Raw genomic sequence first — 54726 nt, 5'->3', positions numbered from 1 at the left:
ATCAAGTCTACTTTCCTCAGAAGGTATCAAGAACAGCACCATGAAATCAGGAAGTTCCATTCTTCACATTAAAATAATTGGGACTATCAAGAAAACTCAAGACTTGATGAATAAATTGACCTTTCTGGAGTTATACCAGAGATTCTTTTGGATTTGCACATCTTAATTAAACCAACATTTAATTAACTATTGAACACTGATTTTATGCCTAACACAGCTGTTATGGACTAGTCTCATCTCATACCAATTCAAGGCAGGAAAAGGAAGTAATTTTACATTAGCACATAAATGCGCTGTGTACATCCTTATCACCAGATATTGAAACAAGAAAGAAAGCGAGCCTGCATAAAACATAAATAATGAATTATGGTAAACATGAGAAATTAGAACAATGCAGACACAGTACTGAAAGAGATACTAAGTTTTATGTATTGTCCTTTAAACCAATGCATAACTTTTGAAGATTAGAAAACATCTTGCACCTTTGAATGATCTGATGCTGCACTTGAATTTCTTCTATAGAAATGTCCACTCTACTAGAGTCATCTGCTCTCACCCCTACTGCAAAATAAAATAGAAATAACTGTCCAAACATGCAAAATCAGGCAGAAGAATGAATCTCCTGCTTCTGTCTACGTGTGTAGCACCTGTTGCAGAAAATGAAATTAATACATCTACACCCTGCAAACATCTCCATCCACCTGTTTCTTTCCACTAATTTCCATTGACTTATGGCAGAAAAAAATTCCCCACAGATTTCTCATGTTTTCTTAGTCTGGGTACTTGAAATAATGGAGGATAGATCACATACAGCCTTGGTGTTCTGTGCAGCCACAGTGGGGATAAGAGACACAGCACAGCATTGAGAGCAGTGCCAAGGTCAGTCCCAAACTTGCTGAGCTAGCAGGCTTCCAGGCCACATAATTGGTGTGCTGCAAAGGGTTTTCAAATGCAAAACTTCCTGCTTCATATCCTTAGCTTGCCTGTTGTGGGAGATTGCTAGGGAGCATCTCCACTGGAAAAAAAAATTGTCCCACTCTTTGTTGTCAAGGGAAGATATACTGTCCATCTCTCAAGTCAAGCATCTAAGGAATCAGAGAAGTGAAACATCTTCCTGTTGTTCAAGTAGAGCCTTAAAAATTCCACATTTCTTTTCAGCCTCCTGACCAAAGATAAGAGGGGCAGACTCCAGTGCTTTGGGCATCCAGAAGCGAGAGGAGTTAGGCTTCGTCTGGACATTCCTGCCCCTTTCCTCTCATGAAACACGTGTCAGTTCATCCGGTCCTCTGAGCCACTTCCTCCTCACTTTTCAGTCAGCTGCTCTCAGAGCACTTTTGCAAGCAAGGCCAGTCTTCCTTGCACAATCTGGAGTTGTGCTCAAGGGGAACCTTGCTGGGATGCAGGCTACAACATAACCACAGCATGTCACAAAATAAAACACCTAGGCATTTTGACCTGCTCTAGAGCCTGGACAGGTGAACATTTTAATGCTGATTTCAAAAGAGCCACAACATTTCACCCCAGCAGGAGCTGTGAGCCTTTGCTGTGTGTCAGTGACCCTGAACTGGCTCCAAGAAAGCTGACAGGCTTGGATTGCGCTGGGTGGACTCTTTCATTCCCACCAGGTAGCACAGAGTTGCACACAGAGGTTTCTGTGCCCTGGCTGTGTGCGGTGCTGTGCTGACTTCCCTGCACAGCTTCTGTGTCTGGAGCCAGCTCAAAGGCAGCCCAGAGAGCTCTGCTCTGTCAGCATCTGCACAGCACAGATCTGGCCTCAGAAGCTGTTAGGACAGGACTCCCAGAAATGATGGGAAGTGGAATTTCAGACTAGGCTGCAGGGAGGCCTTTAGTACTTTTATTACCTACAATCAACCTCAGCAGTACTTTGAAACCTGAGTAATATTTTATTTACCTACACATGTGTATAAAGGGTTCCCAACAGCTCTGAATTCAAAGTCAGGTCCCCTGGTTTCAGTCTTGTTATTTAATGTAAGCTTCCCTGAACAGAGAAGGACTCTGGGAATGTGGGCTTCACCTCAGCCTTACCTACCCTCCAGTAGGAGTTGTGTAAAAGAAAATTTATTCTCATCAGGACTTTCAGGTGCGTGGGTGTTTCTAGGAATAAGCAACACTCAACCACAGAACAACCAGGAAGAGGCTTTATAAGCATATTGTGCCACTTTGCTGCCACAAAGGTCATAAATTATATCTTCATAGCCAGCCTGCTGCATGATGCCATTCTCCTAGGGGACTTGCCATGTGGTGGGATCCGTGAGCTAAGAAATGACCGCTGCACTCTGGCCTTCACAGCATGGTGAACACAAAAGCTCAGATTACAGAGTCTGCAATTGCAAACATTCAGGCAACCAAATCTGAGGCTGACTGTCAATCATGTTCCAGGTAGACTGGATGAACTCGGTTAGAGTCAAGAAATGGAGTAGCTGGAGGTACATCAAAGTGCATCAGTTAAGTAGATAGAGAAGTTTTGCATCTGCCTGCACAAAAGAAAGATGCTATGAATACTTTCATTTTCTCTTTCACATACCTCCATATGCAAAATTAAAGTATTTGTTACAGAATATGCAAATAAAACTACTGAAATTCTTTTCCCGTCATTGTAACAAGATCTTGGTTCTAAGACAGGTCATCAAAAGGTAGGAAATTCACTGACAAGTGTGACAGACACTGCAATCTCTGAAACAATTAAATTGGTTTTAATGCCCTATATCTTGAACAAGGTTTTTGCATACTGTAATCCAGCCTCAATTCTACCTTCTTGCCAAATTTCTGGACAAAACAATTGTTGGGGTGAGCACTTTGTGTCTGAAACAGATCTGTCAGTACACAGAGAATCATGATCCTTTCCCAGAACCATTTCCAGCTTCAGAGATTTACTAATTTATTTGCAGACCATCAAGCTATCTGAATCTTTAGGATTCTCAGCTGACATAGAAAGAGACAGCAGGGAAAATTCTCACATGAAGAAAGTCATGGAACCTTCATGAGAAGTCAACAAAACCAGGCCAGCTTAAGTTTGTACTAGATGAGGTTCCAGCACTCTGATAATCACGTCATCATTGGAAACTCAGTTCCTGGAGCAAATTTTATTTCTGTCTGCATTTGGTTAAAAGTTAAAAACCAGCATTACCGTTCTTGCACTTCTTGTTGAATTCGTTATTAACATGGAATATGCTCTCAGCAAGGACTTTAAGCTGAGTAAAACCACTTCAAACAGAGCAGATCACAGAGACTGCCAAATAATATCTGATGACATTTACGATAATTAACATGAAATGGCACTGCAATAACCCACACTGAAAACCACAGGCAGAGCCCAGATGTGTGCTTTTAGAACTCAGAAGACAGGGAAAGTTCAGTCTCCAGGTATGTTGTTGAACAAATGACACTCGAGTTTCTCTTCTGCTGTGTGGAAATGGGCACTTACTCAAAACATATCTTTAGTTGCACTTGTTGGCAATGTCTTCATCCTCAACTGTGTGTCAGGCTTCAGCTATCCAAGCCTCTCCACTTTTCTTCCTTTACATTAAATGCACACTGTTTCTAATTAATGCAGCCAGCAAATCTTAACAACTTTCATTCCTCTACATGCACTATTTCTTGTCTAGGTCATCCTCTGTCCCACTCTCTCCTTTCTCAGATCAGATGTGGCAATCTGGTAAAGCCCCCACTGACTGGAAAAACAGAAACATACTCCCATCTTTTAAAAAGGAAAATAATGAAGACTCAGGGACACTACAGGCTCAGTCTCATCCTCTGTGCCTGACAAGATCATGGAGCAGGTCTGCCTGGAAATTATACCAAGGCACATGAAAAGTAAGGAAGTGATTTGCAACAGCCAGCATGGCTTCACTGGCAGATCTGAGGGCCTTCCATGGTGGGTGAGGGCATTGGTGGATGAAGAAAGAGTAACCGATGTAATCCTCCTGGCCTTGTACAAGCAAAGCACATGACACTGTCCCACACAGCATCCCCATCTCTGAAGTGCAGAGGCCCAGCCCACACCACAGTGGAGAGGGATTTGGCTGGATGGTCACACTCAGTGCAGCCCCTGGCTCAATATCCCGGTGGAAACCAGCGTTGAGTGCCATTCCTCAGGGGCTGGGGCTGGGACAGAGGCAGTTTAACACTTTTGTTGGCTACATAGGCAGTGGGACTGAGCTCACCCTCAGTGAGTTTGCCCACAACACCAAGCTGTGAGGTGCAGTCAGCATGCTGGAGGGAAGGGATGCCATCCAGAGGGACCTGGACAGGCCTGAGGGCTGGGCCTGCACAGGCCTCATGAAGTTCAACAAGGCCAAGCACCTGGACCAGGGCAATCCCAAGCACAAACACAGGCTGGGTGGAGAATCAATCAATAGCAGGTCTGAGGAGAAAGACTTGGGGGTGTTGGGAGATGAGAAGCAACATCCTCTTGCAGCCCAGAAAGTCAAACATATCCTTTTGCACACCACCAGGATGTGCTTGGCTTTCTGGGCTGCATCCAAAGTGGTGTAGCCCGCAGGGCAAGCAAGGTGATTCTCCCCCTCTGCCCTGCTCTGGTGAGACCCCACCTGGAGTCCTGGACCTAGATCTGGGGCCCACTACATAGGAAGAATATGAACCTGATGGACAGAACCCAGAGAAGGGCCACCAAGATGATCAGAGGGCTGGAACACCTGGACTATAAAGGCAGACTGAGGAGAGTTGGGGTTGTTCAGCCTGGAGAAGAGAAGGCTCCAGGGAGACTTTAGAGCAGCCTTCCTAATGGCAACCTGCTAGAGAGCTGGAGAGGGACCTTACCGACCTTACAGGGGCATGTAGTAACAGGACAAGGGGGAATGGCTTTAAACTGAAAGAGGGTAGGTTTAGGTTAGATATGAGGAAGAGATTCTGTTCTGTGAGGGTAGTGAGACACTCACCAGGTTGCCCAGGGAAGCTGTGGATGCCCCATCCCTCAAAGTGTCATGGCCTGGCTGTTTGGGACTTTGAGCAACTTGATCTAGGGAAAGATGTCCCTGCCTATGACAGGAGGGTTGGAAATAGATGATCTTTAGGGTCCCTTCCAACCCAAATAAATCTAGGTTCCTATGAATTCTATGTCATGGGATCCTGGCTCTCAATATATAACTTGAAGAAAATCAATGCTTGTGGTAAACTTGTTTTCTGTCATGACCTTCTACAGACTACGCATATCTCACTTCCCAAATTCTGCTGCCCTCAATGAGAAAGCTGCTTCCAAAGAATCTTAATGACATCTTAAATTGTTCTTCTCTACCTAAAGTATATAGCTGTCTCATTTCTGGTTCTGAATGAATTTCTATAGTAAAGATCTTCCATGATGATAACTTAAAGTTGGACTTTTTTTATTTAGAAGAGAGTTTGCTCTCTTCCAAAATCTCCTCTATCCTGTTGCATCTCTTATTTTTTTGCTTTATGCAAATCCAGTACACTGCAAGTCTGCACATTTCCTATGTCTTAATATCCTCCCGTCTTTGCATCAGATTTGAGCACCACTTCTTTTACATTTGAGGCCTGACACTGCTTACATTTTGCCTATTTATCTCTCCAGTCTTATTATCTTTACTTACATAAACATATCTTCCTCTCCATGCCCTCATCTAAAACAAAGCGATAGTATCTGTTCACATGCATTACTAATTCCACAGTCAATGGTAAATACTCAGAAAATAAACCAGTGTTACTGTGAATAGCACACTGAAAACCTCAGAACAGTCAAGAGGAGTGTCAAAATCCTATATTGAATGTTAAAAATCAAGTGGATAAAAATATACAGAACACCCTCCCACAAGAAGCAGTAGTCAATGAGATGTTCCTGGGACAGAGATCATCCATCTAAATTTGTGTTTTGCATTATTTTCTTTATAGGATCATTATCAGTCTTTCTTTTACTTCTTTAAATAAGACTTTAATTCACATTCCTCTGTTCCAGTGAACATCTATGCAGACCATTTTGGAACACCAGTCTGATCAAACAAAACTAGAACACCAGACTGCATTCATCAGAACAGTTTAAACACAGTGTGCAGTTCAAGTGCCTGAGCAGTTCATTTCCTGCCAACTCTTATCTGTTTTCTGTCTTTTCCTCTTATGTCTCTGTCCTCATTGCTAATTATTCTGACTTGGAGCTTTAATAGCTGAGGCCTTTTCTCTACCACTGACCACAGAACTGTGCTGGGGAAATGCTGTGGCTTAGGAAAGGAGAGGGACCCTGGAGTTTAAAATTATTGTATCAGTGAGGAAGTGGAGAAACGGATACAATATTATTTTAAAACAACCCACACAAGAGTATTCTGAAAAAAAAACCAACTCCAAACATATTTTTCAGTGAAAGATGTGGGCGACATTCAATTTCTGGTGACAAGTATTTAACACAGACTTTTCATTCTGAAACAGTGTCACCCTTCCTCTCTCAACAAGAGTCTCTTCTTCATTCTGATTGCAAGAGTAAGTATTACCTGTCCTTATCCACGATACTTGTTTTTTCCATTTTTTAAATTCATAAACAAGGAAAAGAGAAAAACAGTTTAAGACAAAGCTAAATGAAATTCATCACGTCTCTTTAAAATGCTGATTTAACCTCATATTTTTGAGGTAGCTTTTCCTCAAAGGGCACCCCAGTTTCTTATTCAAAGACAGTATTTTCCCGTGGAAATTTTCAATAAAATTAGTGTTGTCAGTAGCAGAGTGAGCCACAGGATTTTGCAGCTCTTAATTCACCCTGTACAGAACTAACATAATGCACACATGTGCTTTACCTAAATCATTCTCATCTACGCAAAACTCCTGTCTGTCCTATTTGTGTTCCCACACTGCTCAGCATCTTCCCCATGGTACCAACATTTATGCTGCTTTATGCATCCCATTTTTTGTACTCTCACCACACTCACAGTCTGGCTCTTCTCTTCTTCATGAAGCATCTCCATTTTTGCTGGTGCAAAAGTTATAGCATTTGGTGAAAAAAAGGTAAAAGGAAGGAACCTTATTAAACTTTGTAAACAAGTCTCTGTGCACAAAGAGTGCTGCATTTCTTTACAGCTTCTAGTACCCATCAAATTTCACCAAATGTCACCTGGTGAAATTTCAGCATACAAACTTCTCCACTGCTGCTCAATGGATAGCTCATCCTCTGGGATAACACATTTAAGCAGTGGGGGGCAATGGCCAAGCAACTTCACCTGGCAAAAGGAGTGAGAATGTGTGAAGGAAACAGCCCTGCAGACACCGAGATCAGAAAAGGAGGGGCAGGAGGTATCTCAGGTGCTGGAGCAGCAATTCCCCTGCAGTCCCTGGTGCAGAGATCTACCTGCAGCCCATGGAGCAGCCCCACGCTGGAGCAGGTGGATTTCTGAGAGGAGGCTGTGACCCCATGGGAAGCCCCCACTAGATTAAGGGCACATAATAGTGAATTGTTTTTTGTGTTTGTTTTCCAGACAAAAATGTAATTTCAGCTGTGCCAAAAAAAATTGCTCAATATTTCAGCTTTTGTACAAATTTTTGCCCCCTTCAAATTAGATCGGTTTCTAAACAAAACCATCATTTAAATGTGAAGTATCAGTGTTTCATTTTGGAAATATTTACTGCTTCCTTGTTTCAAACCTCCAGAATGAGACATTCTGCAGTTTTCCTGAAAACTGTCCCATACTCACAGTATTTTTTCAGATTCTGCAAAAAATTAGTTTTGGATTTGTAATATTTTAACTGGCAAGGGTGGATATGCAGTAAGAGTACACTTACAACTTATTTAGGAGTTCACAAGGTCTGAAACTTAAAAGTTCACATGAGACTGTGTATATATATGGGAAGTGTAGAATTCCATGTGCTAAGTGGGTACCTAAGAGAGAATTTTCTTGGAGGTTGTGCCAAAGATGTGATAAACAACTAGCAGAAGTAAAAGCAGTGAGAAACATGAAGTCTCTGTCTAGTTTCCCAAGACTAAGATTTCCTTTTTGATATTAAACTCAGCATTGAATAATCTCCTCTGGTTTTACTCTCTGAACTCTGCTGCAGCGTTTATCTTCAGTCATCAGCCTCCTGAGGAGAGCCAATGAACGGAAGCCAGAATTGCTCAGCCTGTTTCCTCAGTGTTTGCCTGGGTTCTCAGCACAGGAAGAAGCTCTGAAAAGTCAGAAGGAGGAACCTCTCCAGCTTTGAGGAGCCAGTCAGCCCAGAGCATGCACAGCTGAAGGAGAGGCATGGGAAAGGGGAAGAGGAAACGCTGACACTGGCTGCTGAGGATGTATTGGCAGGCAAGAAATGCTGCCCTGACCCCAGTTAAGTTGGTGGAGGGATGGATGGAGTGAGGGAGCTGCCTGAGCCATGAAAGCAGGAACCAACATGAAGATTGCTGGGAAGACCGTGTATGTTTTTGTGCTGCTCACCATCACCATGGTCATGAGATTAACAGGTGAGTCTAACTGGACCAATTGGCCATTGGGATGTAAGAATGGGAAATGTGCAAAGCTCCTTTCTTTATAAAAGCTATAAATAGTTATATGTCTTTAATTAAGTGCTAAAAATTGTAATGCACAGTTAAGATAGGCTTTCCCAATACCCACTCCTGCTCATCTTTTCTTAGTGGTCACAAGGCTACCAGGTATTTCCCTGTGACTTCTATGTAGGCAACTATGTAGTGACCCTTAGCTGGGAGCATACAATTTGTCACAAATAGCCTTTTTACTAAGACCTCCAAATCACATCATCTGAGAAAATGAGTCTTTCAACACCCTAAAAATATGCCTGGGAAAGTGTTTGGGAACTTGAAGCTTTTGGACATGTAGTTTCTGCTGAAGAGAGGCTGCAGGCACTTTGAAATAGGGCAGGGATCTCTTGGACCTTTCAGAGAAGTAGAAAGTCTGATGTGCTGATAGAGGGGAGGAGCTTCTGGAATTTCATTCTAAGGTGCATGGCCAGTATCAAGATGGGAAAGGCTTTTGTACTAAGGGCAATGGCAGTCCAAATTTTCTGTCTTTCAGTGTATTTACTTCATTTTAATACAGTTTAACTACAGCAGTTAATGTTTCTCACATACTGCTCATTTGCATTTTCAGAGCTTATGTTTTTCCAGACACCATAAAGCAATCCAGGGATTTGATGATGGGGCTAAGGATTTGAGGAACAGTTCCAGAAACTTAAACTGTTTCTGTACAGGAGGAGGAAGACAGATATGCCTGTGAGATCCAAATTCAACTTTGGACATCTCTGTATAATATGTAACATGCATGTGTCCATTCCTATTTTGGACAGATAGAACTAAACTACATGGACATTGGTCAGAAAATAAAAATATCTCCTTTGTGGTATTTTAAAGCAAAACAGATGCAGTCATTGTTAGCAGTGATGGAACACCCATCTATAATGTCTGGTGTGATGAGGAGGGATTCTAAATAGTTACCCCAGTGCTACCCACTGGAAAAAATTTAAATACTTCATGAACATTATTAACATTATTTGGATCATTAACCTCCCAAGAGGCACACTGGTGGTAAAAGATCTGTCCCTATTCTCTAGGTAAGAACTGTCTCAAAAGAATACTGAGGAACCTGCTCAAGTTCATGCAGATCAATTATGGTAGCATCGAAGACAATCTACATTTTTGAAGACAGTTGCTCAAAAAGTAAAGGAGTGTGAATACATCACAGAATATTGAAGAAAAAGTGGGGAGACAAATAGAAATCCTACTAGCAAAAATTATTTTAAAAAATTCACTTTGCTGGAAATATTTTTAAAAAGTCCAATGCCAAAAAGTGGAGAGTTTTCACGCTAAGGTGTTTGGATTTTAACTTATTGGTGTCTTAGTTAACCAATTATATTGCCCTTCAAAGAATATAAAAAAGATGTTCTATTGAAATTAATTTCACACCTGAAACCTCTTTCCTCAAACTGCTCCCAATAAAAAGCAGCCTACATTTGATGGGAAGTTTTTAGCTAGCACTGCTCCTTAACTTGTTTCCTTCAGTATGAGGGTGGCTCTTCCGAGTAAGATTTAACAGCAAGGGTTTTTTCCTTCAGAGATCACAGGCTAAATGTGTCAAGCTGATGTAATATGCATTTTCTGTCCAGATAATTTTAGTCTTCAGTGTTGCATGAAGCTCAGAAGGAACTATGTCCCCCCTTCTGAAGACTAGAGCAAGCTACTCTGAAAGAAATGAAGTCATGGAAAATTTGTTGTATGTAACCAGACTTTATCTCCATTAACATTTTCCTTAACATTTCCTCAGCGTGTTTTTTTGGGTGACTGGGTTAGTTTTTACCACAGAAGATGGAGCAGCTCAGACAAAAGGATGAGGTTGCTTCCTAATTGTCATACCTAGATCTGCCCTCAGGTAGAGTTGGATAATAAACTACTGAAGTTGTTGGGGCATGATCTCTACTAAAAATCCTTTTGTGACAATCTTCAGTAGCAGCAGTGAAAAAGATTCAACATTAAAATATGTTTGGTAATGCTCTGAAGGTTTCTCTACTTAGCTAAGCACACACAACACCTCAAATGGTTGTGTATACTCCAAGGGAGAGTGGTAAGGACAGGCAAGGGCTTCCATGAGAAGTCCATGCAATAAATCTCTTTTGTTTTTGAAATAACATTTGCAGCATTTGACTGGGTATGTACTGCCTCTGTAGTTTATCCTGTGACAATGGATATGTGCAAGAGCTTTACAGGAAGTTGCAAGATATCCATTATCAGTAAAGAGATGTAATTCCCTGTGGTTGTTCAGTTTTATCAATAGTGAAAAATTGAAGTCAGTGACATTGTGCTGGAATAATAGACTATGAGGTGAATGAAAGTAAAGTTAATTTACAGAGCAACCTAGCTACAGTTCAAGTTTGCCTGCATATATAACTTCCTTGAATGCTACTGCTTTCATTTTGTTTCTTTCCTTAATAAAACCAGTACATTCTTTTTCACTAGTGTACCAGTATTTTATTGCCTTTTGACTATCTCTGCCCTAGTATGTTTCACTGCATCTGTCTCTGTTGACTTCTATTCTAGTTTATGATGGAATCTTGCTCCAGATACAAAAAATCATAGCCAAAAAATCTATTATGGTAAACTTACATTTGTCTTCATTTCACTATTTCCTTGCTGCTTCTTTGGGACAGTGTGCAGGAATTATTCTGACTTCTTTTACTCTAAAAGCATCTGAACACAAGCAGACTGTTTTTCTCATCCAAATTCTTTAGAAAGAATTCTGTACCATTAAATAAAGCAAACATTTTCATAGAACACATCTAAACTGCCATAGCCCAATCTTCAAAACACATCCTTATGATACCAACATTTTATTTTGCTGTGGTCCAAACACAGAGTGTGTTTTTGCCTCAACTTGTGTGCTGTCAAAACCATGGAAAGAAGGAAGTTCAGTCTTCTAAACTGATCACATACTTCATTACTTACAAAGCAAGCAGATTTTCTTTAACTGTGAATGCACTTCTAGAGGTAGGTGCTACTTAAAACTCACAGCTGATATATTTTGTAGTTAGAGGTGCAATCATTCTTAAGAAAAAAGCATAGAGGATTTTCTTATGCTGCCTTGTCTTGGTGTTGAATAAGAGTGCTGGGATGAAAACTGCAATACTAAAGGTAAGCACTAAACAAGGTATGACTGTGCTTTAACCATATAAAAGTGAGGTCAGAAGTATGTTTTCATAGTATTTTGTTATCTGCTCTCTGCAAAGTATGAAAAAGAAGGCACACAACCTACAGTTTGCAGAAAATGATCTGTTTTTGTTTAGAATAGTAGGAAAATGCTGCTTAAGCATAAGTGAAGAGTACTTGGTTTATTTTTCTTCTCATGTGGCCGAGAGTAAAAGGCCAAGTTCAGCACATAGAACAAAATATAAAACAATCTGTATCTGTTTCTATACTGAGAACTGGAATCACTTTGTCACACGTGGTGTCACAGTGCTACTCTGAAAGCAATACTACCCAAGGCACTTTGACATCAGGTGCAAATCCCTTTTGCCCTCATCCATTCCAGCTCACATTCTGCAAGAAGAAAGATTTACTTACTTTGCACAGTTCAGAAGTAGCAAAGTTCAAAGTTTACTGCCAGACTGATATACTGTGTGACAGCTTATTAAGCTCAGTGATGATTTATTATCAGCTGAGGATATAACAGTGTTTGTTCTCTTCATTTAAGAAGTGTACCTATCCTTTTTTTTTCCTACAGTCATAATATATTGAGACATAACCTATTTACATGGGGATAAATCACTGAATTGCTGGATCAAATTGCAGGCATTTTATTAGAAAACACTCTTCACAAACAATTTGAGCACCAAAACAAGTACCCATTTTATTGAAAAGCTGGTTTAAATACTGATTAAGGCATGGTTCTGTATTCAACTTTCCAGTCAAAATTTGTTGGACTACCTATTTTTTATTATTAAGACATTTTTAGCGGCTGAATTTCAGCACATATCTAACATTCTACTTATCAAGGTCAACTGATTTTTCTTGTGTGACAGATCAACTATTTTTACTAATAACACTGTGTTCTTCCTGCTTTCAACAAATTTCCTCGCATGCTGCTGATACAGCCAATGCCTCTGTAAAAACTTAAATAAAAACTTAAATGGAATTTCGGTAAAAATCAGCTGCTGAGAAACATTATCAGCAAGCTATCTTAAAACTGGCGCCACAATTTAATTACCTTTTCTTTCTCTCCTTAACCCAGTTCTTTATCCATCCCTTGGACAATTGTAGTCCCTGTAGTTGTCCTTTATTCTTTCAGCTTAATTTTTTTTTCAAGGGGACACTATATCAAACACATCTCTACCTAAGTGAGCTTTAGCATCTTTTCATTGCCTTCAAAATTAGCTGTCTTGAAAGACTGCTTGAAAAGATACTAGAGAAAGCGTAAGAAAAATAGAAAAATTACACGCTAGGAACTGGCAACTGGGATGTTCCACCTTGAGAAGGAAGACTGAAACCTTGAGATCACAATTGACTGCTATCAGTGTCCTCAGCCCTCTGCAACATATAAAGTCATGTTGAAGTTGGCAATCTTAAAAAATCCAGCCATTCTAGGAGCACTTCATATTGTAAAACCAAAGGCAAAGAGCATGAGATTACTATCTCAGTTTGCATGAAACAGCAAGAAAAAGTGATAATACTTAATACTTTTCTTGGTGGCAAGAAAAGTACTGCAAGTGGCATGGTAGTGGTCACAGAAAATAAATGTGTTAAAAGAAGAACAAAATAAAAATTTTGAGTATGAGGAAAAAAGGAAATTTGAAGATAAAGGAAATTCCTATCTAGAATGAAAGGAAAATAAATCATCTTTTCAAGGAATAATGATAACTATGGGTAAAAGAGTGTGAGTGTGAAACTAGCAATAAAGGTATAACTCTGTTTTAATATGTCCTGTTAAAGATACATCCGTGCTCAAAAATCTGTGATCTAGGTTTCAGGAAACAGAGGCTTATGAACTTAGGTCAGTTATTTGATGTCTTTCTATAATGAAATTTAAAGTCATCTAACTACTTGCTTCTCACCCGAAACACAGGAGAGGTTTTTAGCCCACACTCCATCCTGTGCTGTTGTGACTGTGTTTTCAAAGTCACAAAGCAACACTATATAAGAATCTGTCAGTACATCAGCAATTCCTACCCTAGTACAAAGCACTTCTCTTTATCTTTCATTTCATTCCAGACAAGCCTTGCTGGGTGTCACAGGAACTCTGTGGCAGTAGAAGGGGAAAACAGATGCACAACACAGACTTGTATCTGAACTCTTCCAAGCATCCAGTGCTGCCTTTTTGCTTACAACTTGCTGTGACTCATATACTACATTCATTCCAAGATACAGTTAGTCATTGGCTGTGGTATGATCATTGTTTCAGTTCATTATATCTCTGAGTTTAATACCTACAGAGGGTGTAGGGGGATGATGTATCAAAATGCTCTGGTAAATTATTACTGTAAGAACTAAAGAATCAAGAGGATGTCTGAGAAATATGTCTGAGAAAGTAAAGTAGTCTCTTTAAAATGCAAAAAACTCTTTAACAGTTAAATTTTGCAAGAGACTGTCATGGAAATTGAGGTAATAAAAATGTCTACTGTGGTTTAAAACCTGCTATGAAGAATAACAGAGGCTGGAAATCTTTCATGTTTGAAAGTAGCACTTTCAACCTGCATAGCTGTCTCTGATTTTGCAGTGATTCCCCTCAGAAGTTTAGTGGCTTTACAGTCAAATGATCCTGTTTATAAAACCTTTGTTATTTTAGTGTGAGAAAGTCTCTGAGAAATAGGAGAAATGACAAAATCAGTGATACTGAAAATAAGCTGGTGCAACTAGTTATTCATGAGAGCTTTCAAACACACTGCAAAAACCACACTGAAAATAACAGAGCAAATTTTTTCCCCCAGTCTTGTCAAATTATAGTAACCTTACAATGACAACAATAACCAGCACATTTTTGAAACACAAATGTGAACTCCTCAACCAAGTTTATTTTTTCCATAAAAGTGGAATCTGTCAGTGCATTGGAATGTGCACTCAGTGCACTGCAATACAGCTTGAGAACCTTCTCAGACATGGCTTGAAGTCTTCTGCAAGTCAAGGAGAGACAATGAGATGGCATAATTGGATTTCAGAGGCTGCAGTCAAACTGGAGAACCTCAGTCTAAAGGCCTGCTACTATCAGATGAGTCTCCAAGGTGAAACCTGGTCACAATGGATTTGCATTCACAACCAAAATAAAATGGTTCAGTCTGGTGCTGTTCAGAACTCTCAGCACCTGACTCCTCTGTTTTCCACATCAGTGTGACAGACAGTACATACTTCTGGTTTCCTGAGCTTTGCTCTTTCTGTCTAACAGAAAAAACAATTGCTGTTCTCCAGTCAACTCAGTTGTGAAGAACATAACTGAAAATGAGATGTTATTTACAATAAATATGCAATCCTTTATTTCATATCTCTTGTGTGCAATGAAATAACAGTGCTGACATTTAATTACCATCCCATAGTTAGCACTGCACCAAGATGAGCTTGATAGCTCAGACCTTCAAATCTCTTGTTTTCTGCAGGCCCACAGAAGTTGAGGCCTTGCTGCACTAATTATCCCCTTTTTCAGCCACAGCAAGCTGTCAGTTCAGTTCAGCTGTAAGATGAGATTTCACCTCAAGAGCTGTAGCTGTGCAAAGTGCTGGTCTGAGCTTTTGAGCAGACAAATGCTAATGTGGATGTCATAAATCTGCCTTAATGCATTGGTCACAAACCAATTGGTTATCACAGAGGAAACAGCAGCAAATTACTTTTAGCCATTTTGCAGCATGAAAAGACCATTCCAGAAGACAGTGGTGTGGTAAGAGGTCTGAATTAAAATACTTGCAGCACTGAACATTTTCTCTTAACAGAAGTGGAATACTGTGCTGTTTTTTAGCAGGGAGAGAACTCATTTTCTTCATAGTGGTTTCTATGGAGCTAGATTGGTGCTGGAAACTGTGTTGACATTACAGAGATGTTTTGAGCAGTGCTTACACAGAGCCAAGGCCTTTTCTGATTCTCACACCACCACTGAGTGGACAGTGGTCCAGAAGAGCTGGGAGGGAACACAGCCAGGACGGCTGACCCCAGCTGGCCATAGGGATATTCCAGACCATGTGGCATCATGCTCAGCATATAAAACTGGGGGAAGAACAAAGAAGGGATGCTTGGAGCTATGATGTTTGTCTTCCCAAGTCACCATTATGCATGATACAGTCCTGCTTTCCTGTAAATGGCTGAACACCTACCTGCCCTTGAGATGTCTTGTTTTTCTTGTGTGCATAGCTTTTGCTTTACCTATTAACCTCTGAGTTTTCTCACCTTTCTGATTCTCTCCCCATCCCACTGTAGGGGGAGTCTATGAGAGTGAGCTCGTGGCTGTGTGGGGCTTTGTTGCCAGCTGGGATAAAACCACAAAAAACACTTCTGTTTGTTTAGTTCTCCTGTAGAGGAGACATACACCCTCTAGGTTTAGTGAAATTCCCAGAGGAAAGGGGAGATTGCACCTTCCCTCAGAGGTCCTGAGTACATATCCAAGAGCACAGGCTGGGGCAGGCAGCATAAGGAGGACAAAGGAAGCAGATCAGGAGACCTTGGCAAAGGGCTTGATTGTAGCAGGCCCACAAGAAGTCATGGAAGTGAGGGAAAAGGAGTCCAGGTGTGATCTTGTAAAAAATGTGCAACCTGACAAGTCAGCAAAAAGGTGTGGAGTAGAAAAGAGGACTGAGGGAAAGAACCTGTTCTTTAGGGACAGAGGGACCAAAGGAGATTTATTTTCATGTCTTTACTTTCATAAGTAAAGCCAGCAATTCTGTGTCCCCTGCAGACCTGTCGCTTTATGATGTATTGATTTATATTCTAATAAAATATACTTTTAGATACTTTATGGTTTTTGGTATGCTGATTAGAAAGAGAAAGTAGAATATGTCCAACTTCAGTCCAATGAGAGGTCCTACCAACATCTTCAAAGAGGAGGAAATGCTAAGGCTGACCAGGAAGGATGGGATAGGGATGGGAATAACTTCTATTTAAGGAACTGCCTTTGTGCTTGAGGATCCCATAGCTATTTACACATTAACTTCTGAGAATATACATTTTGGATTGCTTCTGAATAAAGCTAATTCTGTGGTAAGATCTAGCAAGTTTTGACATTTCCTGGGATAATATCTTAGTTTGAAATAGAAGGTTCATCAGAAACTTCCATGAAAATAGATGACATTATTCTTCATGGTTTGGAAGCTCCCCAACAAGTATTACCCAGGTCCAGTCCTATTTTGCTTGTGAGTCACTTCAAAGTCACTTCAGAAACACAAATTAACCAAACCTTTAAGGATTTTTGGCAGACACATTGTTTTGTAAAAGAAATCAAAAGATCATGTTTCTAGCAGCATGTACCCAAAAAAAAGCAAATCAAGGAAGAAAATTCACAATTAATATTTACACTAATGCTGCTTACTTGCACTCTAGCAATAAAAGAGGGCAGTAAAGTGAAAGCAGTTTAACCTTTTATATTATAAGACCTCTTTGAAAAAGTATGAAGCTGTGTGGCTAGGAAAAGCAAGATGATTTTTTAGTAATTGATGTGTCATCTGGGGAAATTCTTGTCATACTTAAAGTCTTCTGAATCAATAACAAGATACAGGGAATTTCATAAGCCTTCTACAAATTTTCTGTAAACCTAAAATTGTATTTAAATTGATTCAGCAGATTCTAAGCTTTCTGATGTGGTTTCTTATTTGAAGTGAATGGTACCTGATTCATTCAGAGGAGAATATGACAAAAGGCATAGCAAAAAGCACCACTTTCACTGCCTCTTTCTTTACAGCCTTGAAGCTTGAAAACCCATCGTGTTGGGGAACTTTTACATTGCAATGAGCTGCTTAGGAGATGCTGAGTTGAAAGACAAGTAAATTTCTGCTGCTTTAATATGTAAATGGAAGTCTACCCAGTTCACTATGCACAACACTGTCATTCTTGCTCAACATTTGCAAACATTATCCAAAAAACCCCCAGCTCCAACACAGGGGCGGTTTGGGTGCTCAGGTTTGCTTAGTCATTTTCAGATGAGGGCAGCCATACTCTGCATGACTTGGAGCTCTGAGGCTCTCAGCAATGTTAAAGCAGGAGAGGAAACACTTTGCTGTCCAACTCTCAGAGGCACTCCTTGAACTCATCCAGAAACTATCACGGGACAAAAGACTTCTTTCAGTTCCGCTCCTGGTAAAATCATCCGAGTTTAAAACACACACCTCACGTTTTCTTGGAATGCCATTTAGGAGAAAAATACTTGTCATTTAAAAACACCTCCAGAGTAACAATGTGTCACAGAACATTCTTAACGGCTGAATTGTCTTCATCCAAAGGATACTTAATGCTCAGAATGAAAAGGCAAAAGCATTTGAAGGAATATGTAAGTTGAAATGCAGTGAAGTGTGCTCATTTTGCAAGTCAGAAATAATTTCCCCAGAAAACAGTCAAACAAAACCAAAAGTAGTTGAGCTGGAATGGTTCATTCACTTAGATTCAAGAAGATAATTAGATTTCAGACAATATTAATAAGTTAAAACCAACAGTAGTTTTCTCAAAGAGGCCAATAGTAATGATTTGACTAATTGCTTAAAGTTGATGCTCATTAAGACCACTTCCTATAGCATTGTGAATGTTTAAGAACTGGACTTCACAGCGGGCTGGACAGCAGAAATAATATAATTCTGAATCTGGGTAAGTAGTAGCAAAACCCAACAAAGTCAGGTCTTGTACCACGGAGGAGGATTGAAAGGGTTTCATTAATTCATGCAAAAATTGAATCTTATAATTCTTTGCATGTTCCAGATGTACTTTCAATTACTGCTTTAGTGTGTTTGCTGGTAAGCTTTGGGGAGGGGGTTAACAGTTTTGGAATAATGTGGGAAAAAATTATTTGTCAGTACCAATCAGATTGGTTAACTTGAGCTGTCTGTCCAGATTAATACAGGTTTTGAAAGTAGTGCTCTGGTTTTCTCCTCACACATGGCTTTCAGATTAAAGCCGTTACTCAGCCAAAGGAAAGAGCAACTCATTTTCCACTACTGACAGAGAACTGAGAGATCAGTGGTTTACTGTCCCAAAGTTTAATGGCTGCCAACTAAAAGAGGAAATAAGTGATAAAGAGAGGTTTGTTTGGACTACAGCTGTGGGTATTATTCCTATAAACCCAATAATTGTGAAGTTTCATTCACAAACATTGTGAAATCTAGGGATTGCTTGCTTTTAACTTCAGCAGAAGCCAGAGGACACAAAAGTCCCATTCCCTCAGCTACTCTTCACACTGGATTACAACCTGCTCTCAGACTTCTTTTCTCTCAGTGTCACAAGCACCTCACAAAAGAGGCTGCCTGTGTACATGTAGGCAACGCTAATGCACATATAAGAAAACCCTGTGCCATGAGGCAAAATCCTTCCTTCCCTCCCACACAAAGCTCCACCAGCGTTATGTGCACCTGTGTAATGCCTGAAAGGTGTAGACAAGGCCAAATCCCACTGTATGGGATTTCACATGAATGCAAGAAGTAAAAGTTGTTTATTTTGTTGGCAGCAACAGTTAAGAGAAAAGCCACTGTCGTGTGGCCAGATGCAAGAGAGACCTTCCTGTATTTCAGGCCCCGTGAGCAGCCCACTGGAGGATTTGCTCACACAAGCACAGCCTTTGGATGCGGAACCACTGAAGACAATGGGCAGGAGTAGGGTCCTGCTCCAGTATCCAGTCTTATCCACTAAGATGATCCTCAGTGGGAAATTTGTATTGCAGGGGTTGGCTGTGACAGGCCACTGGATCCATAATCCACGGCTGTAGGAAGAGATGACAGACAACGTGCAGATGAGCACAGCCATGGCCTCACACTTGTTTGTAGCACTGCAGACATTTCCCTGTGAAGTCCAGATCGCAACTCCTGGGCTCCCTCTCACACATTCTCTTTTTTTTCTCCTCAGGGCACAATTCCTCAGCCTTAGTGATGACTGTAGGTAACAGCTCAGTTCTCAACTGCTCTTTCAAAGGAAGTATAACTCTGCTTAAATGGACAATAACCCCCAAGGCTGGAGGCCTGTGCACCTTGGTATACAGGGCTGATAAGAACAAGACACACAGAACAACCTGCAGTGACAACATAAACTTGATATTCAGAGCAGATCTGCCCCCTGACCTTGAGATACGGCAAGCGGGACTAGCCCAGGAGGGAAATTACAGCTGTGATGTGGCATCAGCAGAAGGGAATTTCCACACAAGGTACCACCTGACCGTGCAGGGTAAGGAATGTGCAAAAGTGGAGCTGGTTTTTTATTAGACTAATGAAGGTAGGGTTAGATTAGATATTAGGAAGCTATTTAGTATTGTGAGGATAGTGCCACTGGAACACTGATTGTCCAGAGAAGCTGTCGGCATCCCAGTGTTAAAGGCCAGGCTGAGTGAGACTTGAAGCAACCCAGTCCTGTGGAAGTTGTCCCTTTGCATGGCAAGGTGGTTGGAACTAGAGGATCTTCAAAGTTCTTCCAACCTAAGCCATTCTGTCATTCTTGTTGGGAAAAATCATGCATTTCATTGGGTGCATCTCTTTTCTCTTTATTTCCCATAACTCCTCTCCCTTCTGCTGCTCCTTTTTCCACTGTCCAGTTAGAAATGACAGGCGCAAAGGAATTTCCCATGTACACACAGAGGATATGAATGGCTGTGATGAGGCTCAGCTGGACGGGGGAGAGTTGGGCAGAAGGGAAAAGAGAGCTGTTCTTCATCTCGTGTGTGTTTGGCCTATGTTGTGGGTGGGATGGGATGGGGTGGGATGGGATGGGATGGGATGGGATGGGGTGGGATGGGATGGGATGGGATGGGGTGGGATGGGATGGGATGGGGTGGGATGGGATGGGGTAGGATGGGCTGACAGCCCAGCCTTATTCTCCTCTTTTCACTGGGTTCAGTTCAGGTTCATTTTGGGCAGAGGACAAGACCAGCCCAGCCCGGCTGTGCCAAACTAACTGCATGCCTGTCCCCTTGCTGGTGCTTTGCAGCCCCCCCGAGGCTGAGCCTGTCCTGTGACGAGCAGGGCAGCCCCGTGTGCGAGGCAGCGGCGGGGAAGCCGCCGGCTCAGCTCTCCTGGGCCCCAGAGGGCAGCTCCACTGCAGAGGAGAGGTGCCACGACAACGGGACAGTGACTGTTCTCAGCAAGTTCACAGCATGTAGCACCAGTGTCACCAGTGTGACCACCTGCATGGTGTCCCACCCAGCTGGGAACTGGAGCCAGTCCATAGCCTGCTGTCCCTCAGGTGAGCTTCCCTTTGTATGCTCCATGTTCAAACCCCTGTCCAGCTTTCTCATCTCTTGTTCTTTCTAGGAAGGAAAATCTCTGAAATATACAGAAATCTTTAGTCAAGTCCTATAGAGACAAGTGTATCATCCCTGACTGCCTTTGTCCAGAAACATCACTGGCTTCTTTGTGTTCTGGACATTATTTCCTAATGCTTTCTTCCCTAAGAGGGATGTATATAAGTATGGTAGTATCCTTGTGGTAGTGGAAATGCTTATGGAAACAGGGAGAAAGCAGTCATTAACTTTGTATTCAAATAATCACTTGGAATGAGAATATTAGGATTATTTTTTTTTTGGATGCAAACTTTAATATCATGGTAAGAGAGAAGGAGAGCCAAGTCTCAAGTTGCTGGCAGAAAAAATTACATTCCTTCATTCCAAATTGTGAATGTCTGATAACATATGACCCTTGGGTTCTGGTTTTTTGTTTTCTTGTTGCTTTTGAGAATATTTATGACTACTGAGAAATGATGAGTCCTTGAGAGGAACTCAGATGTGGCTTAGTGAAAATATATTATGAGTGGCCATTGTGACACTAGTGGAATCTAGTTTTGCCTGTGACAGAGACTCCATTTGTACTTCTCAGCAAAGTTTCATTACTATGTTCCTTTCTGCTGAAGGACATTCTATTTGTTTTACAAGCATGCTGAAAATGCATGTATGTTCTAAAGCAACTTTAATCTTCTACTGAAATAATACAGAAACTGAGCAGAAGATATAACTGAGACTGTCTCTTTATATTTAGAGAAAATCGTCACCAACGTTTTCCTGTATGCCTGCATCATTACTTGTGTTCTGATCACTATCACCTTGCTGGCTGTGATTTACTATTTCAAGCTCCATGGTGATAGGTATGTACTTATGCTAAGGTGCTAAGTCTAGTGCTAGAAGAAATTTTAAAATACTCTTTGTGTCTTGAAATCACATGATTCTGTCAGTCTGTGCTGCTGTGATTAACCAAATTAACTACATCAAATATTTCTGTACTGAAGACACTGTGCACTGTGCATTGCACACATCTTCACAGAATGATTCCCTGTGTAAAATATAAATGGGAAGAAGTTGGGCAAGGACCCTGATTGCATTGCCTCCTAAAGGGGAACACTTCTTTCTGATAGGAATCTGTGAGAGTAAATCTTCTTCAGATACTGTCATAGTCTGCCAGTATATTTCTTGGTTAGATCAGGGCACTGGTTCTGCTGACTAATAAGTTCCACTAAATGCCAGAGGACTGAACAATGCCAGCCTGCCATATGAGCAGAAGGGACAGCAGGCCTATCTTTATTTACTAAAAAATTCGTTGAGTGAAGCTGGGCTCTGGTCCCTTTAGGATTTCCTATGGAAAGGAAAAAAAAAAAAAAAACGAAGAAAAGAAAGTAGTTCTGAGGAATACCTACAGAAATAATTTGTGGAGTGGAAGGATGAATTAGCACCTCTACTGAAAACCTCAGCTAGGTTCCTTATTTGCCTGTTACAAACTGTTTTTCTCTCAGGCCTCTTCCTTCAGAGGTAAAGAATTAGGTCAATACCATTTCACTAACTGCAAATTGTATATCCTTACAGAGGGGTTTGATTCTAATCTGCTTCCAATTTATGTATAAGCACCCGCAAACATAAGAAAAAACTTCTTAAGAAAAGTAGGGTGCTATAATTTCAGGATCAAATGTCAAGGAGAGAGAGACATGAGAAGGTTTTACTCTTGAAGACAAGAAAAAGAAATGTTTCATAAGCTTTTGATCAAAGAAACCAAGCTGTGATCCAGCTAAACATATTTTAATACCTTTCTTTTTCACAGACCATGCCACAGAACCAAACCTCCTGAAATTGCTCCCATACATTCCCAACAGGTAAGGAGAATTATGGAAATTAGACCATCACCAAATCATGGTGATTCTGGTAGCCCTGGAAACATGATCAGTGAAAGAAAAACATTAGATTTTTACTCTCAGCTTTCAGCAAGTACTAGGGCGTCTGATATATTTACTCTTAGCTCTTTATAGGACAAAATGAAGTTATTATCTTCACCATAACTTTGACTTGGAGCAAACACTAGAGGTGTGTTCCAACAGCAAACACTCAGCTAAAGCCCTCCTTTAACAAGGAGACAGTCCCCCCATATTTCCCTTGTCATATCACATACCCTGACCACAACTGCTCTCCAAATAGTAGTCAGGAAGGGAGACAATAGCATGGGTTGGGAGACATTAAGAAAACTGTTATTGAACAAGAAGATTAAGCAATAAGATTAACAGACACCAAAATCAAAAGAATATCCCTTTTGGTGTCCAGAATGATAATTGTGTGAATTTTGAAGGCCACTCTTTATCTTGCATGGTCAATCCACAATTAAACCAAAAATCATACTCAAGAACATGGAAGGAGAGCTGAGCTGCAAACTGGGAGATATTTTTGGATATCCTATGTTGTTAGAAGCTTCCTGTGTAACTGAGAAATTCACTTGTAAGCTGTCTCTGTTCGCTGCTGCCAAATCCAAATAACAGCATCTCTACACAGACAAGATGTGTTACAATTATATTGTATCTGTGCACCTACAGTATACACTAGACTCAAATTCTGCCATCAACTTAAAAAGATGCTTCAGTTCCTAAAGAGACTTAGTCAATTCTAGTTATTAGTATTCCTGCTGTTCTGCTGCCCTCCCTCCCAGCTGCTGCTAACAGACACAGCAGCATTAATGTAAAATAATGGTTTAAGTACCAGCGTTCTTGCTGTCATGTCGCGTGACTTTGATTGGCATGTCTGTAGACTGAAATGCAGACTGATTAGGAATGAATCAAGGTCAAGACTATAGCCTATCATTTGCTCTTTCTAGAGAATCAGACCCTAATAAAAATTTTTTTCAGGCCAAAAAAAGGGAGTGGAAGGGAAAATAAAGCAGGCAAGTGAAACAATACCTCAGTTTCACACTCCAAATCTTTGATAGAAACAGCAATCCACATTCCTTGGTAGAAAAAGAAATGGAGGGGGTTTTTTTTTCCTGTAGCTGAAGAGGAGTAAATATGAGAGCACTATTTCCCAGTTATTTTCTTCAGTCCAGATGAAAGATTTGCAGAGCCTTGCCAAGCTAAATTCCTCCTTGTATTCACAGTTTTTGGTTTTGTTTTGCTAGGATGACACAATGGAAGTAGAACCTTATACTACTTATGTGCAGAAGGAAAATGTAATCTACAACTCAATGTCTGATCTGACAGTGGGGCAGGATCTTCCTCAAGACTTGTGTCCAGGAACATGAATGATTCAACAACATCAGAAAAGGAAAGAGATTCTTTATGGAAGACTGGTTATAGAAAGAAACCTGGAGGATTTCTTCAGATTTTGGGGCAGCACAGATCACTAGGTCTGTTCGAACACCTCTGCTTGCTGATGAGTCCATAATTCATTTTTTTCTCCCTGTTTTGCTTTCTTCCTTGGGAAAATGTGTTGTTCCTTGGGAATATATGACTGACCACACACCATAGTTTTTCCTGGAAAAGAAGTTGTGACCAGACTTCCTTTTGCTGTTGTTGCCTAGTTCTGTCAGTCACTTGTAGTTGTTACTTTGATGTGCATGACACTATGATGTACACATTTGGGAGACCAGAGGAGTGTTCTGTCTGAACTGAAACAAAACACTCTTCCACCAACAGCCACTTTTTTCTAATACATATGTTAATAACACATGATCTGATGACCTACTGATCATCACTGAATACCTCAAACACCAGAAAATAATGGTAGGGAAGACAGATCTGAAAATGGAAATAAGGGGTAAATTTAGAAGGTCATCCACTAAGAAGGAGACTGCACTAGCATGACTAATTCGCTTGTTAGGTTCATATCCAGTATTTCATGCCATTATGGAGTGTCATCCATAAGAATCTGGACAAGGTTGATAAGTAGGCCAATGGGAATCTCATGAGGTTTAACAAGACCAAGTGCAAGGTGCTGCACCTGGGCTGGGACATGAACAGATTGAGAGCAGCCCTGCTGAGAAGGACTTGGTGTGGATGAGAGGCTGGCCATGACCCAGCAGAGTGCACTTGCATCCCAGAAAACCAAACGTGTTCTGGGCAGCATGGCCAGCAGGGGAAGGAAGGGATTCTGCGCCTCTTCTCTGCTCTTGTGAGACCCCACCTGTGGTGCTGCATCAGCTCTGGGGTCCCCTGCACAAGCAGGACATGGACCTGCTGAAGCAGATCCAAAAGAGGCCATCAAGATGATTAGAGGGATGGAACACCTCTCCTGTGTTTCCTCCTCTCTCAGTGAGGAAAGGCTGAGAGAGCTGGGATTGTTCAGCCTGGAAAAGAGAAGGCTTTGGGGTGACCGAATTGTGGCCTTCCAGTACCCGAAGAGAACCTGCAAGAAAGACAGAAATGGACTTTTACAAGAGCATGAAGTGACAGGGTAGTGGGGAATGGATTCAGAATGAAAGAGAGTAGGTTTAGATAAAATATAAGAAGGAAATTCTTTTCTTTGAGGGTGGTGAGACATTGGAGTAGGTTGACAGAGAAGCTGTGGATGCCCCACCCATTGAAGTGTTCAAGAACAGGTTGGATGGAGCTCTGAGCAACCTGGTGTAGTGAAAGGTGACCCTGCCAGTGCCAGGGGCGTGCACCTTGATGTTTTTTAAGGTCCCTTCCAACCCAAACCACTCTATGACTTTGTGATTTCCACTAAATATGTTCATTCTGTGTTTCAGATCACTAGAATGATTATTTTTCTATAAGATTCCATGAAGATATGGCATTCCTCTCTTTCTTAAGAGTATAAGCATTAAAATACTGTAAAATAACCAAAACCAAAGTAAATATTTCACAAAACAAAACAAATACATATATATCTTCTACAAAGGTGCAATAATGTACAAAAAATATAAAATGCTTGCTAGTTGTAGTAATATTTATTTTTATTACCAAAAATGAAGTTTTGTTTCATTTGTATGTCTAGATATTTTACTGATATTCTTTTCAATGTACTTTCAAGTTCACTTTTTTGTATGCAAATTAGCTTACGTAACTTATTGCGTCTCATTTGGAGGTTACTTATTCTCACCTTCACAAAATATTCCTTGGAAATAAGTAAAATAAATTGTCCCCTATATAGTAGCAGTTGTCAATTTTTTTTTGATTGATGCCTTTCTAGTAAAAGTATGAACTGATTTTACAGTAAGAATAAAGAAACATGTTTATAAGCCTCTGTTGACTACCTCTTATTTCAGTATTTTAAAAGACTGACTGGGTACTGAGGCTGATTGCATCAGAAGAACTGGATTTTTCCTTTAGATTAAGAAATATCTTTTGACACACATTGTTAGAGCTGTCTTTTGAGCTAAGCTTCCAAGGACTATGACACAGTGCTTGGAAAACAGACTTCTAAGCTAATTACAGTTCCTAAATGTATTACTCATGTAAACTGATACAGTTGGTTATTTACTCTCACTCTAGCAGCTATCAAACAGCCACTCTTGCCAGGTGCTTTTTGCCAGCAAGTATTGCTTTTCTCCATTTTTGCATGTCATTTTAGAGTGGAAGGGATCAAAGCTGAGTATCAAGCAGCTACAAGCAACTTTTAAAGGAACTTCGGTTTCCAGCAACTGACCAAGGAAGAAAGCCAGCCAACACAGGCATAATCCTCTGAAATTCCTCACTTAAAATAGGTGTTATACTGACCAGCGATCTGTTTTTCCCACTCAAAACCAGAGTGACATCACGTCTTAAGACTGTTTTTCTGTGGACTGGAAAGTGTTTTACATTGTTCAGTGTTCACAAATGGGGTTCATCAGCTCTTGAAGGTAGATTGTTGCCAGTTTATAAGCAATATATATTCACTGAAGTGTATTACCTGCAAACCTGCTGTCTAGCTGTAGGGTTTTATCATCTTTCACAGGCCTATTACACTGGACTAAATCACATAAGTTCCACACCTGAACATTGCTAAGTTGCTAATTGGTTGATTATTTTCTTTGTCCTTTACTTTGTTCCACATTCAGACCTGCTATGGGCAGAAAAACAGAATTTTAGATTGTGAAAAATAAGATTGAGTTAAGAGTCTTATGTATACACACATGCACAGGTATGCTCTTAGTCCCCAGCAGCACGGAATTCTAAAGCAGAGTCTCTTTGTGCACTCCTCTCTCTCCCTCAGGTGCTTGCTGCTCCTCTGAGCACCATGCTGCTCTTGTGGTGCAGACATCCTCCACACAAAAGTGCTGTCTTGGCTGACTCTTAGCAGTCAGGCCAGCCTGCCCTCTGAACTCCCCAGGATGTTGCAAAGTCACAGGAAGAAAGTCAGCAGCTTTTCAGCTCATCCCGTGCAGAACAGTTTTGGCTTTCACCACATTTACTAAGGCTCTATCTCATGCTGCAACTTTTAATTTTGGCAGATTTGCATCTTGCACTTTGACTGCCGTATTTTATCTTCACAGGCATCTTTCAGTCTCCTGACAGGTTCTAACTGCCACTCCTGCTCTAGACAAGCAGTTAATAACTCACAGTTATCTTATGACTGTAGAGAGCGCCCAGCTCACACGCACAGCACGTTCTCTGAGTGAGTAGCTGCTCACCTGTTCTTTAGGATGACAATGGAATGCTAAAAAATGGATGCACCACGAATCCTGAGGCTGAACATAGCTTCAATTTCTGGGTGTCTCTAACTGGAAATTGTTTCACAGGAACAAGGTCAAGCCCTTCACCTCTGTAACAAAACCACATAAGATTTGTTAACATTGCAAATATCAGCAGAAAGGTAATTATATCCTCACTTACCTGCTTCAAACAGCTGTCCTAATAACAGAGTCCAGTCAAAGGGGTGTTTCAGACATTACTCAGTCCCTGAATCCCAATGACTTGCAGGATTTGCAGCTATGTTCTCCTGCCAGTATCGCTCACTCATATTTGATGATTTACTACTTACAGCCTAGTTTGTAACCCTGCTTTCCATTGCAACACTTTGGTTCAGTGTGAGACTGCTGAAGTTCTGCTCAGCTTACTTTCAGTTTTGACTTAAAATAACCTGAGGATCTTCTGTGTTTATCCTCTTGGCTACAGAAATTTAAGTTTTCCTGTTAGAGCTGGGTGACTTTTACATTAGCATTCTCCCTTTAGATGTAGCAGGGGTTTCTTCATACAAATCCAAAGAATAAGTGTACTTACACAAATCTTGAGAATGAGTGTATTGGCCAGGGAATTCTAAATAATTTTTTCAAAACCCCCAATTTATTAAAATGAAATTTTAAAAAATCTAAATTCCCTAGCAGAATAAAAACTGATTCAAATTTAATTGGTAGGGAAATAAAACTGTACAGTGCATTTAGTCATAACTAGAAAGAAAGATAAAAAAATGCATTTGCACAGGAGTTATGCAGTCAGATCAAACCTATTCACAGAAAATACTAAGCAAAGAATATTCACTACTAAATATATTTCATAATGAATATGTAGGAAAGGCTTCCATATCCCTTGCATTCACCATTGTGAAATCTTTTCTCTCTGATGGACTAAAGATGACAGCTATTTTTGACCATGTGTTAAGTTTAAAAAGAATCTACCTCAGTAGTTGTTCTCAGTCAGGAAACTGCATAAACATCAAGAAAGATGTTTTTATTCAATATCTTTGTTAAACCTCTTCAATGACATCTGCTCAATAACAATTACATTATTGAGTGTGTGGGTATACTGAAATTATTTTTAACTACATAAAGACTGTCTTGTAATTTCCCTGTTATCCCCATCATCTGCCTCTGTCAGCGCTGCCCTTCAATATGTGCTTAAAACTTTAAGTATTATAAGGCAGATGATATCTTGAAGTTCTGAGTTTGCAAAGCACCTTGAATAAAGGAATCCTAATTCAAAACTAGGGATCCACCACCTTTTGAAAATACAAATTATAAACAGAACCCGGAAACCAAACTGGACAGGAAGCTAGTTTGCTAAGTATTATGATTTATATCAGTATAGCCAGTTCACTCTAGGAGATACTGTTTGCATAAAAGCTTCCTTACTCATCACTACAGATTAATTTCTCTTTCATTAACAAAAATCTGAGAATCACAGCTTCTTTGAGTATCACAGGTACTACCTGCAAGTGCTAATGCTATGGAGTAATATTCCAGCCTGAGTCATCAAACTCATAACACTGCATTTTGCTCTGCCAATTTTCCTTTTTTCGTAAGAGCATATTCTTATTATACCATGTACCAATCCTGCTGTTCTTCACATTTATTCACTGAACTCCAGTAGTTATTATGTAGGTGTCAGCATTACCTTTACCAATCAGCAGCAGCAAAACACTGGTACACAAAGAAGCTCAAAGTGAGGAGATGCACACAGTCAGCTTTATTCTGACAGCATTAACATGCTTGTTGCAGAGTAGTTGAGACTGACCTGTAAAATGACTGTAGTGGAATGACTATTGAGAGGTTATTTTGGTGGCCTATTTTAGACTCAGTTATCTTGATCTTTGGCCTCCCACAGCTGTTCAGTAAAGCAGAAAGTGATATGTCACTGTGGCAAGTTGGGGGAAAAAGAGGAAAAAGGGACTTCACAACTTAGCTGCACCAAGTATTAAATTTGTTTATGAAAGATTCTAAGGCTTTTAACCTCAAAGCCTTTCAGACACTTTTTTTTTTTCCTAGCTCAGTATTTTCAGGTATGCTTCAGTATATTTCATCCTGGGTATAAGAAATATTTTGGCTATATCCAAATGAAAACAGTAATTCAGGAACAGATTATGACCACTAGATGACAGTTTTACCTCATCCTATGAAAAACTGCCACAGAGAAGCATTAGTTCTCTCACACTTTCTTATTAGATTTGGGATAGTAACTAATTTTCTTACATTTCCTACATTTTCCTACATAGAGCTTAATTTGTGGCAGAATGTTCCCACAAAAAGAAAAAAAAAAGTAATTTTCTTGCACATAACATCATTGAGAAATAAGGCAATTCAAAGGAAAAACAAGAGAAATAACATACTGTACACCAAGAAACTAATTCAGAAATCATTGGAAATTTCTCCATGGTAAACACAACATTCAAATGCTCAGTGGTAAGTTGGTTCTGAGGGTACAGAGAAAAAAATAGGGAAAAATCATTGGGATCTCAAGGGCTGGCATTGCAAAAGGCAAATCAGGGGGTGATTAATGAGACCTCAAAGACTGCAGATATCAACAGGAGTTCTTTTCCATTTTCAGTGCTCCAGCTTTGCAGTGGAAAGGCTCATTCTTCTGCTCTTTATTTTATTTTTGATTCTTCCTCTGCACCTTATGGCCCTTTCACAGTGACAACCAGGGACCAAATACTATTAAAAGTTTACATCCCATCGCAGTCACACACCTTAATTCCCTTCACATTTCTAGTGAGTGACCACTTCATATCCTCAGTTCAACCCACCCCTCTCAGCACTCAGACCTCTCAGTACTGAAGTGCTGATAAAAATGTTGGATGCTGCCAACAAGAGGCTCCTGTATCACCACATTCCAGACACACTGTGGGTGCCTGATGACATGCACACTGGGCTATATAATGTGAAAAGCTGTTTTTCCAAATAGAAAGCAAACAGATGTCTGGGCATGGACTTGTGTGATCCCTCATGCTCCTTGGCATGCTGTTTCAGGAAAGGGAAGTGGGTGGGTGTGAGGTCCCAGCAAAGAACAGGGACATCTGGGTTAGCTAGTCCTGTTAAAAGGTGGGACCAGCATAGTCTGCAGGAGAAACTTTGGGGAGGTGGTTTATAGATGAATGACTGTAGTACCATGCTTTTTAGAAGTGCTTACTAGTGGCTGGGTGCAATGCAGCTGCCTCTTTCCAGCTCCAGAACCTCTGCTTGAGGAAAGCAACTCAGCACATAAATCTGCTATCAAGGTGAAATCTGATTGAGAGAATATCCAAACCAAGATGCTGCTGTCAATGCAGGAACTGCCACTGCCACAGCAGAATAGCATGGGAGGTGGCAAAAAAGTGATTCCTTAAAAACCATAATTTCCTTTACTTTGTTAATCCAATAAGGCTCATGTAAGTAGACAGTCATGGCTCTTTGGGTTTAGTGTCAATATTTCAGGAGCAGTCCAGAATATTGTAGCAAATGAATAATATTGCCTTGCCTGTCCTTAAATACTTCTGAGCCAAAGGTCTTGCAGCACTTCACCATTACTTCTAAATTTAACTTTATTATTCTGCTTTGAATTATCATCAGTATGTTAAAATTAAAACCAAAACATCATCATTATTTTCAATAGACAAGAATATGAAGGGAAATAAGGATTCAGTGATTTGCACGCCACCACCAAGAACCACATTTTGCCTACTCTAAAGTCAGGACAGATCTACCGCAGGAGTAAACAAAAAAAAAAAAAAAAAAATTAGCATGCTCTAATCTTCCTTAAAAAAACGACTTTATATGAAATACTTTATATGTAATACTTTAATAATCAAAAGCCAATTTCTTCACATCTAAAAGCCTTGTTTTTCCTTCAGGTAAAAGGGTAATGACACAGACCTATTTTGTGAAGTGCATTATCTTCCACTTATGACAGATATTGTGTAAAAACTAAGTGTTACTTTTATTATCAAAGCACAGCAACCTCTGAGCCTAAACAAAGAAAGCTGAGAAAACTACAAATTTATTTAAGAGTCCCAGAATAGAAAGTGAAAATTGTATTGTCAAACTGAAACAGGCAAGTCAAGTTTAGATGGCCAAGCTGTCCTTCAGTCCCTCACATGTGCATCGTGTCACAAAAGTGTGTATAATGTCCTCACAGAGAGTAATCATGAGACTTTAATGGAGAGAGTCTTAATGTCTTTTGGTATTTGATTTAAGATGTCTTAGCAGCAAATAACTCACTGTCTTTTGTCTGTTTGTTGGGCAATGCTTTCCACAGGACACTGGCTTTTGTTTGCGTGTTTGTTTTGCCATGGTCTCCTCGCTTGAGGCTGACCAGTGCCCAGCAGTGGTTTGGCTGCACGAGCTGAGGAGCTCCTGCCCTGGAGTGGAAAGGTTACACAAGACTCAGCTGCTAACACTCCCAAGGCTCCAAACCTACAAACACTGCCACGTGTACGTGGGGGTGGGAGTGTGGATTTCAAAAGAACTAGGAAAAAACCCTGCAAAACCAATGTACAGTATTGAGACTTTGGTTGTTCATCATCTGCTTTCACTTACTTTTTCAGGCTCTAGCCAAACATAAATAATTATTTTTTTCCTTTTCCTATCTGTAAGCATACAACAGGACACAGAAAATCACTTAGATGGACACGTGACAGTGAAAGAGAGATTTAGGGAACTAAAATACAATAGGACAACCTTGAAGAATTTTAGGTATTATTCCAGGTAGATATATGCTGTCCTTGGTTTACTCTTCACACACCATCAGAAGAAGGAAAAGTGGTTCTAGAAGTGAAAATGTTACTTTTGGGGGAGTAAAGAGGAGAGAAAGTTAGTAAAAATTTCCATAGTGATTTTTCAGCTTATAACCAGATTCCATGAAGCTTATTCATCCCATAAAGGGGGCAAATATCAAGTCACATACCAGTCCAACAGATGATCACTTAAATACTTTTATTGAAGGAGGATTGTATTTCCCATGTCCTGGCTAAAGATTAAAAGAAAACTATTAGAGCTGGAAGTGGACACCAAAACTTTTTTTGGTGCCAGCTCTTTTTTCAGACTTTCCTCCAAAGCATACTTAATTTGGCAGCCTACAGAGGGCTGTGAAATCATAAAGAGCCAGTGTCCAGTTCTTACCTCTGTAGGACAGTGGACCAGATCTAATCCTTGCAAATTGCAACTGTTTTGATCAAAACATTTTTACGAAACGAAACATTCTTTTCTTTTTTCCCCCCTGCTTTTCTAATTTTGTGTTGTTTTCTGGACTCAGAGGGGCTCAGATGACAAATTTTTTCTAAGAACTTTTGAGGTTATTCTCTTACCCTTTTTTTTTTAGCAACATAAAGAAAAAATAAGAGATGGGGATTGCTGGGAAGGAGAAGGTGGAAATGTCATGTGCTGAAAAAAGACTGAATGAATGGCACAAGGGAAGATGAGGCTTTGCCTTTGTGCTTCTGCTTCAATTCTGATCTGACTGATGATTCCTAACTGCTTTGTTTATTATTGTAATGTCTAGGGACTAATCAAGATGGACAAAGATTTAGTAATTACTATGTAAACAAGGAGCTGTAGACAGTCCTTGACCTAAGGAACTTACAATTTAAACAAGCACACTGACAGAACAGGATGTTATCAGTGATGTTGGAAAGCATATGCAATTGTGGCAGCATGTTTCATACTTTTATGCCCAGTCACATCTTCCTGGATCAAAGAGAAAATTTTCCAAAAGGATATGAGATAGGCAAATGCACAGAGGAAGCTCACCTTAAATTACTGACTCTGTGAGCTAGTAAATAGATAAAGTCTTCACTGAGAGTTTCCATTTCCCTTGCAGCCTCCTATAGAAAAAAATGCTGTTTCTTGTGCCATTGAAGTCAATAGGACATTTTTCTATTTAAAAGCTCAAAGCTGAAATAATAACCAACATTGTTATGGTGACTTTTATCAGGTAGGCATCAAGGCAGATAAGTCAAAGGCATGTAAGTCTCTCTGTATCCCTATTGAGGACTGGGGAAAGTAGACAGCAGACAAAATTTAAGGCATGAAAGATGGGACAAAAATTATCCACAGATACACAATCATTTGGAATTAGATTGGCAGGCCAGAATTCAGGGTCTGTCCCATAATCTTGAAGAGTGATCAATAGACAGTGTATTGTCAGAAACCTAATAATTGCAGGTAGACTGAGACAGAGCAGAATTCATATGTAAATTTAAATAGAATAATCCCTGGACTAATAATCCCCTGATCTTCGAGTGCATGAAATTCTCCCTTTGAAATTGTGTTGCAGTACTGGCAGTGATTTTGCATAAAGAAGACTGTGCAGAAGTTACTCATATGAGGAAAACAAGTGAATTTCAGCTCCAGGGAGATTTATGGCACTTTTTCTGGCATCATACTCAAATTTTAATGCCTTATGAAGTCAAATTTTAGTCACTATTGTCTACTAGGTGTTAAAAGACAATGTTGTAATGCATGTATGAATTGTATTCCCCTTTGATCTACAATTTAAAAACCCCTATGTGTCACTAATGTGAGAATTTGATCTCATGAGACAACTGAAGGGCAGATAAGCTAAAATCTAAAACAAGTAAATAATGTTCTTTGGGGAATAATATCTGGCAGTTTACTAAGGAAATTCAAAAGCATAAATATTTACAATAGGAGGTACACAGATTTCTCATAATATTATAGCTGATTCCAATTTGGAATACATGCTGTTTTGCTTAAGTTTATTCCATTTGCTTTTGAAATCTGATCCATACTCTACATATAAATGTTATTATTTGCTCATCCTTTTTGTCCTAGTGCCTGCTCTATTATTTTTCTAGAGTTTGACTTTTATTGGAAATTTCATGGGCTTTTAAATTTAACCAAAAGATTGCCTTGATAAAAAGCTCTGAATAAAAAAGCAGAGCCCTAAATTGATATTTACAAAACAGATTTATGCTGTATATATACTATCTGTATTTATAGATATATGTATATAACACTACTATTATTTAATGTTGTTTATGCATTACTGGTATATTTAGAGATTCTAGTGAAAATCATAGGTAGTTAAGCATCTGAATAGTCAAAATAGGTACAGTGTGGAAGAAAATCATTTCAAGTCTTCATGACACGTATATTTTCAATCAATTTTACTTCATGCCTTTCATTCAGCTTATAAGGAACTCTCAAATTAAACAACAGTAAGTTTTATACACATCACTAAAAAGAAAAGAAACAAACCAAACATCTTGTAATAAAGCAGAGCCCAAAGAATGAAGCCCATCACATTGTCAGCACAGAGTGACACAGCTGCATTAGGAGCCTGCAACAGCCCTGCCACCCCTGCAAGGAGGATCACAGTTAAAGTAAGCTCTGGGAAGGCCTCAGGCTATGCAGAGATTCCCAACAGCTTTTAAATGTGCAGATGCTGTCTAGGCCTTCTCTAAATAAGCCCCAGAAGACACTCAGAAGTGTCACTCACAAGTGTCCACTGAGAGCCTTCAGCCACAAGTGTGGGAACATTCCACGGTCACAGTTGTGTCAGTCTGCCACACTCAATACAGCTGCCCAAGAGATGTGTGGGCAGCTTGCCTTGAAGGCCCAGCCCTCAGAGATTTGAATCAGGCCTAGATCTGAAGGCCAAACACCATTAAAGTAGCAACAGTTGACTTAGACTTTAAGAAACCAGAAATGTACCCTTGGTCCTGGCCTCTTTTATTTGAACTAATATAACTGTTTAATTGGACAGATCCCAAGATTGTTGCCAAAGGATTGAAATAAGGACTTCTTATCCACTAAAGCCTCAGAGATACGGGAATGTAAGGAAAACTTGTGGTTCTTTTACACATAGGGGATGGCTTTTCTTTCAACAATCTATCACCATTCAGGCCAGGCAGATTCTGCTCCACAGGAACCATCTAAGAGAATGGATTGCAGAGGCAAGCACAACCTGGCAACAGAATCCCAAGGATTTAGTCTTGTGGAGCTACAAAATGGTCAGCAGTCAATTAGCTCCAAGATAAGAATTTTAGGTTTAGAGCAAAGATCTGACAGCCCTTATCCAGCTTTGCTGGGAAGGGGAATGTGTATGATAGATAATTCCACTTTGTGGTGCACTACTTATGAGCAAAGCAGCTCCCAGTATTGCAGTTTTCATATGTGACTGAGCCACAAGGCATTTGACGGCAGCCAGAATAACAGTCCTACTCAGAAATTATATTCTCAGCCACTGTCTCTAGTGAGCCTCATCCAGCTGGATGAACAGCCTCAGGTTTGAGAGCATTCACAGCAGTTTGGAATGAGTGTGGACACAGGACATAGCAGACTGCTGCCATCGTGTCTCTGGCCTTTTGCTTTGTTCCTGCAGAAGTAATTCATGGGCTGTTTACAGCAGCAGTGGTTAAGGAATGACCTCAGCAGCAAGCTTAGTAATGACCCCTCTTCTGTGGCAAGAGAAAGCTGCTTTACATTTATATCACTGACTAATTAAAGCTAATTAAAGGCAATGGAAACCTTCATCTGACTGGAAAATGGAGACAAATGAAGAGTCAGGAACATGCAACACATGAAACGATGACCATGAATGATAAAAACCCTGAAATGATGAAGGCATGAGCAATGATTTTGAGAGGAAGAGAGACATCTTAATGTTAAAATGCCTCTTGGAAGCCAGAGCAATGGCTCCAAATTCTCTATCTAGGCTGAGCCAATTCCAGCACAGACCTTTTTGTTCTAGGTCACGCCTTTGGTGTTTTCAATACACAGAGTATAAAAGGGGGAGCAAAGTAGTTGTCTCTGTTCACCAGGGATTTTCAGCTGTTGGATATTATTTCTTTGGCCAGTTTTATCCAATGCCAGTAGTTGGCCAACGACTAGAGGAGGCCAAGAACAGGGAAGCTGTAAAGGATGCTTTAAAACTACCCATAGCTGTGTGTACAAGACAGACCCCTTTAGACTTCTGCCAGGTATGGTCCAGGCAATCTGGAGACCTTGGGCCAAGCTGTACAATGCAGGCCTGTGGTGGTTTAAGACCTGAGGCTCATGAATACTGTGAGATTCAAAGGGTGGCAGAAAGAAAAAGGCACACAGAGCACAAAGCAGTGGCTTTCTGTAGCTGTGAGTTCTAAACCCACAGGTTAATGCCTTGTCTCAAGCTATAACCTGGAGGCATAATCAACTCTGATCTGTTTGTTTTCATCTCCTCCTGGGAGCCATTATACGATATTAACAAAATAAATCAATTTTGAATAACTGATTGTGTAAGCTTACAACAGCACGGTTGTTCCTGGCACACCTCAGGGACATTGCACAGTCCACCACCATCATGAATGAATGAATGAATGAATGGGCCTTAGCTCTGCTGCAATAAAGTAATTTGTTTTAATAATGTCTGAATATACACTGAGGTTAAATTTGTGCAATCCCTAATAGAGTTCTGGGGTAGAAAGTCACATATTAAGAGAACAGTGTTTATTTACATTTAAAGAGCAGTTACAGACAGAAAAGAGGCTTTAAAAATTACACCAGGAGGATCATATTTGCTCTCTCCCTGTGGTTTCACCAGGAGGATCATATTTACTCTCTCCCTGTGGTTTCAGTTCAGGCTTGCCTGCTGCACAAGTCAAAGGTGTTTTCTTTTAAATGACAGCTACAGAAACTTCAGGGAATTTGAAAGACATCTGCTTTTTATCCCCATATGCATAGTGGAGAGTCTGCAACTGTATTTAGCTGAAAGGCTGGCAGCAAGGAGAAACTCCAAATGCCCAGAATCTTTTAGTCCTTTCCAAGAGTCAGTCGTTCTTCTCTTAGAAAAGGAACATTTTGGTTGGTGGTAAGTGAAATCCATACACAGACTTGAAGCACCACAGGAAAAGCACTGTTTTCAAGTTAGAAGTGTTCTTTTTTTTTTTTTTTTTTTTTACTGTTTCCTGAAGTTAATACCCTCTCTCATTAAAAAAATGGCAGGATACTTGAGAAGGGAAGATCATATTAAGATTTTCAAGAAAGACTTCTTGGGGAAGATTGGATAGAGACATATTGGTACCTTAAATAAAGTAAAGAGCAAATATTCAAATATTGCATGTCTGTCCCTTTTGATTCCCCACAAGTATCCCAGTGGGTATCTCTCACTCAGTCCAATGTAAAACTGTTTTGAAGGCATTTGTTTTGTGACCTTTTCTGCAAAGATTCTACATGTTTCTTTTTAATTTATGGTAGGTCCTTGGAATGTTTAGTTCTTACTCCAAGAACAACTGTTTTTCAAAAAACAGATGAAATAGCATTCACATGCAAAAATAAATTGCCATAGGCAATTTGAAGTCACAAATTCTCTGTTAATAGCCAACTATTCACACTCATTTGATAAAGGCTGACCTGTACTTAATTCTGGCAGAACATCTTGTTTGACCACACAAATCAAAAACTCAAAATCAAATTAAAAAAAAAAAAAAAGTTGCTGAGTTTTATGCAGTACCTTTATGTTTTTTGGAAGGAACACTGATGACCGCTTTCTGTTCTCTGGGCTACCTGCTTGCTAGACTACTTGTTTCTCAGTGTAGAGACTCACCACAGTTTTTGTTGGAGCAGTTTGTTGCATCATGAAGGAGGGTCTGCTGCTCCTGGGCTGCTGCCTCAGCAGTGGTGGAGCTCAAGAGAGCGCTGCAGAAGCGTGATGCTGGAGACAAGGTTGAGATGGAATTTCCAGGCTCAGCATGGCAATCAGTTATCACTGTCTCTCTCTTTCCAAACAACAATGTCCCTTCTGGGCAGCAGTTGTTCATGTTTGGCTGTGACTCAGAAGCAAATACTTCCAAGCTTTGGAAAGTTTGAATGTAATAATTTGGCTGCCTTGCAGTTATCTCAAGTGAACAAAAATGTTTTTCATCTGTTAGGAACTACATTCAGCTCAAGGCAGCTGAGGAATCATTCCAACACTCCACAAACCTGTGTGCTTCTCCCTTCAGCATTTTGTTTTGTCAGATTCACTATGTAGACTCCATAGAAACTGCTTAACACAGTGAACACAACTCAAATGCCTGATACTGTTGTGGAACTCAATTTCTTTGAGGGTGACAGCCCTGTATTTCATCTGCACCTGGCACACTCTGGTAAAGCCACCAGTGACCAGAAAAACTTCTTCTTGAGGAAGGAATGCAAGGAACATGAGTAAAACCCTTTGCAGGTTGTCATTTAGAGGCAAATTGTTCAACTTATACCTGTAACAGAAGCTCCATGTCAATGTACGTGACAATCCCTATGACAGAGCAGTTTCATTAATCCACACTGACAGGAAAACAAAGGCCAAAGAGGGGTTTTGAAAAGAATATTCACTACATAAAAATACAGAAGAATGTAAACAAAGTTGGCTCCTTCTAAAAGAAACCTTGGCAGTCATTGCTGGGTTACTGCATTAAATTTACTGTAAGCATTCTTTGCTTCATGAAAGTAACAATGCAATAATAGGAAATCTTATCACAAACTGTGAACCTGATTTACAACAAGGTTGTTTACCTTCACATCTTCATTTAGGAGTATTTTAATATGCTTACAGTTAATCAGAAGAATCAAGCACATTTCTGAATTGGAATTAGACCTCAGCATATATTTCCTCTTGTTTTAGAAGAGACCATTGGAGGAGTTATGTTATAAAAGTGGACATAAATGGCTTTTGAGTAGTTTAAATTTTTTTTCATTTCCTTGTATCTGTGCATGGACAGAACAGCAGTATTTTCATGAAGTAGAGTAGCATACAGAGTCCTGATTTTAAGTTAGGATGGAAAAGATTCTTACATCCCTGCTGAAACCTGTTGCTATATTTACTTCTGCGGAGGCAATGAAACAGAGCCATTTTCATGAGAGGCAGGATCACCAAAACTGCTAGAGAGCTCCTGAAATACCCCAGTTATTTTCTGCTAAAGAGCCAGCTCAAGACCCATGACAACAACCCTGCCCTGGTATCTCTTACCCATTACATTTTATGCTAAATATCCTTAAATTCGCTCTCTGATCCAAATTGCTCTCATTGGAGATTCTCTAAGGAAATGTGGGTTGTTGTATCTTAAGCCAGCTGTCTGGTGATCTGCAGAGAAAGTGCCTGAAAACCAATTTATGGGTAGAACTATAGATCAGATATATTTTTTCTAATGAAGAGCATGGAAGCAGTGAGCAGTGCCAGTCCAAAGGGGAAGATTCTAATTTGATGGAGCTTTTTAGTACCTGTTAGTCAAAATTGTATGTACGAGGTCCTATTAATACAGCAAGTCTGAGTATGAGAACATTGTGAGAGTTAAAAAATTCCTCCCTTTTACACAATGTTATTTATGTCAGGTATTCTTTGACAGCAATTAAATCAGACTAGGCTTGGCTTAAGGATGTGTGTGTCATCTTCTAAGAGGAAAGTTAGGAAGAGTAAATATACAACTTTCAGCTGTTTTTCAGAAAACTCAAGCAGTGTTTATTGGTGTGACGTTAGTAAATCAACATTCAGAATCTGAGCCAAACAGCACTAAAATAAATCGGAGGGTTTTTGGCTGACTTCAAGGGGCAAATGAGATGCCATATGCTGAGGAGATTTTGTTTGCATTACAGGCATAAGACATAAAGACCTGCCTATGATCTGCATAAGCACTTTCAAGAGGCTCTTCCAAGAAGGTCAGTGAATTCTAGAATAATAGAAAGTGCAATTGGAAACCAGCAAGAGAGAAAGTAACATCCAGTAGCAGTTATTATTGTGTGTGAAGAGAAAATGCTGTTTCATCCATTGATGACAGAAAGTAGAGCTACATCAGGCTGCACTCTGAACTAAACTGATTTGAGAGAGAATCTGCTCTTTCCCCCCTTCCAAAACTACAAAAAAATCCAGTCTGCTTCACTGGGAGAACAGAGTGATAGAACTCTTGGTTCACTGCAATCAGATAGAACGTGCCTTTTAAATTTTTTTAAAGTCAATCTAAAGCATTTTCCACTTTTTATCCTAAATTAAAAACCCTGGAATGGATTTTTGGGTTCTGATTTCTGTTTGTTTGTTTGTTTGTTTTTCACTTTGAACTTTGTGGTTTATTTGTTGTCGGCTTTCACAGTCTGCTCTGGAGAGATTAATCATGGAGATTCTCCAGATTATTTTTCACAGATCATGCATTGTTTTAAACAATTCTTAGGACAAAAGATTTCAGTCTAATGCCATTTGTGAAATGGCTGACTGTTCCCTATCCTTTCTTCCTCCACGTTGCTTTATGTTGAAGTGCATTTCCCTTGGCAGTAAGCAGGAAATGAGTCACTGTCAGCATCTGAATCCTCAGGTACTAATCAGGTCCTAGCAATATCCAGCAATTAAATTGCTGCAGATAGCCTGACCCACAGAATTCACACATGGATTCAAAATTTCACCATTGCTTAGGTTCACAGGAAAGGGAGATTTGCTTCAAGCTCAACTCAATTCACAGATTGCAAAATTACACTGCATTTTATGACAATATTTTATGCAACTGGGGCTTGTTTGTGTGTTAGACAATGAAATATAAGGAGCTTGTTGGCTCGAAAGCCCAGCAGCCATGTGCACCAAAGCCACGGCAGTCTCAGAAACAAATGTTACACTTGGTACTATGCAGAGAATACTTTCATCCCGTTCCATTTGGTCATCTCTCTAAATAAATTTAAAGACAATACTGACAAGAGACATCAACAGAAATACCATGAGACTCCAGTAGATATGGATGAAAACATATAAAAGCAAAACTCAGTGACAACAAGCCCTACAAAGCAAATAAACAATGAGAAGTATTGCTTCATATTAAAAAAAAAAAAGCCTGATTAATTTCTGGAAGAATTAATAATAATAATAATAATAATAATAATAATAATAATAATAATAATAATAATAATAATAATAATAATAGTACCTCAAGGCACATGTCATAAGTCAAACTGGAGGCATCCGTGTGTAATACTAAAGTAAAGTTGGAAAACCACAGAACCAAAATATTAATTTTGGATTGTTGGAGATGAAAGGACAAAGAACACAGGATGAGCACTGAGTCTTGTGTTAGGAAACACTACTCTGAATATACAAACTTTGGGAGAGGAAATAAAATCTCCCTCAAAACATGCTTATTTGTAGAAAAGCAACAAAGTAAACTGACATGGGATTGTCCTTGTGAAGAGGCCAAAGTGCCACATAACTCTCTCCTGCTCCTTTTACAAGAACAGATTTCACTCCACATGGGCCAGGACTGTGGACTGCTGTGTTTCCTGCTAGGTGAGGTTACACACCCAACATCCCTGCCACACATCCAGCCTCAGCCACTCTGAGGTGGGGTACAGTCTGCAACAGCCACTGCTCCTGTAGCTATTGTCTCACTTCCAGCAGAGTATTTCCTAGTGGTAATCTATGGGAAGGGATAGAAAAAGTCCAGCTGAGTTTTCAGAGGAATCAGCATTTGCCTCATTAATTTGCTTATCTGGATTTGAAAAAGAGTGAAATTAATGGGCCTCTTAAAAACTGCCTTAAAGCTCAACTGAGTCCTTTGGGCAAGGTCAATAAACACAAAGTCTTTAGAGAACAACTTATCAAAGTCTGATAACTAACAGCATGAGCTGATAGTAACCACAAAGCACAGGTACCTTAACCACCCAAAGCACAGGCAAACAAAAAGCAATTTGGAAACCTCAAACACATGAGCAGAATGGCTTCATTAGGTACATATTTATATCACAAGGGCATGCATGTTCTTCTGTGTATTAGAGCACAGGACAGAGTTACTTAAGTGAGGGCAAAGAAAAGAAACAAATTCAACATTGAAGCAATGAACATTTCACCATGATGTCTCTGAAAAGCTAAGAACTGAAAACACCTTGACTCCCACTGTGTTCGGGGGAATGTGTTCCCAGTTTTGCATGCTTTGTAAATAGACAAGATGAGATCCAAGGTTTATAATCTGTGCTTGTATCATTAGGCAAGATAACAATCTCTTCAGAAACAATGGTGTTTTGACACTCAAATCTTACTCATCTGAGTTCCATGCAGAAAACTGGATGTTGTGATATCCCCCTTGCAGGGTTCCGCCGAAGATTTTGCTCTTGCAGATTTCAAACAACAAAGCATTAAAACTCTTTGTTCTTGGCAGAGTTTGGTACTCAACAAGGGCTGCAGTTCTGCTGGGTTCCACCCTATGGAACATGGAATTTGTGCAAGAATAAAGCTGCAAAGCCAATGGCAATGACACACTTTTAAAAGGAGGTCCACCAGGCTCCATTCAAGACTGCATTCAAGAGTATTCAAAGATTTAAAACCTAAAGCTATGTCCTTAGCTCTTAGGCAAAACTCATCATCATCATCTCCACTGTCCATTTCCATGGAGCTTTGTCAATGCAATTGCAGCTCCAGGTAGGGCTCATGGTGTCACAGCTGCTGCTGGACTGGACCATGAAAGTCAGGAATTCCTGGACCACAATCTGACAGGAACAGAGGTGAGTGAACACAACTTAGCAAAAATCTCGTTTGCTGAACTCTCAGCTAGAGTGTTGAGTCAGCTGTTGGATATGGTGATGGAGCAGTCCCATGGACACACATCTCTAAATTTGAAGAAAGAGCCCTGATGTCTGCACCTGTATTCTCACAGATCTTGCCATTCACTTCTGGCATACTTTCACATTTTGCACATGAGAAACCTTGAACAAAATCAGAGCAAAATCAGCTTTTTTATATTCATTCTTTGCTCAGGTTCAATGCAAAGAGTGGATTTTTTAAGCTTTTGTTATTATAGATATATAAAACAAAAAAGATTTAAAGTTGTGCTAATTTCTCAGATAAACACTTTACTTTTCAGATTGCTTCATAATGAACCACTTTTAAGCAAGCTAAGGTATACACAAAAGGATTTAGGAAGCTTGGTGGGATTCTAATGTGTATATACACACATTGCCTTGCAAGGGGAAAATCTTCATTATTTTCAGTGCTGCCTTACATCTGCTACAGTCCTGCTCTCAATGCATTATTAAGCAAATTGGCTGAACAAATGATTCCACCATCTATCCCGCAATAGATTTAAAGGAATCGAGATGTTATGCTGAGACATGTTCTTATGTCTGTGGCTTTAAGAGGTGGAGAACTTATTCGAGCCCAGGATAAACAAACACGTCAGGAAGTCAGATGAGAGACCCCAGAGTCTTTACTAAAGAAGAAATAACAAAAATAATCTCCTTGTGCTTAGAAGGGAAACCAGGGGCCCACACTTTACAACCAGCTCACTACAGACCTTTGGAAGGAATGGGCTTTCCAGTAAAGGAAGGAATCAGTTTCCAGACAAGCTCGCCTTCCTCAGCAGCTGGGGATTGACAATACATCTGTATTAACAGTGCTGGGAACTGCAAGCGTGATGTGAAAGGAAATATTTATGATGTTATTGCAAGCACTACATCCTTATGAACTGCAAATTCCTGAAATGTTCACCGGCAAGCCTGTTCTTCACATAGTGCAGGCTCACAAAGCCTACATGCTTCCAGGGCTACAGTTGAAGCTCCAGAAAAGCAGCTTTCTGGCCTGGAGACAGACAAAAGTATTTGTAAGATAATATCAATATTTTTTTCTTATGAACTTAATGCATTCTTGAGAGTTCTAAAAATGAAGTTCCTATCAGGAAAATATAGCCTCTCTCAATATGTCCTCTTCATCAGCCCTTGGCTGACGTACAGAAATTTCAGTAAGGGGATAAGGCACTAAGAGACAGTAACTGTCTGAGTCCACAAAGCTCTGCTGGGAAACTGAAATTGAAGTCCTCTGCTGGGGTGATTTCTTTAGCATCACAATGACTGTTATCTAGGCACTTCAGTGAAATTGATTCTTGCCATCCACAGAACCTTGGCAACAATCGATGCTATATGTTGATAAGAATAAACAAAGCTGAAGTTTGTTTATTCTTTATTTTTTTTATCTTTTGAACAGAGTTTAAGGCTATGCAATGAGGCTCACTCTCCCAAGTATATCAGGACGTGCAGAACAGAGTTAGCTTCCATAATGTGAAAATAAATCACTGAAGAGAATGGTCAGATTCTCTGGTTGAAATTGTTCTCAGTAAAAATCAGCACTTCTAAAAATTGTAGGTCAGAGCAAGTGAAATTTTCCTCAGTGTGCCACAGTGATCTCCATCTCCCTCTGTCAAGTTTGTCTCCTTCAAGTTTGATATTTATTTATATCCATTAAGACATTTTTCCCTATTACAGTTGGGTCAGAGCCAACCAATGCAGATTACCAGTGAATTTCAAGCTTTTCCTCTAAACTCTGGGATGTGAAGACGTGGGTTCAATACATTTCTAATCAGAAACAACAAAGTCAAGCCTTGGGGATCACTGGGAAGGCACCCAGTGTCCTTACATATTTCTCCAGTGCATCTACCAAAGGCAGTGAGCAGAGCTGCCCCAACCTCATTGCTGTGCCCGAGTGCGTGGTGGCCCTAAGCCACTACTGGTTCCTCTAGAGGTGGCCCATTCCAGTAGGAATGCCCCACTCACACCTATTAGGCTCAGCTGGTTACAGAGGAAGTGCCAGGGTATAAATCTGCAAATTCACCTCCCAGTTCTGAACCTATTTCAGAGCCCTAAAAATCTTGGAATAGTTTGTGGAATCATTTGTTTCTCTCACAGCTCACAGTGTAACAGCCTCCTAAAAGCCAGCCCAGAGTAGCAGAAGAAGAAAGGATTGGAGCTGTGCAGCAAGAGTTTGCTGTGCAGGGTTTGCTGGGAGCAGCAAGAACTCCCAGCAAACCCTGGAGTTCAAGGCATGTGGAAAGCCTGCCTGGCACTCAAAATTCTGAAAGCTGGAATTCAGCATGGGCATTTGGAATCAAATCAATGAGCTCCTGGTGCAGGAATCTGCCTTATTTTTATTCTGTATAGTACAACACATTTTTATATATTAACAGATGCATTTTACTATGCCAATAAAGCCTTCAGGCTCTGCTGTTAAGACTCTGTGATTTTAATAGTGGATGGACGAATGAAATTAGTGTCTGCAGAGTTTCTGCACTAAACATCCATGGTAAAATGCATCCCAACATCTCACACCCATCAAACCCAATAAACTGAATTTCCCCAGCACCTCCCTCTAATCCACCATATCACAATGTCCACAACTTCTGCTCCTCCAGTTAGATCATTTGGAGTGCCTACATTTGCTTTCCATGGGATCAGCTGATTTTTTTCCCACCAGCAGCTAGAAAGGACTTACCTCATTAGTAAAGAGCTGTCAGAATGACAGCTTTCTAGGAGATTTGTTTGAGTTCCAGTGGAGCCAGGGGCTGACCTGGCCCGAGTTGTAAGCAGAGCAGTGCACACAGAAGAGTGCAGAAGAGAACAGGTAAGTCTGGTGGGCATGTTGGTGTGCAGTCGTGACTCGTGCTCATAGATTAATATCCTGGCAGACCACAGACTTACACATTATTTTCCAGAGCTCATTGCAGTCACCAGCACCTGACTCTTTCAAGAGCATTCAGCAGCATTATCATTTTAGCCCTCCTATTCACTCGCCACAACTAAAGACGGATAAACTTTTAAAATATATCACTACTTGCAGCATAATTTCCCTGAAGATGTTTTTTACTGTCAGTTCAACACAATGGGTTTCTTTGTGTCAGGTAAAAGCTGAAGCATTTTTTTATTTCTGGGTAACAAGCAGCCACTTGGCTACAGAGGCTGCACTGGTCTCTGTAGAGCAAAGAAAGGTCACTTCTGCCTAGACACATCAAGAGACCTAAGAAGAGAAGCAACACCAGGAGCTGCTCCTGAAAACTGAGCATCCACCCAAATATGTGCTGACTGTAAGGTCTAAGGCCTCAAAAAGCATCCTAAAGTCTAACCTTTGCCAGTAAGGAAATTTATTTCCAGCCATAACAATGGATTCATTTAGTAATGTGCTTCATCAAATGCCAGGCAGCAGGTGGAAATAGGTCAGGGCTCAGAGGAAAAGCTCTCAGAAAACAACCAAAGTACTTTTAAGTGAAAAAGTCCACAGAGGTTTGTTTTTTCTCTCTCCCTCAAGTCCTGTTTGTCATGGTTTGGACTCACAGGGTCATCTCCCAGAAAAGACTTGAAAAAACCTTTCGCCAAAATCTCTTTTCAAATCAAGTGAATTCTCTCAACATAGTGTCTGGGTTTTTTTCATTTCTGGCTAAACAAAAAGAATTTCAGAACTGGAGGGCAGTTTGCTTTATTTCTACATAGCTGAGAAGTTGAGATTTATTTGATCTGATCTCCAAGTGAAGTGTAGAGGGAAAACAGGATACTGTATTTGGCAGCAAATATGTGGCAATCACACAAAGTAAACTCTTGATATATCTGTAATCTCTTCGTTGGCTTATCCCTGATTCAGTTTAAGGCTCTGGAAAAAGCTACCAAACCTCTTCATGTGAAGTGTGAGATGGAACTTATTAGTCATGGCAATTTGCTTCTTATGGGATGCTGGCAGTCAGAGAGCACAGTGTGCTGAAAAAACCAAGCGCAGAATCATGAGCCTCTTAGTCCTCCTTGGAGGTACCAGAGAGAAGAGAGTTCCAGGTTAGTTTAACACACAGAAGCTGGACAAATGAAGGAAAGCATGAGAAGTTGAACTTACAAAGCTTTAGGGTTTGGCTTTTGTCAATTTTTTTGGTTTTGATCTTTTTAGGTTTTGTTATCTTCAGCCCATAGTACACAAATACATTTGCTGTAAACCCATTAAATCTGAGGGATGAGAAAGTTGGTTCCACATTGAACAGGGGATATAATTCTAAAAGGATGCAGCTAGAAAACCAGGGGTACTTCCAATGTCTCCTCCAGACATCATTTTTCTTGCCCCTTTTTCTTATTATATTTTAGTTCCTGGGTGACAAGACACTATTCACTATTCACTATTCATAGATGAGAAAAATAGACTCATCTATGGCTATTTATATTTTCAAAATTAGACAGTGTCCCTCCTGTTCCTTCTACCTCATTCTAGACAGATGAGAAAAAATCTTATTTCAGGCAGACAGAACATACACATAGTTGTCCCACATACTTACGCATCCCATAATTCGTTGGCAAAAGTGACAGATTTCAGGGTATTTGTCTGACACCTAAAAACACTACCAAGGCATATGGGGCTTGAAAGAAGCAGCAGGATGAACCAGGAGTTCCCTCCTCAGTCAAACAGCGGGAGCCTGCCCTGCATCCCACAGGAGGTGTCCATACTGTCTGGCTGCAGGGCAGCTTGGCCACCACGAGTTGGTTTGGGCCTCTCTCCCCACTTCAGGAGAGCTCAGGGGAGCCATGGCCACCAGCTCTTACCTCAGCAAGGGCTGCAGGGAGTCCAGTCCCTTCTCTGCTGCTCAGGAACAGCTCCCCAGGTCTGTGCCTGTGCCTCACAGCTGATCCCCATGCCCTGCCCATGGGCTGCCCTCCTCTCCTCTCCTCTCCTCTCCTCTCCTCTCCTCTCCTCTCCTCTCCTCTCCTCTCCTCTCCTCTCCTCTCCTCTCCTCTCCTCTCCTCTCCTCTCCTCTCCTCTCCTCTCCTCTCCTCTCCTCTCCTCTCCTCTCCTCTCCTCTCCTCTCCTCTCCTCTCCTCTCCTCTCCTCTCCTCTCCTCTCCTCTCCTCTCCTCTCCTCTCCTCTCCTCTCCTCTCCTCTCCTCTCCTCTCCTCTCCTCCCCTCACAGCTCTGGGGCCAGAATATTTTCTGTCCAAACACCACGACATAACCTGCATATCTACATGGGCTGAAACCTCGTGCAGAGGCAGTGTTGCCCTGGGGTAGGGCAGAATGGCCTTTTTTGCAGGGCAGGAGGGTCAGGGCAGGGTCAGTGCCATGTGAAGTGGTGGTTTGGCAACTCAGGAGTGCTTGAAACCTGCTCTGTTTCCCTCCCTGCCCAGCTCAGTGCAGTCTGTGCCAGCTCTGGGGTCTGGTGCACTGCTAGCAGCTCCACCCCACCCAGGCTAATAAAAATAACCAGTCATGTTTTCCTTCTTTTTTAATTGTTTTTTGTTTCAAATGTGGGGTGAAATTCCTGGCACGATAGAATGTCCTTTGCAGGGCGAAGTAAGGTAAAATTGCAAGCCATGAGGCTGAGCTGGGCCAACTTAGCAAGAAGCTGCTTCAGACCCACCAGCGGGACCTTCACCACGAGACCATTTCTCACAGTAAAATTTCATCCATCTTACTGCACATCCACATATTTTAGGGTGAAAAAAGGGCTAAACCAAACTTCAGAGAGATTTGGTTTTCCTCGGTTTCAAGTTATTTTGTAAAAATGAAAAAACTTGAATGTTTTCATTTGGCTTTGTTGACCATTCTTTTAGCTTCTTGCCTTTTTTCTCCATTTTCCTTTAAAGGGTAGGCAAATATTTTTGAAACAGCTCACTTAGCTGGAAAGTAAAGGAAGAGGCAGTGAGAAATTGTAAGTTAAATGGAAAAAAATATTTTTTGCAAACTTTAAGGAAAACACTTCTAAACATACTGATCACTCTTTAAAGTGAATTTTGTTAGCTAATTACCTTAATTCTTTTCCTGAGTTATGAAACAAGCTACAGAAACAGATGGACGGAATATTGTATTTAGCTGTATCTAGCATTTCTCTGTAAATTCTTAGCCTCAGTTCCTGCATCTCCTTCCTTTGCCTTGGTTAAAATGATGCCGAAGGGGATATCAGACTAAATTGACAGCTCTGCTGAGAAAGTGACCACAGCCTATGCAGGAAGAAGTATGGTCATAACCAGGGGCTCTCTTAAGTAGTTCTTAGCTCAGAAAAGATGAAGCAGATTAGACCTAGGAAAGGGACTCTGTAGAGATGTTAGTCCTCACACACTTCAGAGTAGCTCATGAAGAGATGTGTAACCTTGCTCCAACCTGAAACAGCCCCTTGGGTATGCTTATATTGAGGGTCACTTTTGGCAGTTTTCTAGGAAGCAGAGCAGAGAGCCAGAATCAGCATCCCTAAATTCCAAAATGACTGTAGAGATACTCCAGTACCTCAGGAAGCTCTATCCTCCATAGCACCCCAAGAAAAAAACCAAAGAAATGCTACCACAGCCTAGTGCAGGCTCACTCCAGACATCTTTTTTCAGGGAAGAAATTTAAGAAGCTAGAATTCCCTTGTATGACTTTTCTTGTCTCCCAGTTGTCTCAACACATTTTTGTTCTTCCTTACAGAAAAAAAATCATTGACCCGTCTGTCAATGCCATCTCTGCTCCAGTGAGCTGCTTCAAGCATTTGTTCACAGAGGGCTGAATAATGGACCAGTGCCAAAGTCCTAATCAGGAGAAAAGCTACTAGTAGTTACAGCTCCTCAGCATTATACATGTTTCTGAGTGTGACTGATTAAGACTGTTGTTTGGAACAGGGGAACTGTGTCAGAGGTGCCACATCCCATAAATTAGTTTAAGCTGAGGTAATGTATGCACCAAGATACAGCAATACGTCTGCTAGCTCAACAAGTTTGGCAAGCAAATGTCTGGGAAAACAAGACCATTTTCAGGCACTTCATCCAGCTAAGACAGAGTGGCACAACTGAGAAGACCCTTACAGGAAAAAACTTCTTTGTCTTTTGTTTATTTTTTAAGGGGAAAGAAAATAACTGAGAAAAAATGTTGGTGTCCAGACTCCATTAAGTTAGACAGGAAGAACGGTCTAGTTCTCAAAGCAAGGCATTTGCCACTAGGGACTCCTGAGTTTTAATCCATCCCCTCTGCAACCTCTATAGTGCTCTACAGAAAAGTCATTTAATTCTAGTCCAGACAGTGAACTTTGTATGCTGCTGAGCAGATTAGTCATACAAGTGTGTTCTTTTCTGTGGGACTACTCATGTGAGGAAGTTATCGATGGCGAGAGGGGGAGCAAATCTGTCCCTCTGTATGGAGTCGCAGAGGGAGAAAAAGCTACCACAAGTTTTAATTGGTATGACCTCCTTGGAGGAAAAACTATCTGCAGTAATGCTGGAAGAAATTGTAAGAAAATTAAGATACTTCTGATAGGAAGATCTGTTAATCAGAACAGCAGTCTTATAAGTTAGAGAAGCTTTATTGACTGTTTCAAATACAATTAACTGGACTAAGGAATTGTAAATGCAAGGAATCCAATAAACACATTTCACCAGAAACATTGAATAAATGAGTGATTAGGAGTTTTGTGTTTGTAGCACCCATCGCTTCTTACAGTGGGTGACTAAGACATCATACTTGCTGGCAATGCAGATGGGAACCCAGCCAAAAGCCACCTAAAAATGTGGTTTTTCTTTTGAACCAGTATTGGAGTGTAGTTTCGGAGGCTTGTGGTACCTCAACTAGAACCAGACTCTCGCAAAACTTACTTTAGTTATTTAGCAAGGTGTTGTGGGTTGACAGCCTTTATCCCAATATTGTGTGTTGTGTCTGGCAGCTGTGCCTTTTCTCTCTTCCCCCCCCCCGGCCGTCTTGCTGCGGCAGGGCGGGGAAGAGAGGAGGGAGTGTTTGACCAGGTCCTTTTGCTTTTGGCTTTTGGCTGCTTGGCTTGGCTAGCCGCTTTGCTTGCTTGCTTTCTGCTCTTTGCACTGTTTTTTTTTCCCTTTCTTTTGTTCCCTCTTTCTTACCCTCCCCTGAAGATACTGGACCGGCTCCGGACCTGACCTGAGACGTCCAGGACACCTGGAGCTTGCGAGAGAAGCTTGGCGCCCTTCACGACACAGTCTGTTTTCTTTTCTTTTCTTGTGTTGGGGAGTGTTCTTTTGTTACTTGTAAATAAATAGGTTTTGTTTTCCACTTTGCTCCTCCGAGAAATTCCTTCCCGAACCCGGTGTTGGGGGAGGGGTGGTTGGAGGTTTGTTTTGTTTGGGGGGCTCCCTTTTGGAGATTTCCCCTAATTTGTCCTAAACCAGGACAGAAAATATTTTCTGTGCCTCAAGCTCTGCTCCACTGAATCCTTTCCAGCAACTGACTGTTGTGAGTCAGGTGCAAGAGGTTAAGGAATTGTTAGTGATCTGAACTGAAACTGAACAGGAACAATTTTGGCTCCAGACTAACCTGAACTGGAAAGGAGGTTAAAAAGCAACTTACTTGATCTCCTGATGTGACAACATCCTTGGTGATGCTACAATTTCTTAATCCCATTGATATACCTGAGGAGAAATCTGATGTGAAGCAATTGTAGGAAACATGTTGTTAGCTCACTTGGAAGTTACAGTGTACTGGAGGACATGTATCATAGTTTGTTCATTCTTTCCATACCAGAAAGAGCTCTCTCTGAGCAGAGCTTAGTCCTTTTTCCGTTTGGAAATATTCCCCTTTTAGAAGCCTGTGACCTGGGAGGGTGGTTGTTCTCATTTTGGGGGAAAGAAAAGAAAACCTCCATGAATTCCAAGGACTTAGTGTCACTGATTGTGTTGCGTTATCCAGAATTGAAGAGCTTTAATGACCATTTACACTAAAGCCTTTAGCACTGCTCAGGCAGAAAATTGTACTGTCTCCTGCTTTCATGTTCCTGCAGTCTTACATTGTTAAGAGCTTTAAAGTGCCTGAGAGAAGCCTGAGGGCACAAAGATGAGGTTTGCAGCTTTCAAAAGCCTGTGTCCAAAGGATAGCAGAGAAATCCACAGCCCAGGTTCAGGCCTTGTCCCTAGAGAGTTATGTTGGCACTGTCCAGGTACAAAAACTACTTCAGAAACGGTTTAACATGGAAATCTACTTGGGCTAATTGATCTTGCTGAGAAGATGAGACACCTTCATACCTGGGACTGGCTCACATTTCTCTCCAAAATACTATTCTTGAGGCATGCTTGAGCATCATGTGGCAGAAATTATATTGGGTTATTCAGTCCAAACTCAGATGAGGCATGAGGGACCTCATACACTGTAAGTATTCAGTCATAGAAAGACCACACATCCATCCAGCATATTCAGATATGCAGCATGTAACTTACACGTTACAGGAGACTGAGACTTACAACTGCAAAGGCAATTGCTGGACACCCTGAAGAGCAGGACTGTGCTTAGCAGTCAAGTGTGGGGGCTGCTTGGAATTTGTAAAGGAAAGCAAGTTAAAGCAGAGGGCAACAAGTGTGCATTTTGTGCAGCAGTTGGCTGTGCTGCCAGTGAAAGGAAAAACAGACTCAAGTTCATAAGCACTTCATGATCCCTTGCTTTGTTTTCCCTTCCCTCACCCTAACACCTTTCAAACTACCTTATTAATGTAAACCACTCATTCATTACACAGAGGTTTAGTATTTGCAGGAATTTTAGGGAGGAGTAATAGTTACACAATGGCATCTGCAGCTGTTTTACATTTATTTATCCAACAGTGTTTTCAACTCTCTTGCCCAAAATCCAAACAGACGTCCTCTCTGGGAATGCAGTGTGTAAAGAATGCACACATGCAAGGCTGTCTGAAATTTTAATTGCAGAAAGATCAGGAAGTTCAGACTGAAGGTTTGCAGAGCAACTCTAGCCCCTTCTCCCTGTGTATCACGTTGTTACAATAGGGTCTTTCATTATATAATCATGCAGAATGGGCAACTCAGCTTGCTGTTTGACATGTGGAACCATCTCACACACTGCAAAGGGCTTCAACTCCTTTGTGTCACCTCAACGTCTTTATTATCTTTAATACTTCTTTACTACCTTTTGGAATTGTTAGGAGTGCTAATAATGTTCTGAAGAACCCTACAGAACTAGTTACAAGAGAGCCTGCAGGTCTAAAGTAAGGACATAAATTCAACAAGGTGCTAAGTACATTCATATCTTGAAGAACAGTGGTGGACTCATGATTAATGCACTCATTACAGTTTAGGTACATCTTTTAACAGTGCCCAGGTGAGTAACAGGACCCCTCATATGGAGGAGGGGATTGATTCCAAGTTGTCCTAACGGCTGCAGCGCTGTACAGAAGCCAATAAAGTAGCTTGTCATGAATCACCTTTAAAGCTGACAAAGTAATGTAAACAACTGTTTTAAGATGAGTTTGATGAGTTCATGAAGAGTGAAAAACTAGGGAATGACATAAAAACCCCCAGATTCAGAGAATATGCAAATCTCACCCATCACTGTGGTCCTCTTTTCCTCTATACTCATTTGGTTTATGCATCAGTGACCCAGTTCTGCAACAGCAGTTCAGGTGTTACTGACATGTCCCAGTAATTCTCGATCAGTCACCAGGGCTGATGCTCTGTAAGAGAATTCAAAATCTCTCATAAAAATGTGAATCATTTTATGCAAGACACAAACAAAGCAAGCCTGTAGACAGCTTCAGTAGGGTCAGACTAATTCACCTGACACGTATAGAATGTACAGAATAATTATAGAAATGCTTGGATGCAAAAAAGATGCTTTTTTTTCCCACATGGTTAATGTACATGCTCATCTGGGAAAGCACTCTGCCTCAGCTTAAAACATTCCGAAGAGGCCAGAACATTAAAAACTACAGAAACACAATGAAAAGGGATATTCTCCTTATCAGTGTCAGTGGGTAAGCCATCAGCTTTGATAAAGGTAAATCCCTGATGTTGAGTGGAACTTAACACAGTTTTTTTCCAGATTCAGATGTTGAACCTTTTCTTCCCCATGTGAATGTAATAGTGCTTTGATCAAGCATGAAGGGTAATATGCAATACAATAGATGTAAAGCCAGACTGGATCCAATTCCAAACTTCCCACATCCTCTCCTAGCTGTGGAGCGTTCAGGTACTGGCTTTACCTCTCCTTTCCCGTCTCTCAGTGCTAAAATGTCCTCAAAGATGTTCCTGCACAAAAGAAAAGAAGATTAACTGAATCAGAGGGAATGTTAGTCTCCTACAGAATGATATACTAATTTTACAGTACACTACATCTCAAGAACTAAGCCAGGATTAATTTATATAGCTGCTGATTAAAAAAGTGAAAAGGACCTCATATTGCACAAAACAAATGAACAAATGAAAGGATGCCAGCCAGATGCTGGAGCAAATGTCTGCCTCTGCCATTAACATATGCTGCCTCAGACTTTCCAGGAAGTCTTCTCGAATGGCACTGCTATGGCAAAAAAAAAATGCTTGGTTTATTCAGTCACTGACACCGTACTCCCAGGTTCTTCAGGATTCCTTGCAACATTTTCAGCAGTTAAGCACTGCATCATGAAGAATTTGTAGGCAGAGCTAAGATTCCAGATTCATGCTTGCATGTAACGATGTGCTTCTGCCCAAAGCAGTATGTGCTTAATCCTAGCCCACCTGCTTCATTGCATCTCATTACCAGAAATCAATCTTGAGCAAAATTTAGTTTAAAGATAATATGCAACTAATATATGCTGCATATTGCTTATTGTATGTGCTGCAAAGGGA

General features: G+C 40.5%; 1 protein-coding gene across 1 annotated transcript; it reads left to right on the top strand.

Annotated features, from left to right (window-relative positions):
• Positions 1–8156: 8156 nt before the first annotated feature.
• On the top strand, positions 8157–25730 carry LOC134414140 (cell surface glycoprotein CD200 receptor 1-A-like). The gene is made up of 6 exons (XM_063148303.1): positions 8157–8425; positions 19478–19792; positions 20549–20803; positions 21592–21697; positions 22642–22693; positions 23977–25730. Exons 1-6 carry the CDS (start codon positions 8338–8340, stop codon positions 24097–24099), a joined length of 939 nt encoding a protein of 312 aa, XP_063004373.1. The 5' UTR covers positions 8157–8337; the 3' UTR covers positions 24100–25730.
• Positions 25731–54726: the final 28996 nt, after the last annotated feature.

The sequence above is a fragment of the Melospiza melodia genome, chromosome 2 (assembly GCF_035770615.1).
Source record: "Melospiza melodia melodia isolate bMelMel2 chromosome 2, bMelMel2.pri, whole genome shotgun sequence".
Classification (NCBI taxonomy): Eukaryota; Metazoa; Chordata; class Aves; order Passeriformes; family Passerellidae; genus Melospiza; species Melospiza melodia.
The sequence above is the reverse complement of the archived record's forward strand: the minus strand, read 5'-3'. Positions and strand labels throughout refer to the sequence as shown.

Excerpts from the sequence above, each read along its gene's own strand:
- LOC134414140 (XM_063148303.1), top strand. The coding sequence starts at position 8,338 with ATGAAAGCAGGAACCAACATGAAGATTGCTGGGAAGACCGTGTATGTT. Across the intron at positions 8,426-19,477 it reads CATGGTCATGAGATTAACAG|GGCACAATTCCTCAGCCTTA; the intron begins GTGAGTCTAACT and ends TTTTCTCCTCAG. Across the intron at positions 21,698-22,641 it reads TTCAAGCTCCATGGTGATAG|ACCATGCCACAGAACCAAAC; the intron begins GTATGTACTTAT and ends TCTTTTTCACAG.